At 38.2% G+C, this 72,089-nt stretch overlaps 1 protein-coding gene across 1 annotated transcript; it reads right to left on the bottom strand.

The window, feature by feature from the left end:
• Positions 1–12,777: 12,777 nt before the first annotated feature.
• LOC133878376 (putative pentatricopeptide repeat-containing protein At2g02150) lies at positions 12,778–21,843 on the bottom strand. The gene is given in 6 exon segments (XM_062316930.1): positions 12,778–13,353; positions 16,985–17,098; positions 18,588–18,704; positions 18,814–18,955; positions 19,147–21,807; positions 21,810–21,843. Coding segments are annotated over 2 exon segments (2,343 nt in total). The 3' UTR covers positions 12,778–13,353; positions 16,985–17,098; positions 18,588–18,704; positions 18,814–18,955; positions 19,147–19,498.
• Between the last annotated feature and the right edge of the window lie 50,246 nt (positions 21,844–72,089).

The raw sequence follows: 72,089 nt of genomic DNA, 5'->3' as shown, positions 1-72,089 counted from the left end.
AAATCTCAACTTCCTTTTATATCTCTGTGTATTTCTGAGATGCTCTCTGATTGTGTTATCAGTTGATTATGCATGCGTATTCTGACACTGACTTGAGAAAATTTGATCTCTGTAAATTCTTCTCAGCTTTTCTGGTGTTTTAGTGTGGAGCGTCCAGACAGTCTACATTGACGTCCGGACAGACTAGTGGTCCGGACGGTTCTCCCTTGGAGTCCGGACGGGGATGGAGCCCACATGTCCGGACAGGACCTGACGGAGTCCTGACGCGCGCTGTCATCATCGTCCGAACGGTCTCTTTATATCGTCCGGACGCGCGCAACCTTTCTGCTCCTTTCCGAGGCAGCGAGCGTCGGGACGTCATCAATCCACCGTCCGGACGGGGACCCCACAGCGGCTATAAAATACCCAGATCGCCGATTTCTCTTCATACCCCACAAAATCAGAATTTTTTGGCTGTTTGTGAGTAAGGTTGGCTTTAAGTTTTTGGCTTTTTGCATATATCTCTCATATTTCAGGTATTTTTCTAGTCTTTCTCTCTTCAGTTTTCTTTAAAGCTGTTAGAATGTTATTTATTTTTGGAATATGAGATGCATATATCTGCCATGCTGAAATTTCTTGGACTTAGTTGATATTATTTTTGAAGTCCTTTTACTACTGTTATTCTGCCAAATTTGTGTTATCCTAACAAGAATATTTTTTGGAATATTTTTCTTTGGAAATTCTTGTTGGATCTTGTGCAGAATCATGTCTGCCGGTAGTCCACCCCGCAGGGTCCGTCAGAGGCTTGTGGAAGATAGGGCTGCAATCCAGGCCAAAATTATGGACCTGTCCGTCATTGCTGAGCGGAACGTGATTCGGGCTGATATCATGGTGCCACCACTGGACAACATACTTGACATCATTCAGACGTACAACTGGGGATATCTCCACAGCTGTGCTTGTGTGGTGTACACCAGATTGGTCAAGCTGTTCTACGCCAACCTGGAGGTGGTGCAGGATGATGATCATAGAGTAGTACTTCAGTCCTCCGTTGCAGGCCATCTCATCACTGTTGACCCTCAGGTCATCAGTCACATCATCCGAGTCCCAGTGCTCGAGATTTCAGCTAGCCCCTACAATGAGGTGGTGCTTCCTCCATCCCTGGATGATCTCAGGGAATTCTTCCGTGCCGTTCCCCAAGGTGAGGAGCGCTCTACTGCCATCAGGATTGGTGCCCTGTCATCCTCCCACCGCATGTTGGCCAAGATCGTTCAGTAGAATATTTGACCGGTTGCCCGGCGCAGTGATCTGATCCTGAAACGGGCCCAGTTTGTCATGCTATCCACCTCCGCTTGCCTTTCTGCCTATGCAAGCACATTTTGGGGGTTATATTAGAAGCCAGTGATGAGAGCACTGCTGGTCTCCCTTTTGGCTGCCTCCTTACTCAGATTATTCTTCAGTCGGGCATCAATGTCAATGGTGAACAGAAGATGAAAATCCAGCAGCCCATCAACAAGCAGACTTTGGTGAAGTCTAATGCGCAGCTGCGGAGAGATGACTCCGATGATGAAGCGCCTCCACCTGCTACTATGCCAGTCAGCTTTCCAGATATGGCTTCATCCTCACATACTGTACCGCCATCTGAGCCAGAGGTCAATTATGCTCAGATTATGGAGGCTCTTGCTGCACTTCAGGGAGGGATGAGCAGCTTACAGGTGTCTATGTCCTCCATGCAGCAGTCTATGAGTTCCATGCAGCTTGCTGTGCACTCCATCGACAGGCGCGTGTAGCAGAACCAGCTGGATCTTCAAGAGTGCCTGAAGTATCATCATCCTAGTGGCAGTGATGATGAGGATGATGCAGACGGGATTTTACCCATGACTGAGGATGTTTGATTCCCTCTTATGTTTTTGTTTTTTTTTTTTTTATCTTTTGTTATTTTGAGACAATTTCTGTTTTGGTTAAAACTTTTTGGATATTTATTACTCTGTTTCCCGGGTCCTTTTGAGACCGTTAGGGGGAGTAATTTTTATGACAGTTAGTTTTTATTACTCTGTTTACCCTTTGTCCCTTTGTGACAAAAAGGGGAAGTAATTTTTATTTTTTTTTTGGACCGGGAATGTATTTCCAAACCGGTCAAGTGATTTTTGTCCCAGAATGGCCAAAGGGTAAGTTTGTTAGTATTTTGGCCTTATTTTGTGTTTGGAGAAAATCACTTATGTGTAAAGATACTGTAAACAGGGATTCCACTTTCAGAGTGATGTCAAGATTAGAAGAAAATTCAAATTCCCTGTCAGCCGTCCGGACGATGTGTCATCCAGTCCGGACGCCCATCTGTCTATTGCTCCATCCGTCCGAACGATGTGTCATCCCGTCCGGACGCCAGACAGTCCAGCATCATCCGTCCGGACGACGTGCTTCTTCCGTCCGGACACTTCACTGTATCGAGAAGTTTCTGTTCCAGCTTGATCCGTCCGGACGTCTCAGCAGCACGTCCGGACGCCTATCAGTTCTCGAACGATTCACTGATTCTTTCCAAATTCAAGAAAGGGAAGATCAATCAACCGTTCGGACGATGTGGTATCCCATCCGGACGCGTGTGTCTATAAGGCAAGAATCGCAGTTTGAATTTGACCGTCCGAACGCCTGACAGCTGTGGTTCGGACGCTGGTGCATCGTATATGGTAACTCACGATTCGACTTCAACCGTCCGGACGTCTCCCCCTCATGGTCCGGACGCACATGCATCAGATATGGAAATTGCGTGTTGAAGTTTAGCCGTCCGGACGTGCGAAGCCTGATATGGAAATAACTTGCAACGGATGTGCGACAGTCCGGATGATCGAGCCATCCCGTCCGAACGATGTTCTTATACAAGAAAGATTTCTCCGCGAAATTTTCAGAAAAATCCTGTCGCACAGTTGTCCGTCCGGACGTCCATGGTCCACCATCCGGACGACTCCAAGGCAAATTTTGTCTGACGCTCATTCTGATTGGTGACTATAAATAGGGGTCCTTGGGCACTTAGAGCTGCAAGAATTCGGTGTGAATTCCATTAGAGCTTCGAGACGTGATATTTCCTCTAGAGCCGTTTTTTTCAAGTGTGCTGCGCTATAAATCGAAGTCTATCTTAGAGGTCGGCTCTAAGGTAAGGAGTTCCATTGAAGACCCCTTCAGGTAGGTGAACCTGATTGGGAAACTTTCGTGTTGGGTTACACGTCAGAGATCAAGGTACGACCACTGCATCGATACATGTGAGTGTTACTATCTTGTATCTAGCTTTGTCTTCTGAATAGTGGAATTCCTAGGTTTGGCTGCCCCGGAGTGGTTTTTCTCTTAACCGAGTTTCCACTTCGTCAACAAAATTCTTTGTGTCATTTACTTCCGCTGTGCCTTAATTTTTGTTGACACTTATGCACACACTTTACTTTTAGAAGCCATTTCAATTTTTCATCTTGAAATGAAAACATGAAGAAATAAAGTAAAATGACGAAGAAAGAAAGAAGAATAGAGACTAAATAAATTTAAATAAATTAAAAAAATAAAGTAAAATGACAAAGAAAGAAAGAAGAATAGAGACTAAATAACTTTAAATAAATTAAAGGAAATACAAAAGAAGTTTAAACTTACAAAAGAAAGAATAAGACGAGAGAGCTAAAACAATGTTCTGAAGAAAATTGATGATCTAAGTGGTGCCAAGCATGGGGTATTTATAACAGAAAATTAGGTTAAAACCCAATTTTTACAAAATGACACCTCTACCCCTCAAAACCTTAATAGGAAAATGAATGCCAGGGTTTAGGGCCATATTTTCAAAATGGCACCTCTACCCCTCAAAACCCTAATAGGAGAAAAGTGTGCTAGGATTTAGAGTGTCATCAACCGTCAGAGCATTGAAATTCATGCATGCCACGTCAGCCCTGATAATCGCTCAAGCGACTATTTGGGTCGCTTGGGCGACATCATGCTCGAGCACTTGTGCACCTTGCAGGTGCTTGATTCTCCAAAAGTGCTGCTACGTCAGCCCTAACACCCACGCTTTGAATGGCTCTAAAGACTTCTTCTCCTGCTTCTTTCCAAATCCCACAAAAATATTGCAATTTTATCTCAAAGTCCTGCAAAACACTGAAACACCAATTCTAACCAAAAAATCAGAAAATAACAAAACTAAAGGTTTAACAAATGCAAATTAAAGGGCCTAAGTATACAATATTTGGTGCTCATCAGTGAGCCCGATTCATGTCATGCCTAAGCGGGCTGGTTTGACGGTAGTAAAGAACAAGGATGACAAGTTTGTGCCAACTCGTATTCTGTCAGGATGGAAAGCATGGATAGACTACCACAAAGTGCATGCTGCCACGAGGAAGGATTATTTTTCACACCCATTCATTGATCCAATGGTAGAGTACTTAGCGTGGCATGAGTATTTGAGACGACCCTGTTGGAGGATTCTGGTTATTCGGAGTGATTGTCGTTTATTGTGGGAAGTTTGGCTGAAGGCTGAAAACTTAACGCTTGTGGGAGGCAACCCTCGTTCCTTTACTTATCACTTGATCTTGTTTGTTTGTTTTGTTTTTGTTGTGTTTTTCAGGAGTATTTTTTGCCATTCAAGTTTGGGGGAGAGTTCTTCTACGGCACACCCGACTTGCATCGCCCATTCGGTATTGTATTTCTGGACACATTGAGGACAATGTGTCATTTTAATTTGAGGGTGGGGTAGATATTTCTGACTGTTATTTTTGTTGTTTTTATTGCTTTTGCGTAACAATTAAAAAAAAAACAAAAAAACTATGTTGTTGATTGAGCATGATTACATTGCAATTGTGGTTTGTATATCATTGGTTGGTTTAACATTTTGAACATTGTACGTCATTAAGAATCTGAATCTTTTGACTCATCTGTTGGATTAGAGAGACTTCACTTGTTTGAATTGTTTATCACAAGCACATTAGCATAGGGTATGTGAGGTCTGAGATTTGTAGGATGATTTGTTGATGAAACCTTGGCTTAAAAAAAAAAAAATCATCAGTTTGAGTTCTCATTGAGTAAGTGGACTTGTTGCCTCACTAAGCATTGAGCGTTCACGTAAAAAGATGAGAAATTCAATTTGGTTCATTGTATGGTTAGTTTGACTCCATAGCCTTTTTTACTTGAGTAATTAAGCTCTTAGGGATGTTTTTACATCTAGTGCCCTAAAACTATTTGGTTTGGGAGTCATTGGTCCAACACTCGTTACATAGGTCAATTAGAAAGCTTAGGGAAGTCAAGCATTGCACAGCCTACACAAAAAATATTTTTTTTTAAAAAAAAAAATTCAAAAAATGCACATTTTGATTTAAGCTTTGGTTGTTTTTCATCTGATAAGATTCCTATGAATTTTGGGGTACACAAACGTTGAGAAAAATTGAAACCTCATGAGTTTTTGTTAATCTCACTTTGCACTTATTGGAGCATGTGTTGTCTCGATTTTCCAGCTGAGAGTTAAATGATTTGTGTTGTCTAATGTGATTGTGATGTTCATCTTTTTAAACCTACTCATGATATATGAACCATGTGTTTGTGCGGAAGTCATTGTTTGTTAATAACATAGTGCTTTAAAATGTTTGTGGGTATCATTACTGTTAAACCCTCACGAGACTTCACTCGTCCTCTAGGGATGCCTAGGGGTTTAACAGCCCTGTTGCATACGTTAAATGCAATCGTCACTCCCACGACAGCAGACTTATGTTTCACACTTTGATTTTGTTTTTCATTTTGTTTTGCTGAGGGACTAGCAAAATGTAAGTTTAGGGGTATTTGATGAGTACCAAATATTTGGACACCTTTAACTTTGTTAATTTCTGACGTTTTTGGTTAGTTTTTGTGTTTTAGTGTTTTGAGAGAAAATAGCGGTATTTTTTCCAAAATTGCAAATAAGCAGAAAAAGAAATTTGTAAAGCCCATGGGTATGCTAGCACGGCTGGATGTCAAGATCGAAATTAAGTGCATGGCAAACACATTTTCAATGGTTGGGATTGAAAGAATGAGAGAGAATCATTTTCAGTAGAGACACGCGTGAAGTGCGCGATTCACAACGGTGTCGCTCGAGCGCACTTATAAGTCACTCGAGCGCAATTGCGTAGGCGTAGATAGACGCGAATTTCTTCTCTTGACAGCTGCTGACACCTTAAACCCTAACATTCTTTTTCGCCTACTAGGGTTTTGAGGGATGGAGGTGCCATTTTGAAAATATGGCCCTAAACCATAGCATTCTTTTCTCCTATTAGTGTTTTAAGGGGTAAATGTGTCATTTTGAAAATACGGGGTTTAACCTAATGTTTTACTATAAAAACCCCATGCTAGGCACCACTTTTGAGCCATCTCGATATTCACCTTTGTATTCAGAATTCAGAATTTATATTTATTCAGAGCATGTTTTTAGCTCTGTTCTTTCTTTCGCAATTTAATTTTTGTCTTTTTCATCTTTTCCATCTCTTTACTTTCTTTCAGTTTATGTTTAATTTTGTTTAATTTCTGTCATTCTACCTTCTCAATTTCTTTTATTTTTTCTTTGCCTTAGTTTTACTTCATGTTTTCATTACAAGATTGTTCGGTGTTTTTATTCATGAACGGCTAAAATCCTCAACTAAGGTTGATGATGAAACCTTATCAATGATAACACCAACATTCTTGTCATGAAATTTATGAATTCGATATTTTATAAAATTCAAGTTCTAATTCAGTTTATTGACTCATGTTTTAAATTAAATATTTTATTTTCTAGTGGATATTTGATGTGTTTCAACTGATGGATACATCAATTGATTTTGTTGAGAATGGATATCCATTGTGATTTGTTTGACAAACAGATATAATGGATGATTTGATCTCAAAGGGATAATCGTTGTGATTTATTTTAGGGTTGGATTCATCAAATGATTTACGATTTATTAAAGAATTTGAATAGCCAATTCATTTCAATCGGATTTATAATTAGCATGAAAGAGTGTGGTGTTTGATTTGGTTTTGTGGATTCCAAAACCTTAGTGTTTTTCTTTTTGTTGAATTAATCATTTTTTTTCTTTTGTTCTGAACAAAAATCCCAAAAATTCGGCACTAGGTTAAAATAGGATTAATTTAATTAGAAATTGTTTTTTACAACGCAATTCTCAGAGGATTCGACCTCGCACTTGCACACACTATATTGCAAATGATTCGTGTGCTTGCGAGTAAATTAAAACTTACAACAAAAGGCACAAATTTTCTTGCACATAGAAATTTTAAATAGATTACTCATTTGATACACTAGGGCCTAGCCACCATCATTTGATACACTCCCCTAAGATGCAGCACTTTTCTTTTACTTAGTCCTTTAGTGACCGTTTATTTCCGCAATGATTTGGTCACTGACTGTTTCTTTAGGGACAAGTTTAAGTACAAATTGAAAAATGAAATTGACTTCTAAAATAAAGGCAAGTGTGTGCACAAAGTGTTAACAAAAATTAACAATGTGAAAAAATAAATAACACAAGAATTTTTGTTAACGAAGTAGAAACTCAAGATGAGAAAAACCACTCTGGGGCAGCCAAACCCAGGATATCCACTATTCAGAAGACAAGACTAGTTACAAGATAGTAGCACTCACATACCCCTGATGCAGTGGTCGTACCTTGCACTCTAACATGTAGCCTAACACGAACGCCTCCCAACCAGGTCTCCTACCTGAAGGGGTCTTCAATGGAATCCTTTACCTTAGGGCCGACCCCTAAGATAAACTTCAGTTTAAGCGCAGTAGCAGCACACACAGCAATGGGTTTAGAGAGAACAATTCAGCTCAATAACCTCACAAAATAACTCTCTAAGCAATAGTGGAATTCAATATCGAATTCTTGCAATTCTCAAGCACAAGGGCCTCTATTTATAGGCTGAGGGCTCAAATGAGCGTCTGGCTTGATAAAGCTGGGCGCCGTCCAGACGGTGGTCATAGGCCGTCTGGACGGATAACTGTGCGACCGAAATTTCAAAAATTTCGCTGAAGATCTTTTCTGTTTGAGCTGCGTTCGGACGGTGAAGCATTGTCGTCCGGACAGTCGCATGTCCGCTACAAGTAATTTCCTTATAAAGGCTTCGCGCGTCTAGACCAGGAGGATGGCTGTCTGGACGCAATTTCCATATCTGTCATACGCGCGTCCAGACCATTGTAGGCTGGCGTCCGGATGGTTGAATTTGAATTAGGAACTCGCCTTAAGGAGTAGCGCGCCCAGACGGGAATCCACGTCGTCCGGACGGTTGCAGCAATCTTCCCATATTTGATTTTGGAAAGAAAATCTGAAGCTTGGTCGAACACTGAGAGTCGTCCGGACGGGCTTCTGAAACGTCCGGACGGATGCAAGCTGGAGCAGTTCGAAGCTTCTCAACACAGAGGAAGGTCCGGACGGGAATCCACGCCATCCGGACGGATGATGCTTTAGTCTGATGAGTGTCCGAACGGTATGACACGTCGTCCGGACGGCTGAAGCTTTGGACAGCTGGGCATCCGGACGGGATGACATGTCAACCGGACGGCTGACAGGGAATCGAATTTTCTGACTTGTAATTTGCACAGAATCTTCTTGAAGTACTCTGAATAGTGGAATCCCTGTTAAAAAGCATCTTTACAACGAAGCGATTTTGTCCAACAGAATGTGGCCAATTACAAACTAACACAAATTTATAGCACAATAAGCGGTGGATCTTTTTAATTATCCATAATTACTGAAATTTAAATGCTTTTTATCACTTGGTACTGCAACTTAGAGAGAATGTCATAATTTATGAGTTCTAGATTCAACTAGCGAATTGGTCAATTTGACCATCTTAACAAAAAAAGTCTCTTATCAAAATTTTCAGAAGCTAAAAATTAGAGAGTAAAAAATATGTACCTTCGGGGAGCTTTGGATAATGCACAATTTTTTATTACATGAGAAAAGCAACTATCTAGCATTAAGATGCAACAGGAAAACTTAGCAGATATCCAAAACTTGAGCTACTGTATCACAAAGAATCCAAACCAAACTCAAATAGACAGGAGTCTCGGTATAGAATCAATACAAACATCCAAAATCGAAGCTACCCAGAAGAAGAACAAGACGTAAATGGGACGCAAGGATCAAACAAAGACAAGAAGAAAATGAGTTTAAGAGGCGGAGGGGGTGGCTGTGTTCGTGAAGAGAAACGTAAGGTTACTGATTTGGGTTGGAGTTAGATGTGTTTGTTGGAAGTGCGTTGGTTCATACTTGTTTGAAATTTGTGTTGATGGAAGAGGCACAGGAGGTGTTCGAGGGATTGCTGATGAGGGATGGGAAAGTGTTTGGCGAAGAGGAGAGAGGTGGAACCCATGCTAATACGATATTGGAGTCTGGCTGCGTTTCCCTCTTTTGGTCTCTGATTGTTGCTTCCTAAATGATCGTGGAACTTACAAGCTAGAGAATAAACCAAGTCATAATTCCGTTCAAACTCTAGTCATTCATGATTTTTTTTCTTTGATCTAAGTACAGAAAAAAGAAGATGGGGAAGCTGTTGGAGCCTTTACTAATGCTTTGGATCTCATAAAAACAGCAAGCGGATTAGCCATGCTATCCTTGTTCCTGAGCCAGTGGTACCAGGAGCTGCAGCCTTCAGTGTACTACCCTTCATTGCCTCTCCCTCTTCTCCCGCATCATTCCTGCAATCAGATCCTCCCTCTGCTACCTAATCACCAGCTGGATTACTGTCCCTCACTTCTCTTTCTGTCAATGCCTATTCACTGGGTGGAACTGCAGCAATTTTTACTATAGGTCCTTATGCATATTAGACACAGTTAGTCTCTCCCCCTATATTTTCTACCTTCACCACCGAACCATCTACTACTCCTTTCACTCCCCCCTCTTGAATCCATGCAACTGACAACAACTTCATTACCTTGAAGTGCCATTTGCTCAACTGCTAACATCTTCGCTTGACCGCGCTCATAGAAACAATGGGACTAGTCTGAAGTTCACCTCCTCCATTGTCAAATTTTCCAATAGCCCATAGCATGGGGGAGGCGGCGAGCCACCCTAGAGGTGACGCCGACCACCTCTAGGGGTGGCTCGCAGGTCACCCCCTCCCCCAAGGGGGAGTAGTGGTAGCCACCTCCAACCTCATTTTCTTTTATTAATTTTTCTTTTTAAATAAAATTATTAAAAAATAATAATATTTTAAGATGATGTGGAGAAAATACTGACGTGGCACTAACGGGAGTTGCGAAATTGGACCGAAAAGTGACGGAAGGACCTATTTCAAATTCGCGAAAAAGTTAAGGAGTCAATTTTGATTTTCAAAAAGTGAGGGATCAATTTCAAATCGCGCTCTGACTCAAGGAGTTATAATACACTTACCCTAAAAGTAATAATTTTTTTTTTTAAGAAATATTAACTATGCCCATGTTAACAAGTTTGAAATGCATGTTATAATCTATGTAATTTCTTTATGGGAAATGAGAAACCAATCACGTGACATCCGAGAGTGGATGGTGGCTCGACACTAAGGCTACTATCCGTATCTCAAAGGTTATAAGTCTTTTTAAGACTTATGAAGTGATTGATTATTGGACTAAGGTAAAAATGGGTAACAACATTCAAACCAAAGTCATTGGAAAATGAACTGTCGTGCTCAAGTTCACATTTTCAGATGATTAGCATCAATTGATCATGGCCAAGATCTGACAAGAATACATGCGACATTAACTGTTCATTTATGTCTTCGGTTTGTCGATTTGTGAAACTAATGCAGATAGTTGAAGCAATGTTCTTTGAACTATGCTTCCTAGTTGTAGGCATTATGTTACTACAATCCTATCATAGTTTTGTTAAAGTATTGATTAAATGATTAAATTTGTCTATTCCTATCAATTTAAGTTTTTGAGATAAGTGATGATTTAACATAATATTAAAGTCAAAGTACTTGAGTTTGAACCCTGACTTTATAATTCACCCTTCATTTCAGTTAAGTACTCTACATGTTGGGTCTCACCTATAAAATGGTAGTTTGAACTTACACGTAAGGGTGAATGTTAAAATATTGATTAAATGATTGAATTTGTCTCTTCCTATCATTTTAAGTTTTTGAGACTAGTGGTAATTTAACAGGTTTGAGATATATAAGCAAGCTACTATTTGAATTTGCGGGGATACTTTCAAAATTTTGTGCCCCATTTAGAGGTTTGCAGTTATTCCAAACATTAAGCCAATGAGCTTTAGTTTAAACGGTACGTTCGGCTCCCTTAAGATCAGGGTGAAGGGTGTGATGGTCTGGTTTTCAAACCCATAAGGTGCTTTTAAACTTACCAATCAAGAAATAATTTCAAAGATTAGGTGCTCAAGTTCGTATTTCTCTCCTAATGATTTGGTTGTAGGTTTATTTGTGCTTAATTTGCCAGTGTTGGTACCCTATAGTTAGCGGCTAAAGATGCCATTTTACATATAAATTCCTCCACACATTTTAAATTAACTATTCAGTATGTTCAGAAAAATTTCTACATTGAGTTTCCAGGATGGTCTTTCATTTGGAATTATCATCTTTTTCCAACTCATTTAATATTTAATTCTTAGACTCCCATGGGATATTTCACTATAAAATTAATGCTTTTGATCCGGAATTCTACTTTCGGATTTTTTTTTATTTGTCATTTTACAGCCACATGTTGACTTTGAACTAAAGCTCATTGAGTCTGAGCTTATGTCAATACCTAGCCTAGCACCTACAGGCTTGCCCCAGATATTTCCAATTGTAAAATTTGAACCATAGCAGACACAATTCTTCAAGTATGATTCAGTCATAGTTTGACTCAACCTTATAAAGACATCAATGAAAACCACTATGGTCTACATTGATCAGACATGAACATTCTCATTGTGGGATTCGAACCCATGCTCTAGTATATATACCTAATCACTTTGAAAATTTCCTTCACAATTGAACCACCACCTAGATGAATTGTTGAATTGCGTAAGTTGTGTGTAATTAAATGGGAGAGAAGGAAAGAGGCTTTATGATTTACTCATTCACAGTTCATGATTTGCTTAAAAGGATCTCGTGTGGGGCATGCGTGTTAGTTTATTTCTTTTTTTGTTTCAAATCTTGTGTGGGGCATGGGTTGGCGGCGCACCACCCCCAGAGGTAGTCGAGAGTGGCTCACAGGCCACCCCCACCTCTAGGGGTGGCTGCCCAACTGGCAGATACCCCTTTCCTTTTTTCTATTTTTCTTCTTCTTCTTCTTTTTTTTTTTTTTTTTTTTTTCTTTTTTTCTTTTTTAAAAAAAATAACAAATAAATAATAATATTTTTTTAGTTTACTATATTTGTATATATTTATTAAGAGTAACACGTGTCTCCCTCTAATTGGCGTTAGCGTAACACTTAACAGAATCTGTCAAATTTTTTAACGAAATTTGACTTGAATGAGTGATTTGTATTTTTGGCATACCATAGGGACCTCTAAATTCATTTTGATACCGCATATAATTAATTGTAAATCAAATAAACCACAAAAAACTACTTATTCATTTTTCCTTTCTTTTTTTTTTTTTTTTTATTTTTTTTATTTTTAAATAAGAGTGACGCATGTCATCATTTATTGGTAAAGACATAAACATTAACAGAATCTGTCAAGTATTTTGATTGCAGGGATTAAATTGTTATTTTGACATACTCTGATGACCTATAAATTAGGGAGCAATTTGTGATTGATGACCATTACAGTGACTAATTTTGCATTTATCTTTAAAAAAAAAAAAAAGTTATTTATTATTATTATTATTTGTATTAATCTACCCCTTTTTTTGTGTTTAAAAAATATATTTTTTTAATTAATTTTTAATTTTTGTTTTTTTAGAGGATAAGAATATAATCGAGAAAAAAAATAGCATTTTTGAAACACGGTGGTAGTTTGATAGGCCACTTTAGAACACTTGAAAATTTAGGAGGCTATTCTAAAATCTGATGTTAGTTCAAGAGACTTTTTTATTAACCACTATATCTATTATGATTAATGTTATGATCTCTTTTATTATCGCCTCAAATATTTATACTTTTCAAGAATGAAGAAATGTTTTCAAAGGATATGATAATGGGTATTGAGGTACAGAACAAGAACTTGATACGCATCAGAGGCTGCAGCAACATCCGCGCAAAGGAATTTACTCCCAGCGGCGCGCTGCTGTCTCACCCATGAAATTTTGGCATGCCCTCACTCCTCATCTCACATTCCACACTCTCACCATATCCCCTATTTCTGGAGTACAAGAAACAAAATATCTTATAAATAAATCACACCAAATGATAATGTGTACCATACAAAGACGAAACATTTGGTCTTCACATCAGGAGTCCATGGTTACTGTGATTAGCACCAAAAAGAATGTGCATTTCAGATTACCATCAATATATTTGTTGCTGACAATTACCAAACATATCAAAAATTATTGAACACAAGGTCACAAGTTGTATGTTACATCTATAATAAAAATGTTGTTATGCCACTTGAAATTCTAGAACCATGTAAATGTGTAACAAGTATTTTATCTTGTTACTGATTTCTAGGGTTTAAGTATGTGAATTGTGAACGGAAATGAAAAGAAAATAGAATAGATGATGATGAACTGATGAAGTAATGAAAGAACAATGAATAACAACAAAATTGGAAAATGATATTATACTGAAATTAGGCAAATTCGAGGATGCCTAAAACCTCCGTGAGTGATTCGAGGTACCCCCCACCATTTTCAGTCTAAGGACTGGATATCAATTTGCATGCCTAAAACATTTACTTAGTCTTGTTTATATAGACCCACCTAAAGGCTATTAAGCTAATAGGCCACTAACTAACAAGGCCCAAGGCCCATTAACTAATATATCCGTTACAATACGTTGCCCTTTAAGCACCTTGCCCACAAGGTGCGAATTATGTAAAAAATGAAAGCCCAAAATAAAAACATAAAACTAAGGGTGGGCAAATTATCCGATTACCGAAAATTCGCCGACCGCTACCGAACCGACTTTGACCGCCTACCGCCTATCGAAAAAAAAAGAATCAAAAATTGAAAATAAATTTATTTCCGAATACATTGTCGGTCGGTAATCGAAAAAAAAAAAAAAAAAAAAATTCCATCGGTTACCGACCGACCAATAGTACATATAATAGAACTAAATTTTTTTTCGTTACTATTCTCTTTTAGTCTAAAACCCAGTGCGGCAGTGCCCATTACCCACAAGGCCACGACGTCGTTTTTCAAACTCTCACTAGTATATATTCATATTTTTTTTGCAAAACCCTAGAATCTCAGCTGCCCATGCCCACGCCTAGCCGCCACTCACGAGTCACGACTTACGCCCACTGTTGCCCTCCTGCCCTGCTCATCCGGCCACGACCAACGCCCAGCCCGCCAGCCGCCCGTCTTTCTCTCTCTCTCTCTCTCTCTTCTCTCTCCTCTCTCCTCTCTCTCTCTCTCCCTCTCCAATGGCCGACGAGGATCTAGAACGTCTCTCTCACTCTCGCCTTCAACTAAATCGAGCCATCGGTTAAACCATTCCCACTCCTTTTTTCTTTGATTTATTCATTTTCGGCGGATTTGGGTTATTAGGTTTGTTCACTTTGTTGGAATTTTATGCTTTAAATCTGTAATCTTGTAACCTTGTTGAATGAATGGTGAATGAATGGTGAATCTGTAATTTGTAATCTTTGTTCACTTTGTTGGAATTTTAGGCTGTAAATATGTAATCTTACCGATTTATCCGACCGCCCTTCACCGATTTTTTCGATTATTTCGAATTATCCAAAAAAGTTGAAAAATTTCCTTCTCGGAATAATGTCAGGTAATTCCCCGACTTTACCTGACTATTTCGGTCGGAAGTCGGTGAAGGGGTTTCCGACACCGACTTACCTGATACCCACCCCTACATAAAACTAGCGCATACAACTAAACGTAAATAACATTTCTGCCCTTCCGAAAAATTGCCTCCAGCTGTTCAACAATTTTCTTCAACAGTTCAACCTTCATGCTGCTGCTGCCACGTAGGAGGTTGTAGGTTCTTCTCGTCACTTCAGCCTTGCTGCCACTATGTCCTATTTTTAGTTGTCCCATGCAACATACCAGCTTAATGGACTCCATCTGTCCTTTCTTTGTTTAAAACATGCGAGGTTGTAGGTTCTTCTTGTCACTTCAGCCTTGCTGCCACTGTGTCCTATTTTTAGTTGTCCCATGCAACATACCAGCTTAATGGACTCCATCTGTCCTTTCTTTGTTTAAAACAAATCATGTGATGCTGCCACCTGTCCTTCCTATTTCTGGTTCGTTTTTGCGTCTGCAGTGCTTTTCCTTCTTCGTGGTCACTGGTCATCTTCCTCTTTGTTTCAAGTTCCACCGGATCCGATCCAATTCGACTGCCCCGAGTCCGGCCTCTCGGACATCCGGTCTCTAGTCGCGCTCAGCTCCGGCGACATCAACATATCGGCGCGTCCGCTTCAGCCACCACATTTGCTTCTTCTTCCATCTGCAAATTCTGGAGATTTTTCTCAACCAATCTGCAAATTCGTGAGGCGTTTTCCGGTAGAAAGCTCACGTTCATCGCCTCCTCATCCTCATTTTCGTCTACTAGTTTCCATCGCCACCTATGCTTAAGGACAACAACATTTACTGTGTCGTCTATCGAACACCGAGACACAAAGGAACTCACCGTGTAAATGGAAATTTTTTGATTTTGCGCTTCAGATTTTGTGTGTCTGAGTGCAAACGGCACCTTCTCCCTGGCAGCATGTCCATCATCTTGAAAGGGAACAAACAGATCTGGAATGGAAAAATATTTTGGTTGAGGAATTTCATCGAGCAGGTGATAGGTATCTTCATCCAAATCTGTGGCTACTTAATTTTGCTTCGCCTCTTCTCCTTTCTTGAACTCCTCCTGGTTGTCTCCTTCCACAGAAACCGAAAAATGTTCTTGAATAGCCTCAACAAATTTTTCAACCCTACCTGTAGCTGTATTCTGCGTGTGTTTTGCTTCGTCGGTGCTCTTTTCCTTTTCTCCGATCTTGAGATTTTCTAGGCTTTCAACCTTCTCAGGAGGTGGATGTAACTTTCCAACCGGATCTGTTTCAGGCTTGCATCCATCACCGGAGCTAGACCCTTCGTTACTCATATCATCAAGCGGAACTGTCGCATCTCCAGCAGAATTTCATCGATCGTCGTCGTCAGGCGTTGCACATCAGCCTTAGTCGCCAGACTCGCCATTTCCGCCTGTAAATGGTTCACTTGTGCTCGGATGTCTCGGATCTGTTGGTTTTCTGCGGCTATAGCTGCTCTTGTTCTCATAAGCCAAGGACCGGTGCTCTGATACCAATTTGTAACAAGTATTTTATCTTGTTACTGATATCTAGGGTTTAAGTATGGGAATTGTATACGGAAATGAAAAGAAAATAGAATAGATGATGATGAACTGAGGAAGAAATGGAAGAATAATGAAGAACAATAAAATTGAAAAATGATATTATAATGAAATTAGGCAAATTCGAGGATGTCTAAAACCTTCGTGAGTGATTTGAGGTACTCTCCCTCCATTTTCAGTCTAAGAACTGGATATCAATTTTCATGCCTAAAACATTTATTTAGTCTTGTTTATATAGACTCACTTAAAGGCTACTAAGCTAATAGGTCACTAACTAACAAGGCCCATTAACTAATATATCCGTTACAAAATGTAAACAAAATTCCTTTGGCGGTGACCTTGGCACTCGCTTGTATGAGCTTTATTCGTTTTCATCTGTCTTAATTTGTGAGCCAACCATAAAATCATGCACATATCTTCTTCTTCTTTTTTTTTTTGATAAGATATGTGCATGTGTGAAGATATATGCACATATCTTCTTTTTATATCGTATTAGAGAGCATTGATAAAATAATGTTGCCGAACTGGCACTGATTTGACCAACTAAATTTTAACGAAGAAAAAACAATAATGTTAACTCAATAACTTACTTTTCTGTAGATGCTTGAAACTAGTTGGTCATGCCATTGGGTAGCTAGATCAAAGGCAATCGGCATTGCTTGCATATGAAACAAAATTAGGTGCTCAAAGTTGGCACATATGTCCTGCAGTATGACAGCTTTACAACATTATGCTGTTGATAGTGGTCTTGCCAAACAAATATAAGATAAGAGCATAAGCTATATTTTATAGCAAGTGCATTTTCTTACACCAAAAAAAAAAAAACAAACAAACTCAAGAGCCTCGTTAGAACAACGTTAAATATATAAGACGTTCCAGAACACTGAATAAATTATATTTTTGCAATCACTTAACTGAATCCATTAACTACAACTCCTGAAAAAAATAAAGTAAGGTTACATTTGAATCCTCTTCAACGCCCATTTGACATAACTACTAGTTTCAAATCGTACGCTAATCCAGAAGAAAAAAGATACGGAAACACACACTTGGCACCAATATTTATACGGAGAACTCATGGATGGAAATAATTTAAATAAGATCCTACCTCTTAATCTAAAGAAGGATGAAAAGAGCAAAGCACAAAGAGATGTGGCCCAACATGTCACCAGACTATAAAGGAAAAATGACCATAACAGGACGCAAAATATAGATTGTAAAGGAAAAGCATCTATAGTGGCACATGTATGCAGGCTCAGTACCAATATGTTACGTATCTAGGGTATGTAACAAGGGCATTCTTGGAATTATATCTATGTCCCTCATTAAGTGAATAAAAGATAAATAGGGATTTATATCCCATTAGGTTAGGAAAGAAATAAAGGATTGATATTCCCATTGGTAGCCTAAAAATAAGAGATTTGTTTCTCTTTAGAATTAGTAAATTTATTTAGGTTTTGCAATATTTATTTACCGTTTCCATATTTTATATTCAGCTCTGTAACCCTATAAATAGGGGGTATTGAAGAATAAAATAATATGAAAGAAAATTATAATTCAACTCTAGTAGTTGTTTAGGAGTTTTAGGGTTCCTTGAATTACCCTAACATTAGGAGGCTCAGGATTTCTCGAATTATCTTACCCAAATTATCTTTATTATTCATTGTTCATCCTTTGTTACGGAGGTCCGTAACACAATATCAGAGAGAGAAATGATAAAAGAAGAAAACACACACAAGCATAGAGCCAATGATCATCCCATTACCTCAAGGAACCAAGCAAAGCCCAAATGGATATTTCAACTATGTGATCGTGTGAGTGTGAAACCAGCCTATTCTTGCAGCTATCCTTGATTTACTACCAGAAAAAAGTGCCAGTGCTGCCAAAGATATTACTGGACTTAACACACAGCATCTTGAAAGAACCCAAGACACGAGAGAGCAGTTGAGAACGGAAGTGGCATTGGTCTTCCCCAGAGCCTCCAAGTCTTCATTTGAGTGGATATCAAGCAATTTTATGCTCCCAAAAGACAAATATTTCATTTCCTTTTTATTCTTATAAGTTTTTTATTTGCTTAACCAAACTAAATTCTTAAATTCTTTTATTTTCTTTTCGTTGTTGCCAAAGTGGCACCAACCTGACCTACTAAATTCTTAAAAGGAAAAAGAAAAAAAGGTGGATTCCACAACTTACCTTTTCTCTACATGGCTGAACCTTATTGGTCATGCATTTCGGCAGCTAAATCAAGGCCATCGACATCGCTCACCGATGAAACAAAATTAGGTGCTCAAAGGCAGCACAACTGTCATGCTGTATGACAACATTACAGCATTATGATGATGATATTGGACAAGCAAGTATGAAATAAGAGCCTAAGCTCTATAAAAAATGGTAGGATTTCTGTAAAGCAATACTGCACCTTGCTTGTCCAAGCAATCAGAGCAACAACCAACTCGACTGGTATTGTTTACATCCTTGGATGCATATTGCTTTCACGTGGTCAATTTCGCGCAGAACCTTGAGCCCAGACATATCTTTCTTCCAACTCAGAAACCACCCAGCTGTTACACATAATTGATGAAAGTAAGTCCAGATTCTTGAAGAGTCAAAAAGAAAATGGAGGAAAGATTTAAGGCTATCAATTTTGGTTTATATGCATTTACAAAACTACTGATGACTATAAATTTTAGCCATGTCCTATGATGCTTTTTACTCTAATTTTTTTAATGATCAGAAAAAGGCAATCACTCACCTTGACAGAAAGTTTAAGGTAATTAAACCAGAGGTATAATCTGGTTTTTCTGCTGAAGATCGCATGAGAACATCAGGCTAAAACCGCATCCAGTAGAGTAATTTGCATGATGAGACCACAAAAGAACTTTAGATATGATACACAGTGAGTATCAGCAACAGCCTATTTCATCAAAAACCGTCAAAACACAACTTTTCAATGCCATTCCATACAATCAGAAGCCCGTGAGGAACTTTGTATCCCTTGGGTTCTTATACCTCCATTTAGGAAAAGGAAAACCATCCTGTGCTTTTGATTCAACTTTTTTACACAGCCCCATCACAAAGTAAGGCTGGTCAAACATTATTATCTCTCAAGTTTGTAAATTAGGAACTGCACAATCACCACTGCCAGCAATTAAACCCCTTTTCACCATTTCATTTTGCAATTCAACGGCTTCATCCATATTTCCTAGTTCATAATACTTCCTCAATAGACAAATACAAAGAATCTCATCAGGAAGGATACCCTTCCCAATCATCTCATCAAGAAGCTTTTTTGCATGTTGCAACTGACCACATTGAGAAAATCCCCAAATCAAGGAAGTATAGGCAGGCAGATCAAGCTCCATACCCAAATTAATCATTCTGTCTTGCAAGTCCAAAGCTTCCTGAAGATTTCCATGCTTTAAGTTCCCATCAATTAAAGCGGTGTAAGCATTTTTATCTGGAATCATACCCTTGTACAGCATTTCATCAAACAGCTTCTTGGCTGCTTCAATGCTATTATTTTTACAAAGACCATCAATTAGTGCTGTATAAACTGCAACATTAGGTTGCATACCAATGTCATTCAAGCTACGAAAATACTTAATTGCCTCTTTGACCAATCCCTTCTTACACAAACCATCAATTAGTGCACAATAAGTAACAATATTGACCTCAATATCCAAGTCCTGCATTTTTTGTAGCAGATTGAGTGCCTCTGCAGTTTTTCCTGCCTTGAAGAAAGCATCCATAAGTGTTGTGTATATAAAATGATTCGCACTTACACCATGACAATTCATTTCACTGATTACAAGTTCAGATTCTTCAAGCTTATTTTGGCTGCAGAGACACCAAATGATGGTCCCATACAGCAAGATATCCACTTTGATGCCTTTCTCCTTCATTTCTTTCAAAATTTCCATAGCTTTCTCTATTTCCTTAACCTTCGTATACCCATGAACAAGAGCAGTATAAGTTTGCTGGTTAGGAATTATTCCAGCCTTTAGCATTGTCCTAAAAACTTCTTCTGCTTCCTTTATCCTCCCATCTTCACAAAGGCCATCCAGTAAAGCTGTGTAGGTAACAATGTTCAATTTAACTCCTGCCCACAACATTTCATTAGCCAGCTTCAAAGCATCATTTAGATTACCTAATTTACAATTTGCATCAATCAAAGAAGTGTAAGTAAATTCATTGGGTAAAAGACCAACTCGTCTCATGTCCACAAAAAATTTATTCGCCTCCTGCATCATCCCTTCCTTACAAAAAGCATCAATTAATGTGCTATAAGTTACAACATTTGGTTTCAACCCACTGATCTTCATCTCATGGAGAAACTCAAACGCTTGAGGCATTCTTTCAAATTTACAAAAAGAATTAATTAAAGCGTTATATGTTATTACATCAGGTTCACAACCTGCATCCTTCATTTCTTCATATATAGAAACCGATTCATCTAATAATCCAACCTTTCCATACCCATCAATAAGAGAATTATACGTGACAATATCTGGCATAACGCCAATGTGCTTCATTTGTTCAAACAAGCTTCTAGCTGCTCCCAAATCTCCTACTTTGCACATATAATCAATCATTATATTATATGTGAAAACTGAAGGCCTAATCCCAGCCCCAACCATATCCTCAAAAAACTTCCTCGATAATTCCCCCTTCCCCAACTTTGAAAGACTATGCAAAAGCACATTACAGGACCGTGCTTTCGGAAAAACCCTATACTTCCTCATCCTCAAAAAACACTCGCTTGCTTCCTCGAGCATTCCCACCTCAACCAAAACACTAAACAAAGCATCAAACACTCCAAACCCCGGAACACAAACATTCCTCGTGGACCACAACACGTCAAAGACATGGCAACCCGGTAAAACCCACCTCAACAAAACCAGCTCTCTCATAATCTCATGTGCATCAAAGTAGAGTCTCGCAAAAAACAATATATGAATCAAGACACAATAAGATTCCGTGGTGTGGCGAAACCCACATCGGGTTCTGGCCCATTTGAAGAACCTCAAAGCTAACCTAGGATCCCCTTTCAATTCGACCAAAACCTTAGACACCCATATCGGCGCCAGCGCCAAATCAAGCAAACTAACAATCCTATAATCCTGCCACTGCTCTTGTTGAATAACATTACGCATTGATTCTTTACCTATATCATAAAAGACACTGTTGGAGCTTGATATGGAGACAAAAGGGTATCTGATTATGAAAAGAATGCCGGTGAACCAAATTATAGGGCAAGAAAGCGAAGAAGCGTGTGATGATGAAACAGGGAAAGCATTGAAAAATGGGTCAGTGGGGTTTAGAGGGTTGGGAGAGAGATGGCTTACACGGTGAGAGGCTCTGCGACCAGCGTGGAAGAGACTGCGAAGGAAAACAAGCATCTTTGGTAGGAAATGAGATGACTAATAATAACACCGTCAATTAGATCCATTTTTCTGGGGTTTGGATGAACAATAAGTGTTCATAGCTTTTTCTCTTGTGTTTTCAAGGATGATGGAAATGGTGGTTTAGGGTTTATGAGTTAAAAAGCTGTTGAGGTTTTTGGGTTTTAAAGCTCAGCTCTCGATCTCTGTGAAGCTGCTCCATGTAAAGCAATTCAAATGGGCCATAACTCCAAGCCCACCCATCATTGTGTGAGGGCTTGGGACCGCTTTGCTAGGTCGGTTTTATTTATTTTATTGTTTGGCTTGCGAATTTTTTATTTTTTATTTTTATTTTTAAAAAAAAAAAAAAAAATTGGATGCATGAAAAGTCTAGATTTAGGCAACTTTGAGCCATGTGAATTTTGTAATTAATGTGGTGGGGACCTAATTTCTAGCAATTTTCATATTGCTTGCTCAAATTCAAAGGTGGTATTAGTTTTTTCCTCTTTTTTTTTTTGAAAGGGTACTAGTTTGATATTATGTCAAATTGCTGATGGAGATTCAACTACATCATTAAGTGTAAAGTAATTATTTCATGTGAAATTATAATTATACAAAAAAAAATTATGAAAAAGTAAAAAAAATAATAATAATAATCATTTCTAAACAAAAATTGCCACCTAGAGCTTAAATTTCGAGGACAAAATTCTCATAAGAAGGGAGGGATGTAATGTTAAAGACATTAATTAAATATAAAAACATAAGCTAGAGTAATTAAGTGAATAAATAGGTTAAATGAGGAAGAAAAACACTTACAATTGAATTTCTGAGTTGGGCGTCCGAACACTGGCATGTCTGGATGGACCTGCGGACGATTTCTACGTGTGTCCAAACGGACCATTTTCATATTCGGACGAGCCTTACAGAAGGTTCAAATTGGCGATTCCTCATGCGCGTGTCCGTGATGGAGATCAAGGCACCGCTTTAAAGGATCTCGTTCAAGTACCAATTGGGCAGGTTACAAGAGCACGAGCAAAGAAGTTCAAGGATGTGCTCAACGGACTCATCCAAGAGTTATGGGATCAAGCAAATTCGGGGAGGCCCATTGAGCATGATCCACGTGGGCAACAAAGAATTGTCACCTTGATTCAAGTTCTAGAAGGATCCGGTCAAGGCTAAGAACTGTTGAGATTGTTCGTTAATTTAGAAGGATCGGATTGCAAGACTTATTTTCTTTACCTACCTAAGATCTTTATTTATTTTCTTTCCTTGCTAGGAATTGATTTGTTTACTTATTAGGATTAGAATTACTTTCTCCGCAAGTAATTTTCTTGTATAAATAGGTGTACCTACCATGTAATCGATGAGACATTGATGATTCATAAAACTTGTGAGGTTTTATTCTCTTTGGTTCTTTGAAGAACTACTCGAATTTATCGGGATTTCCCGTGGCGTTCATCTCGACTTATCAAACAGAATTTCCACCACCGTTTGTGGCGTCTTCCTTATACCGAAGTTCTTGTTTGTCATAAACAACGGGTCGAGGTTTTTTTTTCCATTCGAATCTGTCCTTAGAACGGTCTTGGGTTCCCTTTCGTTGTTGGGTCTCGTTATTCTTGACGGGGTTCACATCATTTGGTATGAAAGCTCAGTTTCTAGTTCAGGTTTGCATATCCCTTCACATCACTATTTTGAAATTTTATTTCATTATTCTTAAAAGCCAGTTGCTAATCATCAAAAAAAAAAAAAAATCGTGTCAAAATTCAGATTTGTGATTTTCGCGAATCTTTGCTTTAATTTTTCAGATTTGAATTCCATTCTTAATTGATTACGCGAATCTTTGCTTTAATTTTCAGATCAATAATTTCAAGATTTGGATTTTCTTTCCATATCTGCAACTTCCATCTTTGAATTACATGTTGCTTTCAATTGTCCTTTGTATAGTTTCATGTGCTTGTTGAAATCTGATCAATCGTTTTTTGCAATTACAATTATTATTGCTGCTTGTGACTAAAAAAAAAAAAAAAGTTGCGGACAAAAAAAAGAAAAAAAAAAAGTCCAAAAAAAAAAAAAAATTCATTATTCTGTGCTTCCAAAATTCCAAACTGTCATATTCCTTCTATTTCTAATATGAAAATTTCCATATTCCTTGTGTTCAAATCTGAAATTCCTTGAGTAGTTCTGGGTGAATTGTTGCTGGAAATTTTGAGTTGTTTGTTTAGTTTCAAAAGAACTAATGCTCCGTTTGTTTCGACGTAAAATGGTTTCCATCGTAAAATGGTTTCAGGGAAGTCATTTTTCAGGAAACCATTTTCCGTCAAAAGCATTTTCTGGTGTTTGGCGCGTACGGAAAATCGCAAATATTTTTTTATATTTTTATTCAATCATATTAACTTATAAAAATCAATTTTTATTCGCAACATAAATATATTAATGTAAAATAATATAAAAAAATTAAAATTAATTTTTTTAAAAAAAAAAAAAACTAAAAAATTATGTTTAACTAAAATATACACATCGACTAACAATAATTATATATTTTCAAATTGGGAGAGTTATAAATAACATCTAACAATAAATTTAAATTACCAACAAAAGTTTAATCATAAATGTAACGCCCAGTAAATTCAAGCTCTTAAGAAATCATTGATATTGTTGAGGAGACTATCCACATATTTTTATATGCAAACCTAAAGCTGTTTCGAAAAATTAAAAGATCAAAACCTAAAAACCCTTAAAAACTTAAAAGTTACATTTAAGCTTTAAACTTTGATTGAACCGAAAATAGGTCAAACGAACTCAGATTTAGATAATTCAAAGACCGTTGTACTTACAAAGAAAGATCTATCATATGGCAAAAGTTAGTAAAAAAGTCCACCAGTTGACTTTTTGACCCGAGCCTAAATAACCCAACTGTCGATATTAAACGAAAAACTGTCAAGAATAATATCTCCATGCTTCTAGAAACATTTATGTATTAAAAACAAGAGTAATGATGAAAGGATAGGATATCTCAAAAGTAATCATGAAAAGGAGGAAAAATCAATAAAGCAAGTATGAACGCTGAAAGTGGATAAAAGATATTTTGGCTTTATAGACAGAAACTTTGACTTGACCAAAACTACGTTAAAACGAACTCAAAATGAGACGAACCAAAAAGAGAAAATGTTTTTCATGAAGTCCTCTATCTACCCTCAAAATTTCACGTCAATCGGAGTAGGTTTGACCATCAAAATAATTCTCGGAGTAGGCTGCCCTCTAGTTAGACGAAAATTCTAAATTCCAAATTTACAAGACATTATCCAATAAGCTAATTCTTTTATTACATTTTGGACCTAAATACCCCTACCTTCCTCCTATAAATAAGCATGCAAGGCTCCTTGTTTTCCACACAAATCCTAGACAACTTCCTTGAAAGCTTTGTGCTTTGGTTTTCTCTCCCTTTTTCTCTCCTTCTACCACACAACCACTTCGGTGTTCTTGAAGTTATTTTTCTGTCCAAATCAAATTGGTAAGTAAATCTTGACACTTCTTCCTTACTATTTGATTTCATTACTTTTTATGAATTGTTTAAAAGACCCAATAAGCTTAAGAGATAAAAGAATTAAAGTAAAGTGTAATATAAACTGCTTTTACATTCATTGTCCTCATGACTGATCTTATGACTTTCATGAGTTGATCGTATTTATATTTCGTATTTATATTTCATTGTCCTCATGACTGATCTTATGACTTTTATGAGTTGATCGTATTTATATTTCGTATTTAAAATTCATTGTCCTCATGACTGATCTTATGACTTTCATGAGTTGATCGTATTTATATTTCGTATTTAAATTCATTGTCCTCATGACTGATCTTATGACTTTCATGAGTTGATCGTATTTATATTTCGTATTTAAATTTCACTGTCCTCATGACTGATCTTACGACCTTCATGAGTTGATCGTATTTACTCTTATTGTCCTTATGATATATTTTAATCCTTCAAGTTCATATTTGGTGGTATTGGTCATATAGCCTCATCATCAAATTATGAACCAAGGTTTTACAATTATCGTAAGTGATCGTCTCAAATATAATGAAGTGATGGATAATAATAAATATAAAGAGATGAGGGTCTATAAACAATGATTTGTTTGATAGATAATTGATTTGTATATTATTGTATGGATGGATTTTTATACAGAAAAGAAGTCTAAGGACTACACGGGGAAGAGTGTAAGTATGGATGTACTTACTGAGGAATGATTCTACGTTTCATTAGGACTGTGTGGTGTGTGTTTATTGCATGTGGTTGTTCATGCATTGCATGTTGTGTCCAATTAATATAACGGCTGATGAGATAGCCATCAACAAGCTGATGTAGTAGCAAGGGGAAGGAAGGCTAGTCAGTGGATCCAGGGGGTTCATAGTGACCCAGGGGTATCCGAAGGCCTAATATATAACTAATGCTGGGACCAGTAGGATTCCAGTGCAAACAGGTAAGACTTTAAGTGTGAGGCAAAGGATGTAAACGGGTTCAGATAACCTAGAACGAGAGGTCTGAAGTAAGATGATCCTAAAACACAAACTAAATAGTTACTACGATGCATATTCATACAACCCTTACATTTGCATTCTATATGAACTATTATTAGATTGATGGTAACGTAGATATGAAAATAGATGATTCACTTGTTTGTCTATGCAAATATGATAACGCCATATTTGCATAGTTACTGATGCAGATCTGGAGAATGAAGGCATGGACCCATATGCCAGTTTTGATGGTTTTTGAAACCATTCAACGAGCGATTATGTGTTAGTTTAGAAATTACTAGTTGTGCTTATGTTTTGTTTTATGGCATGTAAATATGTATAATGGTGTCATGTTTAGCATGTTTTATGTTATAAGCTTATGTGCTGTTTGTGGCACTAATTTTGATGCACCTAGTGTGCATATGAATTGTAAAGATAACATAAGTAACTTTTAATAAATGTACCGAGGTATTTCAGTCAACTCTAAATGTGTTATGCTATCAATTCCTAAGGCTTTAGAAGAAAAAAAATATATTCCGCTGCGAGAGTTTATCTCTGATGTAGTAATGTCACGTGGAAACCGGAGGTTTCTGCTTACGAATTTGCAGGCTCAAATTCGAGGCGTTACAGTTTGGTATCAGAGCAGTTCGCTCAGGTGACCATTGGAATTGACCTACCTAGAAACTAGAGCATAACCAAGAGCTTCTTTTAATAAATGATTTTTTAAACCACATAAAAGATTTCGTTTGAAGAATGTAATGTTAAGTTTGAAATAATAGTAAATGAATAAATTATAGAACTGTAGAAGCATCAGTTTTGTTTAAATATGCTATGTACCCTAAGTAAAATAAAAACTTTTGTGTGTAACCTCTTTGTAAGAATTAGAGAATGGTAGGCTTAAGAAGCTAATCAATATGTATCTATGTGATTAAATGTATTGTGTAGTATTTAAGTTAATTATTATTTCTGTGATTAACTTGATTGCGATGACATAGAATTATGACTCCTTGATAGGTACCATCTTTTTGTTTGGTATCCTTGCGTGTACTCTTTTTGATTTAGTAGCTACACATTCATTCCTTTCTGAAGCATACATTAAATTATGTCATGTTAGCACACGACCTTTAGTACAAAGTCTTACGGTTGAAACCCCTGGAGGAAAGAAAGTCGTATGCGATAAAATGGTAGAGAACTGTCCAATCAATATAAAAGGAAGGAACCTACCCATCAATCTATCAGTGTTTAAATCTCTAGGATATGATGTAATCCTAGGCATGGACTGGTTATCAAAGTATTATGCGAGTATAAACTGTAGAGAGAAGGTAGTCGTTTTCCAATTGCTAGGTGTTGAAAGATTTAAATTCAACGGATCTTCTACGCGAGCTACTCCACCGCTACTTTCCGCAATACAAGCTACAAGGAATATACGACAAGGAGCATCAGCGTTCTTAGCTTATGTGACGGCAAAACCAGAAGCTGATGGAAACCAAGGAGCTGGACATGCTGATCATACACATGGGAATGGGGCTGAAGTTGTGCAAGACCCTTTGTCACTTCCTAGTGGCCCAATTACAAGACTTAGAGCCAAACGTTTCAAGGAAGCACTAAATGGGCTAATCCAAGAGAATTGGGCTGATTCTAAAAAGACCAAGATGGGCTCAAATAATAATCAAGGCTTAGTCCATGTCATCAAAGCAGTTGAAGAGGATAATTAGCATGCAAAAACGTGACCAGCTTGGTTTGACCATTAAAGGGTGTGAACTCGTTGAGTTTCAAGGATATTAAATAGGGGAATGAACTTGGTCTTGGCTGGTTATGAATTTAGTCATTTAGTTATTTTGGTTGCCTCTAGAAGTCCAAAGAGACCTAAAAATATTGGGACTTGTTTATGTTGGCACTTGTGTTGCTTTTAAAGCTATAATTAAGACTTTTCCTATTCTTGGAGGGTTGTTCCAAGTATATATATGGGCATAACGAATTTTGTAAGGGATATAGAATTTTGTTTTCAGAAAATTATTATTGTGAGGTCTTGTGTTCCTCTTTGTTCTTGAAAGAACTTTTTGAGCTTATCAAGTTAATCTTGTGGCGTTCAAACAACCAAACTTATCACCTTGATTCTTGAAGAGATTCAGATTCTTGGTGTGGCGTTTCAATCCTTCGTAGTCTTGGTTTCTCATCTAGTTAGGTGACGGGTCAAGCCTCAACAATTCTTGTCTACACGATCTTGGGGTTTCAAACCATCATTGCTATCGGGTTTCATCACATTTGTTGGTGGAGTTCATATCAGAAGCTGAGCGTACATTGGAAGATATTCCAATGGCGTGCAATTACCCAGACGTGTTTGCCGAGGTTGTGACAGGATTGCCACCTGATCGTGAGATTGAGTTTACCATCATCGATTTGATCCCGGGAACTCAACCCATTCACAAAGCACCTTATCGCATGGCGCCCGCCGAGTTGAAAGAGCTAAAGAAACAACTCCAAGAACTTTTGGACAGAGGATTCATACGCCCAAGCGTATCACCGTGGGGAGCACCGGTATTGTTTGTCAAGAAGAAAGATGGGACTATGCGACTATGCATAGACTACCGGGAGCTAAACCGCGTTACCATAAAGAATAAATATCCTTTACCAAGGATTGACGACTTGTTCAACCAATTGAAGGAAGCCAAGGTATTCTCGAAAATCGACCTTCGATCGGGATACCATCAACTTAAGGTAAAGGAAGAAGATGTGCAAAAGACGGCGATTCGAACGAGGTATGGTCATTACGAATTCCGAGTCATGCCTTTTGTGGTGACTAACGCACCGTCCGTATTTATGGATCTAATGAATCGTGTTTTCCATATGTACCTCGATTTGTTCGTAGTTGTGTTTATTGATGATATTTTAATTTACTCGACTAATCATCAAGAGCACGGGGAGCATCTAAAAACAGTACTAAATGTTTTAAGGGAAAAGCAGTTATTTGCCAAACTCAAGAAGTGCGAATTTTGGATGGAGAAAGTTTCATTCTTAGGGCACGTTATCTCAAAAGATGGAATAACAGTTGATCCTAGCAAAATTGAGGCTGTCGTCAACTGGGAGCGGCCAACCAACGTCCATGAAATCCGCAGCTTTCTTGGATTGGCAGGTTACTACCGAAGATTTGTAGAAGGTTTTTCCAATCTTTCCGGCCCTTTGACCGCCCTCACTAAAAAGAATGCTCATTTTCAATGGAATGATAAGTGCGAAGCAAGCTTTCAAGAGCTGAAAAAGAGGTTAGTAACTGCGCCTGTCCTTGTTCTGCCAAGAGAGTCTGAGAAATTCGTAGTTTTTAGTGATGCCTCTCTTAAAGGACTAGGGTGCGTACTCATGCAGCAAGATAAAGTCATAGCTTACGCCTCTAGACATTTGAAGGACCACGAGAGAAACTATCCTACTCATGACCTTGAACTAGCTGCTGTAGTTTTTGCTTTGAAAATTTGGAGACATTATCTTTTTCGTGAGAAGGTAGAAATTTATACTGATCATCAAAGTCTAAAATATATCTTCTCGCAAAAAGAATTGAATATGAGGCAGCGTAGGTGGTTAGAATTGTTAAAAGACTACGATTGCTATATTCTATACCATCCAGGGAAAGCAAATGTAGTCGCAGACGCTTTGAGTAGGAAATCGCTGGGTGTATTAACGAACTCAACGCCTACCCCTAATCAACTCGCCAAGCAATTGGGAATGATCCAGCTGGATGTGGTGCCAAGCGTGAAGGATGCCGTCCTAGCAACCTTTTTATCCGTCCATCAACTGCTTATAGGTATTCCTAAAGGTATCACCAATGAAAGGAGTCATGCGGTTTGGTAAAAAGGGAAAGCTAAGTCCGAGGTATGTTGGTCCCTTCTTAGTGACAGAGGTCGTAGGTCCGGTCGCTTATAGAGTTGAATTACCATCTAACCTAGCTGGTGTACATGACGTATTCCACGTTTCCACGCTACGAAAATACGTGCACGACCTGTTACACGTGATAAACTTTGAACCCTTACAAGTTCAAGCAGATTTGAAATATGAAGAGAAACCGGTGCAGATCTTGGATCGGAAAGTGCAACAACTGAGGACAAAGACAATACCACCAGTAAAAGTTCTATGGCAGAACCATGAAGTAGAAGAAGCTTCTTGGGAGTTAGAACAAGAGATAAGGAGCAAATACCCGTACCTATTCCCATGAGCACTTTGAAGTAGGTATGTTTAATACTTTCGTGATTTATGACGTAGTATTTATAATTAAATAACTTTTACGGTAGTAATTGTGTTTAAAATAGTTTGCGAGTAGTAGCTGTGAATACATACGATAGTCGGTATGTCGAGGCCATAAATAGATCATGGTACTATATAAAACCAAATACCCAGGTAAAGATAGTATAATTTGAAAAACATTATTTTCTTACACCCTTTTTGATAATTGTCAAATATCATGGAGTTAACATAAAGTTGAAAACTCTGTACATCAAACCATACCTCAAGATCAACTAGGGAGAGAGTTACCTCAGTCCTCCACTAAGCCATGTCTTAGTGACTTTGAAGATGATTAAGGTAAGTAACATCTCTGCTTGAATTTTTCTTATAACGAAAAACTGTCAAGAATAATATCTCCATGCTTCTAGAAACATTTATGTATTAAAAACAAGAGTAATGATGAAAGGATAGGATATCTCAAAAGTAATCATGAAAAGGAGGAAAAATCAATAAAGCAAGTATGAACGCTAAAAGTGGATAAAAGATATTTTGGCTTTATAGACAGAAACTTTGACTTGACCAAAACTACGTCAAAACGAACTCAAAATGAGACGAACCAAAAAGAGAAAATGTTTGTCATGAAGTCCTCTATCTACCCTCAAAATTTCACGTCAATCGGAGTAGGTTTGACCATCGAAATAATTCTCGGAGTAGGCTGCCCTCTAGTTGGACGAAAATTCTAAATTCCAAATTTACAAGACATTATCCAATAAGCTAATTCTTTTATTACATTTTGGACCTAAATACCCCTACCTTCCTCCTATAAATAAGCATGCAAGGCTCCTTGTTTTCCACACAAATCCTAGACAACTTCCTTGAAAGCTTTGTGCTTTGGTTTTCTCTCCCTTTTTCTCTCCTTCTACCACACAACCACTTCGGTGTTCTTGAAGTTATTTTTCTCTCCAAATCAAATTGGTAAGTAAATCTTGACACTTCTTCCTTACTATTTGATTTCATTACTTTTTATGAATTGTTTAAAAGACCCAATAAGCTTAAGAGATAAAAGAATTAAAGTAAAGTGTAGTATAAACTGCTTTTACATTCATTGTCCTCATGACTGATCTTATGACTTTCATGAGTTGATCGTATTTATATTTCGTATTTATATTTCATTGTCCTCATGACTGATCTTATGACTTTCATGAGTTGATCGTATTTATATTTCGTATTTAAAATTCATTGTCCTCATGACTGATCTTATGACTTTCATGAGTTGATCGTATTTATATTTCGTATTTAAATTCATTGTCCTCATGATTGATCTTATGACTTTCATGAGTTGATCGTATTTATATTTCGTATTTAAATTTCACTGTCCTCATGACTGATCTTACGACCTTCATGAGTTGATCGTATTTACTCTTATTGTCCTTATGATATATTTTAATCCTTCAAGTTCATATTTGGTGGTATTGGTCATATAGCCTCATCATCAAATTATGAACCAAGGTTTTACGATTATCGTAAGTGATCGTCTCAAATATAATGAAGTGATGGATAATAATAAATATAAAGAGATGAGGGTCTATAAACAATGATTTATTTGATAGATAATTGATTTGTATATTATTGTATGGATGGATTTTTATACAGAAAAAGAAGTCTAAGGACTACACGGGGAAGAGTGTAAGTATGGATGTACTTACTGAGGAATGATTCTATGTTTCATTAGGACTGTGTGGTGTGTGTTTTATTGCATGTGGTTGTTCATGCATTGCATGTTGTGTCCAATTAATATAACGGCTGATGAGATAGCCATCAACAAGTTGATGTAGTAGCAAGGGAAAGGAAGGCTAGTAGTGGATCCAGGGGGTTCATAGTGACCCAGGGGTATCCGAAGGCCTAATATATAACTAATGTTGGGACCAGTAGGATTCCAGTGCAAACAGGTAAGACTTTAAGTGTGAGGCAAAGGATGTAAACGGGTTCAGATAACCTAGAACGAGAAGTCTGAAGTAAGATGATCCTAAAACACAAACTAAATAGTTACTACGATGCATATTCATACAACCCTTACATTTGCATTCTATATGAACTGTTATTAGATTGATGGTAACGTAGATATGAAAATAGATGACTCACTTGTTTGTCTATGCAAATATGATAACGCCATATTTGCATAGTTACTGATGCAGATCTGGAGAATGAAGGCATGGACCCATATGCCAGTTTTGATGGTTTTTGAAACCATTCAACGAGCGATTATGTGCTAGTTTAGAAATTACTAGTTGTGCTTATGTTTTGTTTTATGGCATGTAAATATGTATAACGGTGTCATGTTTAGCATGTTTTATGTTATAAGCTTATGTGCTGTTTGTGGCACTAATTTTGATGCACCTAATGTGCATATGACTTGTAAAGATAACATAAGTAACTTTTAATAAATGTACCGAGGTATTTCAGTCAGCTCTAAATGTGTTATGCTGTCAATTCCTAAGGCTTTAGAAGAAGAAAAAATATATTCCGCTGCGAGAGTTTATCTCTGATGTAGTAATGTCACGTGGAAACCGGAGGTTTCTGCTTACGAATTTGCAGGCTCAAATTCGGGGCGTTACAATAAATATTACCATTCAAGTTCAACTATAAATATTGCAAAGTTTAGGCTAACGTACTACAACCATCCAAGTTCAGTCATATATGTTATTTCTATCTAGTTAATTAGTATCTTACTACATATCAATACTAAACAATTTCTAAGCTCCATGATTTTTGAAGAAGTTGTCCAACCAAAACTTTTTAAGCTTAGCATTCTTTGCCAAAAATCCTCTTGCCACATTCTCATCTCCTATCAAGTGGTCAAATGCAGATGCAAGCATAAACTCATCATATCCTTCCACCTTCATTACTTCCTCATAAAGATAATCTGCATCGACTCCCTTATTGAGAGATCTAACTGCTAATGCAACATCTTTCAACTGTTCAGCTATCGAACTATAAGTATCTTCACTGTCAGCACGCATCTTTTCCTGTGTGACCTTTTGGCTAAAGCAGAATTGGAAGAAGCAACATCTTTTTCTTTTGACGACGCATCATCAAAATCCAAATCCACATGTTCTGAATCATCTATATCAGCAAAAGACTTTGAGAAACTCCCGGTCGCCATATCCTTACCAACAACTACGGCCATCTCATCGTACATTTCAATTTTTTTATTTAAAAATTGCTCATGCTATATAATCAAATCATTAAAGATAGAAACATAACCGTCTTTCAACATGACTAATTCAATTTTGTTCACATTATAACGTAAACCATACAAGAGAAAAGAAATCTACAAATTTCTTCTATTTTTATAATCATCCCACATCGCATGACATACTACATCCCTTTTGATTGTCCATTCTCTACTTTCCTCTTGAGCTTCCCTTTGTGTTTGATAGACTCTACCACTTTGATTTTGAGATCCAACATCACGAACAACCTCTTCCATAATTGAGTCATTTGGATCAACACCCATAATGTGATTGTGAATAACACAACATGCTAATACTACATCCACTTGTGTCGGGAATGACCAAAAAGGTTCTGCATCCAACACACGAAAACGTTTCTTCAAAATTCCAAACCCTCGTTCAATGGTGGTTCGTAAGGACGAATGACGAAGATTAAATAATTCTTTTTCATTTTTAGGTGAATGATCACCAAATTCTTTCAAATGATACCGAACACCACGATAGGGGGAGAGAATTCCATTTCGAGTTCCATAACCAGCATCACCAAGATAATACTTACCTACAAGTTTACAAGAAAAATCAAATCATAACTAATTAATAAAAGGTAATCAACCGGAACAAAACGTAATTTTATCCCTATATACCTTCAGGAATTTTGAATCCCTCTGGCCTAGTGAGTGCATCGTTCAAAACACGGGAATCATGTGCACTTCCTTCCCAGCCAGCTAATACATACGTGAATTTTAAGTCAAAGGTAATGCCAGCTAACACATTTTGTGTTGTTCGCTCTTTTCAACCATGAAACCTTCCTTGGATTTCGATTGGAACAGATGCCCGAACATGAGTTCCATCTATTGCTCCAACACAATCCTAATGATGACAAAAGAAAAAAAAATTACGTTTGTTTGACAAATTACTTGAATTTTTTTTTTTTAAAAAAAAAAAATCAAATTTTCAAACGTACCTTAAAGTATGGGTAAAACCTTTGGCTATTCCTTATTTCTGGTGGCGTAGAATTGTCAGGTTTTCTAATTAAATGTTTATATAGCCTCAAGACTCCTCTAAGGACAACCCTAAAATATCGATGAACAGACTAAATCGATCTATAGAACCTTCCACCAACCACTCGAAACCTCACATTATGTCCAATAATGTGTAAAAACATCAACACTTGTTCCTTAATAGACATGTTAACGGTTTCACGTATGAGGTTGTTGTCAGCAAGACTTTTACATAATCCAAAGAAAGCTGTAGGACTCATTCTTATCTGATCAATACAATCTTGCTTGCCTCCATAAAGAATACTATCCATATAAATGCCTCTTTCATACTCTTGATTAACATGAGGTTCTCTACGTAATAATCTCTTAGATCTAATATCTTCTAAGATTACAGCCCCAATAGCAAGGATAGATGCAACTGCGGCCATAACTGTTCCAAGAATTTTTTCATCCATCTACAAACAACACAAAAAATTATTAAGGTATGATATTCCATCCAAACATGATAATATTTTAATTTAAAACTAATATAGATGTGAACTTGTGCTTATGAATTCTCACTGGGCTATATCATTGACACTGGGCTCGCGCACTATTCTACCCCACTATGCTGTACAATGTTGTTAGGAATAAGATGCAGGCTGAGTTCAGGTGGTGGGATAAAGTCGCTGAGGTATAATTTTGTTTTGCTTGTTATTGGCTCTTGCTGTTTTGCTATAAGGTGGATATCATAAAACTCTTATAGTAACTGGAGATCAGAGAATCAAGTAAATGTATTGGACAAGTGTTTATAGTAATATATGTTTTTTGTTATATATTGTGGGTACTAGTGCTGCATGATAAATTTTTGTGGTCTCTGTCTTGGATACATTATTGCAATTAATGTACTTCATGCCACAGGGTATGTCTTTTTGTTTCTCCTATATTGTTGGCCTGTTAAACTTGTGTTATTTTTGTTCTTTCTTACTTGATTCTTAAGGAATGTGTTGGATGGGCTTAGAAGTTTACTGATTGTTTTTTTCTTTTTATCCATATGTGTTGTATATTTCTGTTTTCTTTTACGTTTTTCTCCTGGGTACTTTGCTGATTACTTCTGAATGCCACACTGTCCTTTATTTGCAAAAGTGTCTGCTAGGTGTTGTTAACTTATTTTCTATTTATAGATCTAAGTTAATGGGAAATGGGTGCAATTTCTGTTGGTAAAATTAATGTTTTTTGCTCGATTATATGTCATCCACCCTTTCCCTTCTACCTTACTTTCTGATCTATATGTTTTTTGGAAAATTCTTTTCTGGAATCTTGCTCTCTGAAATCATACAGAGACTGAAAATTTCTATTGCATTTATGGTTGCTAATTGTGGGTGCTCTGTTTTTTCTACTTTAATAGGGAGAAAGACAATCACAGGGAGCTTCGTAGGGAGCATAAAGGAAACAGAGGAGATGCTTGAGTTCAGCAAAGAGAAGGGCCTGAGTTCCATGATTGAAGTTGTGAAGATGGATTACGTTAACAAAGCCCTTGAAAGGTTGGAGAAGAATGATGTCAGATACAGATTCATGGTGGATGTTGCAGGAAGCAATCTGATCAATGAAAACCAAAACACCCAAGATAAAAGCCAAATCCTATATTGAAATTTTAGCTTCGTTTGAGTGATAACTCTACTTTTAACTCAAAATAAAGGAATCGAAACCTATGAATTGACTTTAGTTAGCAATGCAGTAAGACCCTTAAAACATAATAGCCCTACAAACATTACAACTTGTATAGAAACATTTTGACAAATACTTTGAGTGCATACAATAGCCAAACACACGGGTCCCAACCTCTGTCAATCGTGACCCATGACAAAGAGTAAATGCAAGCAGGAGAAGTCAAAACCAGTGAGGGTAAACACATCAAATATCACATAGAGCACAATAACGTCACACAGGGAAAAGATACAAAGAAATTAGGCCACCCAATAGCAAATATCCCCACCCCCCATGCCAACAGTCCCCACATAGCAGATCCAGATCAACCAAAACCCAAGTATCACATGTAAACAATATAAATTCAGACAAGGGAGAGAAAGCGAGAGAAAATGCACAATCGAGTTCTTCCCTTGAGTTTTCTCAGAAACCAAACGGAAGTGGATGCTAGAAACCCAAAACGAAAATGAAACCAAACGCAACAAAGAGAGAGAGATGTGAGATTACCTGAGATGCTAGCAGAGAGAGAGAGAGGAGTTGTGTGGTTGAGCGTGAAGGAGAAGATGAGAGAAGGTGTCGCCTGTTTGTATTTGAGGAGAAGACGAAGCTCTCGTAAAAAAGAGCTGAGTGTCGGGTTTAAGGGAGGAACGAACGAGGGTCGAATGAGCTGGGGGAAAATGATTTACGAAAATAAAAAGCGTAAATCATTTTCCAAAATTTGTTAACTAATTTTGGTCAAATCGAAATCAATTTACGGTTGACTATTATTTTCGCCCCTACCAAACATCGGAAAATGCCGAAATCATTTTCCAGAAATCATTTTACTCCGAAACAAACGGAGCATAAGAGAGAATTATCGAGTGGAAAAAGGCAAGAGTGGAGAGAACATCAGAGGGTAAAAGCCGTATTATTTTGAGTGAAATACGAGTGGAGAGTGATCCACCTTCTTGAGTGTAAACACGTAAGGGAGTGATTCGTGAGGATCTTTTTTTTCTTTCTAACCTTTGTTTTGCAGCAATCATGTCTCACGATAGTGGTAAGAGCATTGTCAAAGGTGATACAAAATTGACCGATCCGAAAATGTTTATGGAGGCCATGATGAGTGAGATGAGGCGAGTGATGAAGATGGAGATGGAGCAGGTTTACGAACGGATAGATCAGATAGAGAATAGACGTGAGGAGCAACCACAAAACGGTCGTAATTTTCGTAGAAGGGAAAGAGTTCCACCGAGGGAGGAGGATGAAGAGCGTTATGGGTCTGGTTTTGATGAAGAAGAAGATCGGGGTTCCATTGTTAACAATAGGAGACCTGGAGGAAGATTTAGAGAAGCTAAGAATCGTGAAGATAACAACTTGGGTGGTATTAAGATGAAGATTCCGTCCTTTCAAGGTAGATCTGATCCTGAGGCATATCTTGAATGGGAGAAGAAGATGGAGTTCGTGTTTAATTGTCACAACTACTCCGAGACAAAGAAGGTAAAATTAGCTGTGATTGAATTTTCTGAATATGCTATTACTTGGTGGGATCAGCTTGTGATAAACATGAGGCGGAATAGAGAACGCCCAATAGACACATGGGAGGAGATGAAAGTAGTGATGAGAAAACGGTTCGTTCCAAGTTACTACTACCGAGAGTTGTACAAAAGGCTACAAGGTCTTAGACAATGGAGTCGAAGCGTAGAGGATTACTACAAGGAGATGGAGATTGCTATGACCCGCGCTAATGTAGAGGAAGATCGGGAGGCTACAATGGCTAGATTTTTACTTGGCTTAAACCGGGAGATCCATGATAAGGTAGAGATGCAGCATTATGTGGAATTGGAAGATATGGTGCATATGGCTATCAAAGTGGAACAACAACTCAAGAGAGGGAGTGGGACACGTGCAGGCCATAACTCTAGTTCTACCTCTTGGAAATTGAGTCAAGCCAAGCCGCTGGACAAGTCACAAATGCCCAAACCCGAGCCCAAGTCCGTGACCACCAGCCACGTTCCTCAAGGTAAAACCGAAGCCTCTACCTCTAGGAATCGTGATATTAAGTGTTTTAGATGTCAAGGCAGGGGCCACATAGCAAGTCAATGTCCAAACAAGCAAGCCATGGTGTTGCAAGCCAATGGAGAAATTGTGACCGATAATGAAGATTTCGACACAGACAACATGCCGCCATTGGAGGATGTTTCCGATGAGGAGTATTTAGCCCCTGACGCATTGACATTGGTGGCGAGAAGAGCATTGAGCTTGCAAGCAAAAGGAGTTGATGAAGTACAGCGGGAGAACATCTTTCACACAAGGTGCTACGTTAAAGACAAGGTATGTAGTGTGATTATTGATGGTGGTAGTTGTACTAATGTTGCAAGCACAATTATGGTGGAGAAATTGGGATTGCCCAAGATAAAACATCCTAGACCGTACAAGTTGCAATGGCTAAATGATAGTGGTGAGATAAGGGTGAACAAGCAAGTGTTAGTTGCATTTCGAATCGATAAATATGAAGATGAAGTGTTGTGTGATGTAGTACCGATGTAGGCGGGACACTTATTGCTAGGACGTCCATGGCAATTCGATAGGCAAGTGAAGCATGATGGCTTTTTGTACTTAATCAACGATCAATCACTCTTGTACCATTGACACCGCAGCAAGTATACGAGGATCAAGTGAGATTACAAAAGGAGAGTGATCAAAAGAAAGAGAGTGAGCAAAAGAAAAAGAGTGAAAAACAGAGAGAGGCCGAGAAAAATGAGAGAGAGAAAGAAAATCAAAGTTCGGCCCTTGAGAGAAAATCAGAGAGAAAACAAAAGAATTTTTATGCAAAAGTGAGTGAGATCAAGCGGGCAATGTTTTCAAAACAGCCGATGATTGTACTTTTGTACAAAGAGGCACTTTTAAACAATAACAAACTTGACCTTGTTCTATTGTTTCTCTTTTGCAGGAGTACGAGGATGTCTTCCCCGAGGAAACACCACATGGGTTACCTCCAATCCGAGGGATTGAACATCAAATTGATTTAGTTCCCGGTGCAACCATCCCAAACTGACCAGCATATAGGAGCAATCCCGAGGAGACAAAGGAGCTTCAACGGCAGGTAAGTGAATTGTTGGAGAAAGGGCACGTGAGGGAGAGCATGAGCCCATGTGCGGTTCCGGTCTTACTTGTACCTAAGAAGGATGGGACGTGGAGAATGTGCGTTGATTGCCAAGCCATCAACAACATAACGGTAAAGTATCGTCATCCTATCCCACGCTTAGATGATATGTTAGATGAGCTGCATGGTTCTTGCATATTTTCTAAGATTGATTTAAAAAGTGGTTATCATCAAATTAGGATAAAAGAAGGAGATGAATGGAAAACTGCCTTTAAAACAAAATATGGTTTGTATGAATGGTTAGTTATGCCTTTTAGTTTGACTAATGCTCCGAGCACCTTTATGAGACTTATGAACCATGTTTTGCGTGCATTTATAGGCAGATTTGTTGTTGTCTATTTTGATGATATACTCATTTATAGCAAGAACATAGACGATCATGTAGTACATTTGAAATCCGTTTTAGATGTGCTAAGGAAAGAAAAGTTGTTTGCTAATTTAAAGAAGTGCACTTTTTACACCGATAAGCTTGTATTTTTGGGATTTGTTGTTAGTGCACAAGGTATACAGGTTGATGAAGAGAAGGTACGTGCAATCCAAGATTGGCCGAGCCCCACAAGTGTTGGTAATGTTCGTAGTTTTCATGGACTTGCTAGTTTCTACCGGCGATTCGTGAGAGACTTCAGTAGCTTAGCCGCACCGCTTACCGAAGTGATCAAGAAGAACGTTGGATTTCGGTGGGGAGAAGAACAAGAGAAAGCATTTCAATTAATCAAAGAGAAGCTGACTAATGCACCTTTGTTGTCTTTACCTAACTTTTCAAAAACGTTTGAAATTGAATGTGATGCTTCAGGTATTGGTATAGGTGCCGTTCTTATGCAAGAAGGACGACCAATTGCTTACTTCAGCGAGAAACTCAGCGGGGCAGCCTTAAACTACCCAAAATAAGGAGTTGTATGCATTGGTTCGGGCTTTAGAGACGTGGCAACACTATCTATGGCCTAAGGAGTTCGTGATTCACACCGATCATGAGTCCTTGAAACACTTGAAGGGCCAACACAAGCTAAACAAAAGACATGCGCGATGGGTGGAGTTCATACAGACGTTTCCATACGTCATTCGGTACAAGCAAGGTAAGGAGAATGTAGTCGCCGATGCACTTTCTCGCAGGTATGCCTTACTCTCCACACTTGATGCAAAATTACTTGGTTTTGAACACATTAAAGAATTATATGCTGAAGACCACGAATTTTGTGAGGAATATCGAGCTTGTGAGAAAATCGCCTCTGGTAAGTTCTTTAGACTTGATGGATTCCTATTTCGAGAAAATAAGCTATGCGTGCCTAATTGTTCTATGAGGGAGTTATTAGTGCAGGAATCACATGGTGGGGGATTAATGGGACATTTTGGAGTTGCAAAGACTTTGGCTATTTTGCAGGAACACTTCTATTGGCCTCACATGAAACAAGATGTCGAATGGATTTGTGCTAGATGTGTCACATGTAGGCAAGCTAAATCCAAAGTGCAGCCCAACGGTTTGTATACTCCTTTACCAATTCCTAGTGAGCCTTGGATTGATATTTCAATGGATTTTGTGTTAGGATTGCCTAGGACTAAACATGGAAGAGATTTAGTTTTTGTGGTCGTGGATAGATTTTCTAAAATGGCACATTTTATTCCATGTCACAAAACGGATGATGCTTCACATGTTGCTGATTTGATCTTTAGATAGATTGTGAGATTACATGGCATGCCTAGGACAATTGTTTCGGATAGAGATGCTAAGTTCTTGAGCTATTTTTGGAAGACTTTGTGGTGTAAGCTAGGTACTAAGCTATTGTTTTCCACTACTTGTCATCCACAAACTGATGGTCAAACTGAAGTAGTAAATAGGACTTTGTCTACTCTATTAAGGACAATCATTAGAAAGAACATCAAAACATGGGAAGAATGTTTACCACATGTTGAGTTTGCATATAATAGAGCTGTTCATTCTGCTACCAAATTTTCGCCATTTGAAATTGTGTATGGGTTTAATCCTTTAACTCCATTGGATTTGTCTCCTTTACCTTTGACGGAGCACATTAATTTAGATGGCAAAAAGAAAGCTGACTTTGTGAAGCAGATTCATGAGAAAGCAAGACTCAACATTGAGCGAAGAATGGAACAATATGCCACACAAGCCAACAAGGGACGTCGCAACCTGGTTTTTGAACCCGGAGATTGGGTTTGGCTGCATATGAGAAAAGAAAGATTCCCGGTGAAAAGACGTTCCAAATTGCTCCAAAGAGGAGATGGCCCTTTTCAAGTCCTCGAGCGTATCAATGACAACGTTTACAAGCTATATTTACCTGGTGAGTACAATGTCAGTACCACTTTTAATGTTACTGATTTGAGTCCTTTTGATGTAGGTGATGATTTGAGGGCAAATCCTTTTCAAGAGGAGGGGAATGATGGAGATCAAGGCACCGCTTTGAAGGATCTCGTTCAAGTACCAATTGGGCCGGTTACGAGAGCACGAGCAAAGAAGTTCAAGGATGTGCTCAACGGACTCATCCAAGAGTTATGGGCTCAAGCAAATTCGAGGAGGCCCATTGAGCATGATCCACGTGGGCAACAAAGAATTGTCACCTTGATTCAAGTTCTAGAAGGATCCGGTCAAGGCTAAGAACTGTTGAGATTGTTCGTTAATTTAGAAGGATCGGATTGCAAGACTTATTTTCTTTACCTACCTAAGATCTTTATTTATTTTCTTTCCTTGCTAGGAATTGATTTGTTTACTTATTAGGATTAGAACTACTTTCTCCGCAAGTAATTTTCTTGTATAAATAGGTGTACCTACCATGTAATCGAGGAGACATTGATGATTCATAAAACTTGTGAGATTTTATTCTCTTTGGTTCTTTGAAGAACTACTCGAACTTATCGGGATTTCCCGTGGCGTTCATCTCGACTTATCAAACGGAATTTCCACCACTGTTTGTGGCGTCTTCCTTATACCGAGGTTCTTGTTTGTCATAAACAACGGGTCGAGGTTTTTTTTCCATTCGAATCTGTCCTTAGAACGGTCTTGGGTTCCCTTTCGTTGTTGGGTCTCGTTATTCTTGACGGGGTTCACATCAGTCCGGACGACTACTTACATGTCTGGACATGCCGCGTTTTAAAACACAAATGAGCTCATTTCAGCTCATTTTCTCTTAAATTCTCCTTCTCTCTCATGCCAGCTCTTTCTCTCTCCTAGGGTTCTGAGACAAAACCCTAGATCCTAGTATATTGAAGCTTCCAAATTCAAATCCGACTTCGGAAACGTGATCCTCGGGGTAGAATCTATCTTTTCATCGACTGGTTTAAGGTAAATCCGAAATTAAAGTTCCTTTAGATTTTGTGTTGATTTTTGAGGGGTTGAGTCTAATCTCTCAATTTTCTTAAGTTATTGTGTATTTTGGAGTGTCCTTGATCATCTCCAAGCTTTGGGTTTTACTTTGTTGAGTATTCAAGGTAAAAATCCATAAACCCTAGTATTATCCAAGTGTTTAAATTAGTAAATTTTGGATCTAACCCCTAAGGTCACCTTATGGGTTAGTGTTGTTGGTTAATGGGTTGCCAAATGGAACCCTAGAAATAGGGGTGTAAACGAGCCGATCCTGAGCGGGTATTGCCTGTTCGAGCTCGGCTCGTTTAAGTAACAGTAAAGCTCAAGCTCGACACGAGCTGAAAAATCTTGTGCAAGATCGGCTCGTGTAGGACAAAATATTGTCCGAGCTCGAGCTCGAGCTCGGTCATTTTGGTAGATCCCAAGCTCGAGTACTCAGCTGAGCTCGGAATGTATCACAATTCAAATTTATTGACTTTAGCATGAAAAAAATAAAAAATAAACCACAAAAATTCAAATAATGTGCAACTTGCACGTATCAGGATTTTACATGAAGGCAAATTGCAAATGAATCTAAAATCTGAATACAATTACAACTATGGAAATAAAATAAAATTACATTTAAACAAATACAAACAAAAATATAAGAAATTACAATTCTGAATTACAAATTTACAACTAAAGAGATAAAATAAAATTACATTTAAACAAATACAAACAGAAATAAAAGAAATTACATTACAAGTATGATTGGAAAGTATAATAATAATGTTTAATTCATTTGTATGCTCCCAAATAAAACCTACTGGAACACAGTAAAAAAAAATAAGTTAATTTTAACTCCCTTGCATTAGTTACACAAGTTATATGTACTTGGTAAAAATGTCAAGGGAGGTTAAATAATAACACAAATTAATGTGCATAAATCATTAAATAAGAAATCATACATTACCTTTAATCTGCTTTCAAATATATTATATGATCATATGATCTAAGTATTATCATATGATAGTATATTTAACATATTAACATGATTTAACAATCCATATGTAATGATTATTAAAAATTTAATGATAATACTCATAACATATAATAAAATGATTGCATATTTTATATTTACATGTTATATGGTACAATGTTATATTATTATATGATCATATAGTCCTATAAATTAGAATATTATTATATTACATGAATAATATGATTAAGTATCTGGATTGTTATTATATCATATGACTAACAATTAATTATTGATATTATTCACTTTTACTATTTTATATACATATAACCAATTAATATATACTGACTAATAACTATTGTTATTTGTTACTTAATTTATGCTTACATAATATATATATATATATACGAGTTGAGCCTTAATAAACAATTTGATCCTTATACAAGCAGGTTCACGGGCTTTAGTCGAGTCGAGTTTATACGAGTTTGCATTGTTTAATAATCGAGTTTGATTTTCGTGTTCACGAATAGCTCATTTAATAATCGATTCGAGCACGAGTCGAGCTTATTCGAGTCGATTTCGGGTAAGCTGACGAGTAGCTCAGCTCGTTTACACCCCTACCTAGAAATTAAGAGACGCTAAAATAGGAAAGAAGAGTTGGGGCGCCTAGAGTCATATAGAAGGAAACAAAAGACAACATAAAAGGAAAGAAAATGGCGCCTAGAATAGCCATGCAATCCGATCCTTCTAGAATAGACCCCAAAATATTTCTTGCCAATTCTTAGCCATGACCGGATCCTTCTAGAACTTGAATCAAGGTGACAATTCTTTGTTGCCCACGTGGATCATGCTCAATGGGCCTCCACGAATTTGCTTGAACCCATAACTCTTGGTTGAGTCCGTTGAGTACACCCTTGAACTTCTTTGCTCGTGCTCTCGTAACTGGCCCAATTGGCACTTGAACGAGGTCCTTCGAAGCGGTGCCTTGATCTCCATCATTCCCCTCACCTTGAAAAGGATTTGCCCTCAAATCATCACCTACATCAAAAGGACTCAAATCAATAACATTAAAAGTGGCACTTACATTGTACTCACCAGGTAAATCTAGCTTGTAAGCGTTGTCATTGATACGCTCGAGGACTTGGAAATGACCGTCTCCTCTTGGGAGCAATTTCAAACGTCTTTTCGCCGAGAATCTTTCTTTTCTCATATGCAGCCAAACCCAATCTCCGGGTTCAAAAACCAGGTTGCGACGTCCCTTGTTGGCTTGTGTGGCATATTGTTCCGTTCTTCGCTCAATGTTGAGTCTTGCTTTCTCATGACTCTGCTTCACAAAGTCAGCTTTCTTTTTGATTAATTGAAATGCTTTCTCTTGTTCTTCTCCCCACCGAAATCCAACGTTCTTCTTGATCACTTCGGTAAGCGGTGCCGCTAAGCTACTGAAGTCCTTCATGAACCGCCAGTAGAAACTAGCAAGTCCATGAAAACTACAAACATTACCTACACTTGTGGGGCTCGGCCAATCTTGGATTGCTCGTACCTTGTCCTCAACAACCTGTATACCTTGTGCACTAACAACATATCCCAAAAATACAAGCTTATCGGTGTAAAAAGTGCACTTCTTTAAATTAGCAAACAACTTTTCTTTCCTTAGCACATCTAAAACGGATTTCAAATGTACTACATGAACGTCTATGTTCTTGCTATAAATGAGTATATCATCAAAATAGACAACAATAAATCTGCCTATAAATGCACGCAAAACATGGTTCGTAAGTCTCATAAAGGTGCTCGGAGCATTAGTCAAACCAAAAGGCATAACTAACCATTCATACAAACCATATTTTGTTTTAAAGGCGTTTTTCCATTCATCTCCTTCTTTCATCCTAATTTGATGATAACAACTTTTTAAATCAATCTTAGAAAATATGCAAGAACCATGCAGCTCATCTAACATATCATCTAAGCATGGGATAGGATGACGATACTTTACCGTTATGTTGTTGATGGCTCGGCAATCAACGCACATTCTCCACGTTCTATCCTTCTTAGGTACAAGTAAGACCGGAACCGTACATGGGCTCATGCTCTCCCTCATGTGCCCTTTCTCCAACAATTCACTTACCTGCTGTTGAAGCTCCTTTGTCTCCCCAGGATTGCTCCTATAAGCTGGTCGGTTTGGGATGGTTGCACCGGGAACAAAATCAATTTGATGTTCAATCCCTCGGATTGGAGGTAACCCATGTCGTATTTCCTCGGGGAAGACATCCTCGTACTCTTGCAAAAGAGAAACAATAGAACTAGGCAAAGCAAGGTCAAGTTCGTTAGTGTTTAAAAGTGCCTCTTTGTACAAAAGTACAATCATCGACTGTTTTGAAAATATTGCCCGCTTGATCTCACTCACTTTTGCATAGAATTCTTTTGGTTTCTCTCTGATTTTCTCTCAAGGGCCGAACTTTGATTTTCTTTCTCTCTCTCATTTTTCTCGGCCTCTCTCTGTTTTTCACTCTTTTTCTTTTGCTCACTCTCTTTCTTTTGATCACTCTCCTTTTGATTTCACTTGATCCTCGTATACTTGCTGCGGTGTCAATGGTACAAGAGTGATTGATCGTTGATTAAGTACAAAAGAGTACTTGTTCGTAAAGCCATCATGCTTCACTTGCCTATCGATCTGCCATGGACGCCCTAGCAATAAGTGTCCCGCCTGCATCGGAACTACATCACACAACACTTCATCTTCATCTTCATAGTTGTACTTATCTCACCACTATCATTTAGCCATTGCAACTTGTACGGTCTAGGATGTTTTATCATGGGCAATCCCAATTTCTCCACCATAATTGTGCTTGCAACGTTAGTACAACTACCACCATCAATAATCACACTACATACCTTGTCTTTAACGTAGCACCCAGTGTGAAAGATGTTCTCCCGCTGTACTTCATCAACTCCGTTTGCTTGCAAGCTCAACAATGCTCTCCTCGCCACCAATGTCAATGCGTCAGGGGCTAAATACTCCTCATCGGAAACATCCTCCAATGGCGGCATGTTGTCGGTGTCGGAATCTTCATTATCGGTCACAATTTCTCCACTGGCTTGCAACACCATGGCTTGCTTGTTTGGACATTGACTTGCTATGTGGCCCCTGCCTTGACATCTAAAACATTTAATATCACGATTCCTAGAGGTTAAGGCTTCGGTTTTACCTTGAGGAACGTGGCTGGTGGTCGCGGACTTGGGCTCGGGTTTGGGTGTTTGTGACTTGTCCAGCAGCTTGGCATGACTCGATTTCTAAGAGGTAGAACTAGAGTTATGGCCTGCATGTGTCCCACTCCCTCTCTTGAGTTGTTGTTCCACTTTGATAGCCATATGCACCATATCTTCCAATTCCACATAATGCTGCATCTCTACCTTATCATGGATCTCCCGGTTTAAGCCAAGTAAAAATCTAACCATTGTAGCCTCCCGATCCTCCTCTACATTAGCACGGATCATAGCAATCTCCATCTCCTTGTAGTAGTCCTCTACGCTTCGACTCCCTTGTCTAAGACCTTGTAGCCTTTTGTACAACTTCGATAGTAGTAACTTGGAACGAACCGCTTTCTCATCACTACTTTCATCTCCTCCCATGTGTCTAATGGGCGTTCTCTATTCCGCCTCCTGTTTATCACAAGTTGATCCCACCAAGTAATAGCATATTCAGAAAATTCAATCACGGCTAATTTTACCTTCTTTGTCTCGGAGTAGTTGTGGCAATCAAACACGAACTCAATCTTCTTCTCCCACTCAAGATATGCCTCAGGATCAGATCTACCTTGAAAGGACGGAATCTTCATCTTAATACCACCCAAGTTGTTATCTTCACGATTCCTAGCTTCTCTAAATCTTCCTCCAGGTCTCCTATTGTTAACAATGGAACCCCGATCTTCTTCTTCATCAAAACTAGACCCATAACGCTCTTCATCCTCCTCCCTCGGTGGAACTCTTTCCCTTCTACGACAATTACGACCGTTTTGTGGTTGCTCCTCACGTCTATTCTCCATTTGATTTATCCGTTCGTAAACCTGCTCCATCTCCATCTCCATCTTCATCACACGCCTTGTCTCACTCATCATGGCCTCCATAAACATTTTCGGATCAGCCAATTTTGCATCATCTTCGGCAACACTCTTACCACTATCGTGAGACATGATTGCTGCAAAACAAAGGTTAGAAAGAAAAAAAGAACCTCACGAATCACACCCTTACGTGTTTACACTCAAGAAGGTGGATCACTCTCCACTCGTGTTTCACTCAAAATAATATGGCTTTTACCCTCTGATGTTCTCACCACTCTTGTCTTTTTCCACTCGATAATTCTCTCTTAGTTCTTTTGAAACTAAACAAACAACTCAAAATTTCCAGCAACTATTCACCCAGAACTACTCAAGGAATTTCAGATTTGAACACAAGGAATATGGAAATTTTCAGATTAGAAATAGAAGGAATATGACAGTTTGGAATTTTGGAAGCCCAGAATAGTGATTTTTTTTTTGGACTTTTTTTTTTTTTCTTTGGCCGAATTTTTTTTTTTTTTTTTTTTGTCCGGAACTTTTTTTTTTTCCTAGTCACAAGCAGCAATAATAATTGTAATTGCCAAAAACGATTGATCAGATTTCAACAAGGACATGGAACTATACAAAGGACAATTGAAAGCGACGTGTAAATCAAATCTGGAAATTGTAGATATGGAAAGAAAAATCCAAATCTTGAAATTATTGATAAGATTTCAACAAGGACATGGAAATAGACAAAAGAACAATTGATAACGACATGTAATTCAAAGATGGAAGTTGCAGATATGGAAAGAAAATCCAAATCTTGAAATTATTGATCTGAAAATTAAAGCAAAGATTCGCGTAATCAATTAAGAATGGAATTCAAATCTGAAAATTTCAAATCTGAAAAATTAAAGCAAAGATTCGCGTAATCAATTAAGAATGGAATTCAAATCTGAAAAATTAAAGCAAAGATTCGCGAAAATCACAAATCTGAATTTTGAAACACGATTTTTTTTTTTTTTTTTTTTGGGAAAACTACAATTTACCCCCCTGAAGTTTACACCAATTTGCAATTTTGGTACTAATGTTTAGATTGCTTCAATTGCACCCAAGAAAGTTGCAAAAATTTACAATCCACCTTCTTCCGTCCAATTGCTCCGTCTGATGAGACGGAAATGCACCTATGTGCACGACACATGACATTTTTAGACATAAGTTGACAAAAATGACCTCATTTATTACAAAAATGCATCGTTTTGGTAAAAAAAAAAAAAAAAAAAAAAAAATAAACTCCACGTACATCGTCGTCTTCTTCGTCCAACTGCAACATCCATGCAAACTCACCACCGTCAAGTCTGCACAGAGTTGGCAGTTACACTTAACCGGTTGGTGGTTAGACTTACAATCATGATGGGCAGTGGGTAAATTGAAAACGTGTTGAATGGTATCATGATATGGTTCAATAGAAGCTGTATTATATATTCAAGGGAAGGTCTTTAGAATCCTTCATTCTTCGGTAGAAGAAGCTCGTTCCTTCTATTCTTCTGCATCAGATCTTCTCTCTCTTTCTACTTCAAAAAAAGAAGAAAAATATCTTCTCTTTCTTTCTCTCTACTCATTACGAGTGGAACTGGTGGGGAAGAGAAAGGGTGGTTGAGGCATCTATATAGACCCTCCGACAAGTTCAAGTTGAATGTTCCACGGCATCTATATAGACCTTCCTTCCTTTTCTGCACTCACGAGTAATCTTATCTTCTCTTCGCCTTTTCTTTCGAGTCTATTTTGGTTAATTATATGCTTTGTTAGTGTTTTCTTGGGAAAATGAAGGAAAGCGTAGGAAACCCTTTGCTGCTCATTACCATCCTTTCTTCAAACCCATTTCTGTTCAAACTCAATTAGAGAAACGTCTTATCCCCTCCTGTGATATACAGAAAGTTACTCATATTCTTGCCACCTCACCCATCCTCAATTCTATACCCACGTTGCTCAGCTTCCCGGCCCATTAAAATTCCTCTGTTCACCCCTGTTTTACCCAACCAAAACAGAGGCCACTTACTGCAGCATTCAAGCCTTCAATCTAGTCCTGGTCTAAGTTCTATTGTTTTTATCTCTTTGTTTTTTGTGAGACTGGAAATAGTTTGTGAAGAAAACTATCGACATGTGCCACTGAAACAAGGCACAACCCATTATTGGGGACCCACAAGTGTTGAGCGATGGTGATGGTGAGCAAAAGCACATAGGCTCTACTTTTGTTTTGTACAAAATAAATAGATATACTTACTGTTTCACCGACAGCAATACCAACTCTTTTTTCAACAACAATGATGAAGAAAGATAACTCAGAGCCATGTTGATGGAAATATTATGATCTCTACTCCTTTGTTGTGCATGAACAGCAGCTGTTGAAACATATGCATTGCCACTGCTCTACGCAGAATTACCTCACTACCTGATGCTTGCCGTGTGGGCTAGCAAATGTTTCAACAGTTGCCAGCCTGCCATTCATGCACAACACTAGAGGTAATTCCACATATAGCCGTGACCAAAGCTAATGTCCCTAAGCATTACCCAAATCTTTGGTCGTAGATTCCTAGTATATGAAACGTACACACATAAAAAGAGTTGGGGACTTCTTCGTGTCAATGTCTCAAAGTCCACTTTTTCCCCATATATAAATTTCTAAATAATTAAGTTGATGTTTCTTGATATCTGTCCCTCATATTTGGCCTTTTCCATAGCATTCATAGCTAGTTTTCTTCAACTATGTTATCTTGGCTTTCTGGGTCTTCATTGTTTCATTGGTTTTAAGCAGCCATGAAAGCTTTGGCAAAAACGTGAGGGTATTTTCTTGCCCCGTAATGATTATACGTGAAAATGCTGCACCTTCCATTTTCATGACTCTGTTTATTAAATTAAAAAACAATTTGGACGTTGAAAAGGCTGCAAAACCAGCCTCAGACACCATGCCAAGCTGGCCACACGAAACATATCAGTGCAGACAAGCCTACAGGCTACAAGTCTTCCATCTTCTCTCATTTTCAGATTTCTTGGTCTTGTATTTTTTCTTTCTGTAACTTGTACTACTTTCTGCACCTTGTACTTGTTCCTCTTATTTTATTTCCTTGTAACTAATACACACCTCAACATATATGGAATGGAGGACCCGATCCTTGCATGTTTTTTCAGCAAACATACTTTCAGTTCCTTTATTCATATTACTATTCACCTATGTTTTCATGTTCTTAAACAAAGCTTTATTCCAAGCTTCCAAAAAGATAATGAGAAAGCCTTCTGCATAAGACTCACCAACTATATAAACAGTTATACATTGTTTATAAATTAATCCACAACCCATTATTAGAACGGTTATGGAGGGTACCAGAACATCACGCAGGGACGCCGCCTTCTCATCCAAGCCAATGCCCGCAAGCTGCTTTCGTGTAAGCTGGTTCAGCTGGAGGCACCAGGAGAAGATCAAGAGATTTGCGTGAAAAGAAAAAGGAAGAAGATGACGAGTTCAAGGGTTAAAAAAACGTTGTGTTTTAAATAGAAAGGAGGGCATCTTGGTCAAGTTTCGTCCAAAAAATGCACGTGCCACGCACGTGGTTTGAGTTCCGTCACTTCAAACGGCAGTTTCGGACGGAAGGAGGTGAATTGCAAATTTTTGCAACTTTCTTGGGTGCAATTGAAGCAATCTAAACATTGGTGCCAGAATTGCAAAATGGTGTATACTTTAGGGGGGTAAAGTGTAGTTTTCCCTTTTTTTTTTTTTATGATCAGCAACTAGCTTTTAAGAATAATGAAATAAAATTTTGAAATAGTGATGTGAAGGGATATGCAAACCTGAACTAGAAACCGTGCTCTGATACCAAATGATGTGAACCCCGTCAAGAATAACGAGACCCAACAACGAAAGGGAACCCAAGATCGTTCTATGAACAGATTCGAATGGAAGACCTCGACCCGTTGTTTAAGACAAACAAGAACCTCGGTATAAGGAAGACGCCACAAACGGTGGTGGAAACTCCGTTTGATAAGTTGAGATGAACGCCACGGGAAATCCCGATAAGTTCGAGTAGTTCTTCAAAGAACCAAAGAGAATAAACCTCACAAGTTTTATGAATAATCAATGTCTGCGTTTTCCATTGCTTATGCACGTATTTAAAGGGCTGAACATTACAAGAAAAAAACCCTAACATAGAAAACCTAATTAAAGCCAAAAATGGGTAAGGAAATAAATCCTTTCCTTCCTAAAACACACAAGACATATAAGGCAATAAAGGCTGGACACCCACCCTCCTAATCAAAGCTAAAATAAATCCCTACTTGCCTAAAAAGAAGAGACGCTAAAATAGGAAAGAAGAGCTGGGCGCCTAGAGTCATATAGAAGGAAACAAAAGACAACATAAAAGGAAAGAAAATGGCACCTAGAATAGCCATTTTCTAGAATAGACAATCCGATCCTTCTAGAATAGACCCCAAAATATTTCTTGCCAATTCTTAGCCTTGACCGGATCCTTCTAGAACTTGAATCAAGGTGACAATTCTTTGTTGCCCACGTGGATCATGCTCAATGGGCCTCCACGAATTTGCTTGAACCCATAACTCTTGGATGAGTCCGTTGAGTACACCCTTGAACTTCTTTGCTCGTGCTCTCGTAACCGGCCCAATTGGTACTTGAACGAGGTCCTTCGAAGCGATGCCTTGATCTCCATCATCAGCCATGGATCAATTTTTACTCGATTGATCTCAATTGATCAAGACTCCTATATATTGAGTGCAGCCCCTCTCTTCAATTCACGCCTAACGGCCTTTTTCTTCCTTCTTCTCTTTCTGCATTTCAAGCTCTCTCTGTCCCTCCTTTAGTTCAGTTAAAGCAAAGAAGTGAAAGTAGAAAGCTCTCCCTCTCACCCTTTCCGTTCTGCAAAGGTGTTAGTATTTTGGCCTTATTCTGTGTTTGGACAAAATCACTTATGTGTAATGATGCGGTAAACAGGGATTCCACTTTCAGAGTGATGTCAGAAGATTCTGCCTACGAGTCAGAAGAAAATCCTGTCGCACAGTTGTCCGTCCGGACGACCATGGTTCACCGTCCGGACGGCTCCCAGGCATATTTTGCCTGACGCCTATTCTGACCCCCAGCCTACAAATAGGGGCCTCTGGGCACTTAGAGCTGCAAGAATTTGGTGTGAATTCCATTAGAGCTCAGAGACGTGATATCTCCTATGAAGCCGTTTTTCAAGTGTGTTGTGCTGTAAACCGAAGTCTATCTTAGAGGTCGGCTCTAAGGTAAGGAGTTCCATTGAAGACCCCTTCAGGTAGGTGAACCTGGTTGTGAAGCGTTCGTGTTGGGTTACACGTCAGAGATCAAGGTACAACCACTGCATCGGTACATGTGAGTGTTACTGTCTTGTATCTAGCTTTGTCTTCTGAATAGTGAAATTCCTGGGTTTGGCTGCCCCGGAGTGGTTTTTCTCTTAACTGAGTTTTCACTTCGTCAACAAAAATCTTTGTGTCATTTACTTTCCGCTGTGCTTTAATTTTTGTTGACACTTGTTGCACACACTTTACTTTTAGAAGTCATTTCAATTTTTCAAAAGGAAAAAGGAAGAGTAGAAGTAAACTCTCTTTCTTGCTTCATCTCGGTGGGTCTTGGTTTCTAGCAACCCAAACACAAACCAGCACTCTTTCTCTTCCTCTAGACCGAACCAGTGGCGACCTTCAGCCTTTGAAAAGCCCTCTAATCTCCTTCAAACTTTGATCAGAACCATCTCTCACTCTCAAGCTCCTTGGAACCAAATCAGTAAGTTGATTTTCTCTTCCTCTATTCTCTTCAAATCGACTGTTCCTCTCTTCTTCTTATTCGGTTGTTTTTCTCTTGATTTGGTGGTCTTGCTTGGAGATTTACACACTGCCTTTTTCCATGTGTTCGGCTGCTGTAGAGAAGAGGAGAAGAAGGAAGCACCTTAGAACTAGAGAACAAGAATCGGTCCCTGTTTTACATTCAGTGGAGAAGAAACAAAAAGAAGGTATGGAACCCTCTAGAATTATGCCTTTAAGTCATTCCTTTTTGTCTCTAGGAAGTAAAAGAATAAGAAAAAGTAAGAGTCTTCTCTCGGTCAACTAGGATAAAGAAGGAAAAAGGTAAGAAAAGAAAAGATGAAATAAAGAAAGAGGTGTGTGTGAGTTTTTGATAAAAAGGATATACTATGGGGGACCTGCGTGAATATACTGTATATACATATATATGTTTGATATGTTAGATATATGTATATATATGACCCGCCTGAATTATATATATATATAAAGGATAATAAAGGGAAATGATATTTAAGTTTTTAAATAAACTTTATTTTGTGATTTTACATTTTTTATTATTTGAAGTATCTAACTTTTTTTTAAGTTGTGTTTTAACAGGGTATTAAAAGCGGCATATTTAAGTAATAAATCACGCTGTTATAATGCCCAAGTAAAAAGTCACTATTTTACAAAAACGTCGTTACGCCACCCAAATAATTTAAAGTGTTTTAGGCGTTATTGATACTAATGCCGTTATTCTGCCCATATTTTACAAGAATAAAACAAGGTTATTATTCTATTCAGTTGTTTTGAAATATAAAGTTCATTATTTATATTTGGTAAGCTATTATGTTTATTTTGTATATATATATATGCTTTTTAATGTTAAAGCTTTTATAATGCCATTTTAACTAAAATTGGTATTTTGGTTATTATTTATAAATGCTGTGGCATTATAATTAATCCATTTTATATGCCGTTATAATGTCCAAACGACATTATATTGTGTAGAGATCAAAAGTAATAAAAAGAATATTATGTTATTATGAGAATTGTTTGAATAATAAAAAGATGTTTACAGGCTTCAATAAATACCATGGTAAGGTCCGCATAAAAGATTAGTAATAAAATGTAACCGGACTAATTTTATATGCTTTGATAATGGTTAAGCAAAAATAGGAAATTACTTAAGATTTAAAAGTCAGAAATAGGAATAGTGTTAAGATGCATTTTTAGTAAATCATGCTAATTCACTATTTGCTTGTATTATATATGTATATATTGCAGTGATTATATCTGTGAATGCTTTCTTGAAGCCAGAAGAATTACTGTGAGTATTTCTTACTCACTGAGGATGATACGTGTGGTTTAGTCTTTGGCAATATAGTGATTGCTATTTTATTTAATTATATGCGTGATGTTTGGAATTTAATATGTTTATCATGATTTGGTTGAAATTATGTATATGATGTTGTTTGCATGAATATACAGTGGTATGATATGAATTTGTTAATAAAAAGACTAGAGGTTTAGGTAACAAGGCGTCAGTGAATTGAGGAGACCAATGGATAAATTGAGGTTTAGGTAGCAAGGCGTCAAGCAATTGACTAGACCAACGGATAAACTGAAAGTTTAGGTACCAAGGCATCAATACACTGATAAGATCGACGGATAAACCAAAGGTTGAAGGAGTAATAGTGAGATACAATAAGTAAATAATAATAACAAAGCTGGCGGGCACAAGACCCACAGTGGGAGCACAAGGCCCCGAAGTAGATTGGCGAGCACAAGGCTCACCGTCGATAAAGGAGGTACGGCTCCAATAAAGGAGATATGGTTCAGTAATTAGTGGTAACATGTGGCACTAATAATGTGATATGACTTTGAGTAGTAAAAAGTTAAAGTAAAAGAACGAGCATGATTGTATGTGGATATAATTGTCATCATTTGGATGCATTGTATATTGTTAGATAAATCAGTGTGTCACTATGTGGTTAAGGACCATTGACTCACTCGACCACAGCATGAGATTGTGGTGTTAACCACTATCACAAGCGAGTTTTTGCAGGAACGAAAGGAGCAGCTCCTAGGTTGATTAAGGAAGAGACCTTTAGTTTGTATTAGATAATATATGGTTGTGTAATATTAGTGCCACCTGTGGCACGTATGTTATCATTTTTGAATGTAATTATTGTATCAAAACGAAAGGTTATTATTTTATATTGAAGTTATTTAGTCAGCTCTGATGTGTCATTGTAAAGAAAAAAAAATATATATTCCGCTGCCAATATTTAACTCTGATGAATTAGTAATGTCACGTGAAAATCGAAAAATTTTCATTTACGATTTTTGTTTAAGCAGGGCGTTACAGTAAGTCACTTGATTAGCAACCTCATTTGAGGGGTTGATTATTCTGTTTCTCAATCGCCTGCCTTCATTAAGATTCACAAGAAGCTGCCTGGAAGGATGTTTGAGCTTGACAGCAAGTGGCAGGCTCTTTCCGAGGATTTATCGGTTCTGGTTCCTGATCAGTAGGATAAGTTTCCTTAGAAAGCACAGCATCAGTGAGTCAGAAGGAACATCTGATGCTGCCGGAGAGACAGGAGGAATAGATACAAAATCAACTGCTGAAGAGGAAGGCTTCCTCACATCATCTATGGGAGAAGGTAGTGCTTCTAGGGCGGAATAAGGAATCTCCCCCTTGCTTTGTGCCCCAATTTCATCATCAATGACTACATTAATGGACTCCATTACAGTTTATGTTCTGATGTTGTAGACCATGTAGGCATGACTGTTGGTGGAGTATCCCAAAAATATGCCTTCATCATTATTGGGATCAAACTTTCCCAGATTTTCACTGTCTCATAGAATATAGCATTTACCCCCAAAAATCTGAAAGTATTTAATAGTGGGTTTCTTACCTCGCCATATCTCGTAAGGTGTCTTGCTAGTCTCTAGCCTTAGGTAGACTCTATTGATGATATGACAGGCAGTGTTGACAGCTTCTCCCCAAAAATGTTGAGCAAGATTTTTAGAATGAATCATCACTCGAGCCATCTCCAATTGATGAAGATCAAGGCACCTCTTCGAAGGATCTCGTTCAAGTACCAATTGGGCCGGTTACGAGAGCACGAGCAAAGAAGTTCAAGGATGTGCTCAACGGACTCATCCAAGAGTTATGGGCTCAAGCAAATTCGTGGAGGCCCATTGAGCATGATCCACGTTGGCAACAAAGAATTGTCACCTTGATTCAAGTTCTAGAAGGATCCGGTCAAGGGTAAGAATTGGCAAGAAAACAATCGCAGGAAATCTAAACCAAATTGATGCAGAATAAATTGATGGTGGACTGACATGGAAATATGAAGAGTACCATGGTTAGAACGATTTCATGCCCTATTTAAGTTAGATATTTAAGTATATTTTGATTTGATATTTCTAAGTTTTCCATAATGGGTTTATTGCCCAAATAATTTGCTTGGACCGCAAGAGATTGCATAGGGATAAAGAGCTTGCTAGTCTTTTTTAAAGCCTATTTAAGCATGTGGTTGTAAAGAAAAAGACAGACATTGATGATTCATAAAACATGTGAAGTTTATTCTCTTTGGTTCTTTGAAGAACTACTCGAACTTATCGGGATTTCCCGTGGCGTTCATCTCGACTTATCAAACGGAGTTTCCACCACCGTTTGTGGCGTCTTCCTTATACTGAGGTTCTTGTTTGTCATAAACAACGGGTCGAGGTCTTCCATTCGAATCTATTCATAGAACGATCTTGGGTTCCCTTTCGTTGTTGGGTCTCGTTATTCTTGACGGGGTTCACATCATTTGGTATCAGAGCACGGTTTCTAGTTCAGGTTTGCATATCCCTTCACATCACTATTTCGAAATTTTATTTCATTATTCTTAAAAGCTAGTTGCTGATCATAAAAAAAAAAAAAAAAAAAAAAAAAAAAAAAAAAAAAATGTTTGTCAAAATTTAGATTTGTGATTTTCGCGAATCTTTGCTTTAATTTTTCAGATCTGAAATTTTCAGATTTGAATTCCATTCTTTAATTGATTACGCGAATCTTTGCTTTAATTTTTCAGAATTGAATTCCATTCTTAATTGATTACGCGAATCTTTGCTTTAATTTTTAGATCAATAATTTCTAGAGTTGGATTTTCTTTCCATATCTCAACTTCCCATCTTTGAATTACATGTCGTTATCAAATGTTCTTTTGTCTATTTCCATGTCCTTGTTGAAATCTGATCAATCGTTTTTGGCAATTACAATTATTATTGCTGCTTGTGACTAGAAAAAAAAAAAATTCCGGACAAAAAAAAAAAAAAAATTCCAGACAAAGAAAAAAAAAATTCACTATTCTGTGCTTCCAAAATTCAAAACTGTCATATTCCTTCTATTTCTAATCTGAAAATTTCCATATTCCTTGTGTTCAAATCTGAAATTCCTTGAGTAGTTCTGGGTGAATTGTTGCTGGAAATTTTGAGTTGTTTGTTTAGTTTCAAAAGAACTAAGAGAGAATTATCGAGTGGAAAAAGGCAAAGAGTGGTGAGAATACATCAGAGGGTAAACACGTAAGGGAGTGATTCGTGAGGTTCTTTTTTTCTTTCTAACCTTTGTTTTACAGCAATCATGTCTCACGATAGTGGTAAGAGTATTGCCGAAGATGATGCAAAATTGGCTGATCCGAAAATGTTTATGGAGGCCATGATGAGTGAGATGAGGCGTGTGATGAAGATGGAGATGGAGCAGGTTCACGAACGGATAGATCAGATGGAGAATAGACGTGAGGAGCAACCACAAAACGGTCATAATTTTCGTAGAAGGGAAAGAGTTCCACCGAGGGAGGAGGATGAAGAGCGTTATGGGTCTGGTTTTGATGAAGAAGAAGATCGGAGTTCCATTGTTAACAATAGGAGACCCGGAGGAAGATTTAGAGAAGCTAGGAATCGTGAAGATAACAACTTGGGTGGTATTAAGATGAAGATTCCGTCCTTTCAAGGTAGATCTGATCCTGAGGCATATCTTGAGTGGGAGAAGAAGATGGAGTTCGTGTTTGATTGCCACAACTACTCCGAGACAAAGAAGGTAAAATTAGATGTGATTGAATTTTCTGAATATGCTATTACTTGGTGGGATCAACTTGCTATTAGCTGCTGGACAAGTCACAAACGCCCAAACCCGAGCCCAAGTTCGCGACCACTAGCCATGTTCCTCAAGGTAAAACCGAAGCCTCAACCTCTAGGAATCGTGATATTAAATGTTTTAAATGTCAAGGCAGGGGCCACGTAGCAAGTCAATGTCCAAACAAGCAAGCCATGGTGTTGCAAGCCAATGGAGAAATTGTGACCGATAATGAAGATTCCGTGATGTGAACCCGCAGGATGAAATCCCCTTTGAACCCACAAACAAATTGAAATCTACCCAAGAAAGCCAAGAATCAAGTCCAAAGAATCTAGACCCGTTGAAATCTTGTTTCAAGAACCTAAATTTGGTTAGAACGCCACAAAGGGTTTGCCTTTGATAAGTTCTTAGTTCAATCAAGAACAAGTAGAGAAAACTGAAAAGTTTTCTATGAAGAATAAAACTTCATTCACAATCAACTTGTCTAACATATGCGGCTACAAAGTCTTTTTAAAATCTCTCCATAAAACCCTAACCCTACTAAGGCCTACATCAATTAAAAGACATGGGCTGAACATCTTCAAGCCCAAAATATCCTAAACTACACTTCTATAGCTAATAAAAGAAGTCCACTTAATAAAACAAATAGGCCTAAAGGCCCACAACCATAGAACATAAAAATAGGCTCATATGCCTATACTTAGTGAAATAAAGAGTTTGCAAGAAACCACTAGGCTATGCCGTCCCCATCTGTTGCTTGTATCACATGAATTAAAGTTGGTTCTTCTTCTTTCAAACCCATCTTGAATGTTGGAGTCTTGCTCGATAAATTTGCAAACTCGGCCCAAGTGGATTGCACCAATCCTTGCATTGCCTCCTTGATCTTCTTCGCCCTTGACTTTGTGATTGGCCCATCTGGAACTTGTAAGGGATCTTTAAGATTCGGCCTACCATGGGGCCCATCATTCCCCCTCTCCTCAAAAGGATTCGACCTCGAATCGTCACCTGCATCATAGGGAGAAAGATCAGAAACATTGAAAGTAGCAGAGACATTATACTCACCGGGAAGATCCACTTTATAAGCATTATCATTAATTTTCTCAAGGATTTGGAAAGGTCCATCGCCGCGAGGATGCAATTTAGTCCTTCTATGGGCTGGGAATCGTTCTTTGCGCATGTGAACCCAAACCCAATCGCCTGGTTCAAAGATGACACGCCTTCGCCCTTTATTGGCTTGGGAAGCAAACTTTTCATTCTTCTGCGCAATTTGAAGTTGTACCCTCTCATGAATTGACTTCACCAATTCGGCCTTCCTGTGTCCATCCAAACTACTCCTGTCATCAATAGGTAAAGGCATCAAATCTAAAGGAGTAAGTGGATTAAAACCATAAACAATTTCAAAGGGAGAATAAGAAGTAGTAGTATGCATAGTCCTATTATATGCAAACTCTATAAATGGTAAACAGTCCTCCCAAGTTTTCAAATTCTTTTGAATGACAGTGCGTAAGAGTTGAGTTAAAGTCCTGTTGACTACTTCAGTCTGTCCGTCAGTCTGTGGATGACAAGTAGTGGAAAATAAAAGTTTGGTACCTAATTTTCCCCACAAAACCTTCCAAAAGTAGCTAAGGAATTTAACATCCCTATCAGAAACAATACTTCTAGGGACACCATGAAGTCGCACTATTTCCTTGAAAAACAAATCAGCTATGTTGGTAGCATCATCTGTTTTATGGCATGGAATGAAATGTGCCATTTTACTAAATCTGTCCACTATCACAAAAATAGAATCACTACCTTTTTTTGTCCTAGGCAACCCCAAAACAAAGTCCATAGATATGTCTACCCATGGCTCACTGGGAACGGGTAAGGGTGTATACAACCCGTGTGGTAAAACCTTAGATTTGGCCTTGCGACATGTAATGCACCTATCACATATTCGGGTGACGTCTCTTCTCATCCTAGGCCAAAAGAAATGTTCATGTAAAATTTCTAAGGTTTTCCTCACACCAAAATGTCCCATTAATCCCCCACCATGTGCCTCACGTACCAATAATTCACGCATTGAACAATTTGGCACACACAATTTGCTTTCTTTAAACAAATAACCATCATGCTTGTAAAACTTACCAAATGCCGCTTTATCACACGCTATAGACACATCAGAAAAATCAGCGTCATTGACATACATGTCTTTCACATATTCAAACCCAAGCATTTTAGCACTCAGAGAAGTAAGAAGTACATACCTTCGTGATAAAGCATCAGCAACAATGTTCTCCTTACCTTGCTTGTAACGGATGACATAGGGAAAGGTCTCAATGTATTCAATCCATCTAGCATGTCGCTTATTTAATTTACCTTGACTCTTGAGATGCTTTAATGATTCATGATCGGTGTGGATCACAAATTCCTTAGGCCAAAGGTAGTGCTGCCACGTCTCTAGAGCGCGAACAAGAGCATAAAGTTCTTTGTCATAAGTGGGGTAATTCAAGGCTGCCCCACTTAGCTTCTCACTGAAGAAGGCTATGGGCCGCCTATCCTGCATTAAAACGGCTCCAATTCCTATTCCTGAGGCATCACATTCAATCTCAAAAGTTTTGTTAAAATCAGGTAATGCTAACACAGGTGTAGAACACAACCTTTCTTTGATAGTAGCAAATGCATTTGCTTGATCACTCCCCCAATGAAATCCAACGTTCTTTTTAATTATTTCAGTGAGTGGTGCAACAATGGTGCTAAAATCTTTAACAAAACGCCTATAAAAGCTAGCTAAACCATGAAAGCTTCTTACCTCAGTGATGCTTTTAGGCGTTGGCCACTCCTTGATAGCCTTTACTTTTTCTTCATCCACCTCAATACCTTTTGTACTAACAACATAACCAAGAAAAACAACTTTTTCCATGCAAAAGGTACATTTCTTAAAATTAGCATACAACTTTTCACATCTCAACACATCTAACACACATCTTAAATGCTCAATATGTTCATCTAAGTTCGTGCTATACACTAAGATATCATCAAAGTACACGACTACAAATTTGCCTATGAACGCACGTAAGACATGGTTCATTAATCTCATGAAAGTACTAGGCGCATTTGTAAGTCCAAATGGCATAACCAACCATTCATAAAGTCCATGTTTAGTCTTAAAAGCTGTTTTCCATTCATCTCCCTCTTTCATTCTAATTTGATGATATCCACTTTTAAGATCTATTTTACTGAAAATACATGAGCCATGCAATTCATCAAGCATATCATCTAATCTAGGAATGGGATGACGGTACTTTACCGTAATATTGTTGACCGCTCTGCAATCAATGCACATCCTCCAAGTCCCATCCTTCTTTGGCACTAGTAGCACTGGTACTGCACATGGGCTCATGCTCTCCCTCACGTACCCCTTGCTCAACAAATCTTCAACTTGCCTTTGAAGCTCCTTGGTCTCCTCTGGATTACTCCTATAGGCTGGTCGGTTTGGAATAACTGCTCCGGGTATGAAATCAATTTGGTGCTCAATGCCTCTAATGGGTGGCAACCCACTCGGCATCTCCTCCGGAAATACATCATCAAACTCCTGCAACAAAGAAAGAGCCAAACTAGGAAGAGATTGGTTAGTTTCATCAAGATTAAGATAAGATTCTTTGTAAACAAGAAAAATCATAGGCTGATCTGCTAAGAAGGCCCTCTTAACCTCACTCTCCTTTGCATAAAAACTAATATTTGCCTTCCCTTTTCTCTCTACAAGTCCTCTTTCTTTTTTCTCTCGTGGCTCCACTCTCTTTTCTTTATTCTCAAGCACCTCTCTATTTTCCTTTTCACTCTTTTTTTTTTGCTCAATCTCACTTTTCAGCTTCAGTTGGTCCTCAAAGACCTGTTTTGGGGTTAAAGGAGCAAGCTTGAATGTTTTTCCATCCTTCACAAAGTTGTACTTGTTTGTAAACCCATCATGAATCACCCTCCTATCATACTGCCATGGCCTCCCCAACAAAATATGGCCAGCATGCATAGGAACTACATCACAAAGCACCTCATCACTATACCTTCCAATGGTAAAAGCCACCAAAACTTGCTTATTGACCTTGACCTCCCCACATTCATTCAACCATTGCAACTTATAAGGTCTAGGGTGCTTCAATAAAGGTAAGCTCAGCTTTTCAACTAGGGTGGTACTAGCTACATTGGTGCAACTTCCCCCGTCTATAATCATACTACACACCTTGTTGTTTACATAACATCTGGTATGAAATATGTTCTCTCTCTGTTGCTCCATATCGTCTATCTTAATTTGCGTATTGAGAGCACGCCTGGCAACAAGAGACTCACCTTCTACGGGGTATTCCACTCCATCATCATCACTAGCATTAACCAACTCGGGCATCTCATCACTATCATCTTCACTATCAGTCATCACCTCCCCATTGTCTCGCAGAACCATCACTCGCTTGTTTGGACATTGAGACGCAATGTGCCCTGAACCCAAACACTTAAAACATTTAATATCTCTATTCCTTGAAGGTCGGAAATCAACCTTGGGTTTGTTCTTGCTAGTTCCCTCATCTTTTCCCTTAGGTGGTTCGGTCTTTCCCTTTACTATAGCTTGAGCATTTCTATCCCATTGTGGTTTCCAAGGAGTGCTAGAAACTGAAGTATACCTTGCTGCCCCCTTTCTCTTTAATTGCCTCTCCACCTTCATAGCCATGTGCACCATATCTTCTACCTCCACATAATGTTGCAACTCAACTACATTGGCTATGTCCCTATTCAAACCACTTAAAAATCTGGCCATTGTGGCCTCCCGATCCTCCTCTACATTGGCCCGAATCATAGACACCTCCATCTCCTTATGGTAATCTTCTACACTTCTTGACCCTTGTGTAAGGTTTTGTAATTTTTGGTAGAGGTCTCTATAGTAGTGGCTAGGTACAAATCTTCGCCTCATGAGAGCTTTCAACTCACCCCATGTTTCTATAGGTCTCTCATGATTCCTCCTCCTATTGGTCATTAATTGATCCCACCAAATAATTGCATAATCAGTGAACTCAATTACCGCCAACTTCACCTTCTTCTCTTCTGAATAATTGTGACAATCAAAAATCAACTCTATTTTCTTCTCCCACTCTAAATAGGCTTCAGGGTCAGTCCTACCTTGGAAAGATGGTATTTTCATTTTGATGCTCCCAAGGTTCCTATCTACCTCATCTCGACCCCTTGGATTTCTCCCATGTCCTCTTCCACGCCTACCTCCTCTAGGTCTGTCAACTCCGCCCCTTCCAACTTCAGATGCTATGTCTTCCTCATCATCATCATCTCCTTCGTTTTCAAACTCATTTTCAATGCTAGGCGCACGTCTCCTCCTATCTCGCCCACCTTGCAGATTTCTAATGACTATCTCCTGCTGATCCATCCTATTCTTCACCTCCTCCAACACCAAATTCAACTGTTCAAACTGTTGTTGCATGGCCCGCAATACAAAGAATGAATTATCCACCTCCTCCTTAGGTGTTGAATCACTCTTATGAGACATTTTTAATGCACTACAAAACAAAAAATATGTTAGTGGTAAAAACCTCACACACTCCCTTACGTGTTTACACTCAAATATTGTCACTCCACTCGTGTATCCACTCTTTTAGTCTTTCACCTCACCTGTTTTCCCTTTCAAGTTCTTTAAGAACTAGTTGAACTAAATCAAGACATCACCTTGTATTATTCCAACCAGCAATAGATTCCAGAAACAAGAAAGGAATAAAATGACACGGATCTAAAAGAATTTGTACGAGGAAAGAACAATTAGGACACAAGATACTAAAGATGATACACTCGATCCCTTTAAAGATAAAGATCAATCAACACCAAATCACTTCAATTTTCGGATTGCAAAGTATATCAAATAGCTTTTTTTTTTTTTTTTTTCTTTTTCTTTTTTTTTTCTTTTTTTTTTTTGAAATTTCTTTCTTCTTCTTCTTCTTCTTCTTTTTTTTTTTTTTTTTTTTTTTTTTTTTTTTTTTTTTTATTTGTTATTTTTTTTTTTTTTTTTTTTTTTAAAAAAAAAAAATTTGAAAAATTACAGATATGGAAGTTAAAGCAAGGATTCAAATCTGAAAAATTTAAGCAAAGATTTGCAAAAGCAATCAAGAATGGAATTCAAATCTGACAATTTCAGATTTGAAAAAAATTAAAGCATAGACTGGTGTAATTAATTAAAGAATTCACAAATCTGAATTCCTGAATCACTTACACGAGTAACCAATTGTGAAAATCACAGATCTGAATTCTAACACAATTTTTTTTTTTTTTTTTTTTTTTTTTTTTTTTCCGAACAGAACACACGAAATTAATAAGAATGAAGAAAGGAGTTGTAGACCCAAATGCAAGAACTAAAAAAAAAGGGAAAAGAAGAAAAAGAAAAGGAAAAGGAAAAGGATAAATAAGAAGGATAAACAAGACCTGATTTGGAGCCTGAGCTCTGATACCAAATGATGTGAACCCGCAGGATGAAATCCCCTTTGAACCCACAAACAAATTGAAATCTACCCAAGAAAGCCAAGAATCAAGTCCAAAGAATCTAGACCCGTTGAAATCTTGTTTCAAGAACCTAAATTTGGTTAGAACGCCACAAAGGGTTTGCCTTTGATAAGTTCTTAGTTCAATCAAGAACAAGTAGAGAAAACTGAAAAGTTTTCTATGAAGAATAAAACTTCATTCACAATCAACTTGTCTAACATATGCGGCTACAAAGTCTTTTTAAAATCTCTCCATAAAACCCTAACCCTACTAAGGCCTACATCAATTAAAAGACATGGGCTGAACATCTTCAAGCCCAAAATATCCTAAACTACACTTCTATAGCTAATAAAAGAAGTCCACTTAATAAAACAAATAGGCCTAAAGGCCCACAACCATAGAACATAAAAATAGGCTCATATGCCTATACTTAGTGAAATAAAGAGTTTGCAAGAAACCACTAGGCTATGCCGTCCCCATCTGTTGCTTGTATCACATGAATTAAAGTTGGTTCTTCTTCTTTCAAACCCATCTTGAATGTTGGAGTCTTGCTCGATAAATTTGCAAACTCGGCCCAAGTGGATTGCACCAATCCTTGCATTGCCTCCTTGATCTTCTTCGCCCTTGACTTTGTGATTGGCCCATCTGGAACTTGTAAGGGATCTTTAAGATTCGGCCTACCATGGGGCCCATCATTCCGACACCGACAACATGCCGCCATTGGAGGATGTTTCCGATGAGGAGTATTTAGCCCCTGACGCATTGACATTGGTGGCGAGGAGAGCATTGAGCTTGCAAGCAAAAGGAGTTGATGAAGTACAGCGGGAGAACATCTTTCACACTAGGTGCTACGTTAAAGACAAAGTATGTAGTGTGATTATTGATGGTGGTAGTTGTACTAATGTTGCAAGCACAATTGTGCTGGAGAAAATTGGGATTGCCCATGATAAAGCATCCTAGACCGTACAAGTTGCAATGGCTAAATGATAGTGGTGAGATAAGGGTGAACAAGCAAGTGTTAGTTGCATTTCGAATCGGTAAATATGAAGATGAAGTGTTGTGTGATGTAGTACCAATGCAGGCGGGACACTTATTGCTAGGGCGTCCATGGCAGTTCGATAGGCAAGTGAATCATGATGGCTTTACGAACAAGTACTCTTTTGTACTTAATCAACGATCAATCACTCTCGTACCATTGACACCGCAGCAAGTATACGAGGATCAAGTGAGATTTCAAAAGGAGAGTGAACAAAAGAAAGAGAGTGCGCAAAGGAAAAGAAGTGAAAAACAGAGAGAGGCCGAGAAAAATGAGAGAGAAAAAGAAAATCAAAGTTCGGCCCTTGAGAGAAAACAAAAGAATTTCTATGCAAAAGTGAGTGAGATCAAGCGGGCAATGTTTTCAAAACAGTCGATGATTGTACTTTTGTACAAAGAGGCACTTTTAAATACTAACGAACTTGACCTTGCTTTGCCTAGTTCTATTGTTTCTCTTTTGCAGGAGTACAAGGATGTCTTCCCCGAGGAAATATCACATGGGTTACCTCCAATCCGAGGGATTGAACATCAAATTGATTTTGTTCCCTGTGCAACCATCCCAAACCGACCAGCTTATAGGAGCAATCCTGGGGAGACAAAGGAGCTTCAACGGCAGGTAAGTGAATTGTTGGAGAAAGGGCACGTGAGGGAGAGCATGAGCCCATGTGCGGTTCCGGTCTTACTTGTACCTAAGAAGGATGGGACGTGGAGAATGTGCGTTGATTGCCGAGCCATCAACAACATAACGGTAAAGTATCGTCATCCTATCCCACGCTTAAATGATATGTTAGATGAGCTGCATGGTTTTTGCATATTTTCTAAGATTGATTTAAAAAGTGGTTATCATCAAATTAGGATAAAAGAAGGAGATGAATGGAAAACCTCCTTTAAAACAAAATATGGTTTGTATGAATGGTTAGTTATGCCTTTTGGTTTGACAAATGCTCCGAGCACCTTTATGAGACTTATGAACCATGTTTTACGTGCATTTATGGGCAGATTTGTTATTTTCTATTTTGATGATATACTCATTTATAGCAAGAACATAGACGATAATGTAGTACATTTGAAATCCATTTTAGATGTGCTAAGGAAAGAAAAGTTGTTTGCTAATTTAAAGAAGTGCACTTTTTACACCGATAAGCTTGTATTTTTGGGATTTGTTGTTAGTGCACAAGGTATACAGGTTGATGAGGAGAAGGTACGAGCAATCCAAGATTGGCCGAGCCCCACAAGTGTAGGTAATGTTCGTAGTTTTCATGGACTTGCTAGTTTTCTATCGGCGGTTCGTGAAGGACTTCAGTAGCTTAGCTGCACCGCTTACCGAAGTGATCAAGAAGAACGTTGGATTTCGGTGGGGAGAAGAACAAGAGAAAGCATTTCAATTAATCAAAGAGAAAGCTGACTTTGTGAAGCAGATTCATGAGAAAGCAAGACTTAACATTGAGCGAAGAACGGAACAATATGCCACACAAGCCAACAAGGGACGTCGCAACCTGGTCTTTGAATCCGAAGATTGGGTTTGCTTGCATATGAGAAAAGAAAAATTCCCGGCGAAAAGATGTTCCAAATTGCTCCCAAAAGGAGATGGCCCTTTCCAAGTCCTCGAGCGTATCAACGACAACGCTTACAAGCTAGATTTACCTGGTGAGTACAATGTAAGTACCACTTTTAATGTTACTGATTTGAGTCCTTTTGATGTAGGTGATGATTTGAGGGCAAATCCTTTTCAAGAGGAGGGGAATGATGGAGATCAAGGCACCGCTTCGAAGGATCTCGTTCAAGAACCAATTGGGCCGGTTACTAGAGCACGAGCAAAGAAGTTCAAGGATGTGCTCAACGGACTCATCCAAGAGTTATGGGCTCAAGCAAATTCGTGGAGGCCCATTGAGCATGATCCACGTGGGCAACAAAGAATTGTCACCTTGATTCAAGTTCTAGAAGGATCCGGTCAAAGCTAAGAATTGGCAAGAAAACAATCGCAGGAAATCTAAACCAAATTGATGCGGAATAAATTGATGGTGGACTGACATGGAAATATGAAGAGTACCATGGTTAGAACGATTTCATGCCCTATTTAAGTTAGATATTTAAGTATATTTTGATTTGATATTTCTAAGTTTTCCATAATGGGTTTGTTGCCCAAATAATTGCTTGGACCGCAAGAGATTGCGTAGGGATAGAGAGCTTGCTAGTCTTTTGTAAAGCCTATTTAAGCATGTGGTTGTAAAGAAAAAGACAGACATTGATTTGATGATTCATAAAACTTGTGAAGTTTATTCTCTTTGGTTCTTTGAAGAACTACTCGAACTTATCGGGATTTCCCGTGGCATTCATCTCGACTCATCAAACGGAAATGATGTGAACCCCGTCAAGAATAACGAGACCCAACAACGAAAGGGAACCCAAGACCGTTCTAAGGACAGATTCGAATGGAAAAACCTCGACCCGTTGTTTATGACAAACAAGAACCTCGGTATAAGGAAGACGCCACAAACGGTGGTGGAAATTCCGTTTGATAAGTCGAGATGAACGCCACGGGAAATCCCGATAAGTTCGAGTAGTTCTTCAAAGAACCAAAGAGAATAAAACCTCACAAGTTTTATGAATCATCAATGTCTCCTCGATTACATGGTAGGTACACCTATTTATACAAGAAAATTACTTGCGGAGAAAGTAGTTCAAATCCTAATAAGTAAACAAATCAATTCCTAGCAAGGAAAGAAAATAAATAAAGATCTTAGGTAGGTAAAGAAAATAAGTCTTGCAATCCGATCCTTCTAAATTAACGAACAATCTCAGCAGTTCTTAGTCTTGACCGGATCCTTCTAGAACTTGAATCAAGGTGACAATTCTTTGTTGCCCACGTGGATCATGCTCAATGGGCCTCCCCGAATTTGCTTGAGCCCATAACTCTTGGATGAGTCCGTTGAGCACATCCTTGAACTTCTTTGCTCGTGCTCTCGTAACCGGCCCAATTGGTACTTGAACGAGATCCTTCAAAGCGGTGCCTTGATCTCCATCGGGATTTCCCGTGGCGTTCATCTCGACTTATCAAACGGAATTTTCACCACCGTTTGTGGCGTCTTCCTTATACCGAGGTTCTTGTTTGTCATAAACAACGGGTCGAGGTTTTTCCATTCGAATCTGTCCTTAGAACGGTCTTGGGTTCCCTTTCGTTGTTGGGTCTCGTTATTCTTGACGGGGTTCACATCATCTTCAAGTAGGAGACTTGGTTGGGAGGCGTTCGTGCTGGGTTACACGTCAAAGTACTAAATACGATCGCTGCATCGGGTATGTGAGTGTTACTGTCTATCTACTAGCTTTGTCTTCTGAATAGTGGATATCCTGGGTTTGGCTGCCTCAGAGTGGTTTTTCTCTTGATTGAGTTTCCACTTCGTTAACAAAATTCTTGTGTCATTTAAATTCTACGCTTACATTATTTTGTTAACACATTGTGCACATACACACGGTTAAAATAGAAGTCATCTATTTTTCACTTGGTATTAGAGCTTGGTACACTCTGAAAAGATTAAATTCTTGAGTGTTATTCTATTTGACTTCTATTGCTTATATCATGTCTGTCAATTTTGATTTGATGGAAAAAGATGAATTCCAAAGGTTGTGTGTCAAATTGTTTAAACAATTTGAAGATTTTAAAAAATCTAGCATTGATCACCTATAAAGACTTAAAGATTTTGAAATTAAAAAGGATGTGTTTATTGGAAAAATTAAGTTTTTAGAAGATGATCTAATGAATTCTAAATTACGTTTGGACAAATCTTTTAATTCTGACTTGAGTATTGATAAAGTTGCTTCTATTTCTCATGGTATGTCTATTCATAGAACTATGTTTGTTAAACCTAGCATGTCTCATGATCATACTCAATTTACTTTTGGGGATAAAGGGGTTAGTCATGAAAACTGTAATTCTATCTCTACATATTCGCCCTAATTGCTTCCAGATTCATTCTCAAAAACCTTGGGATAGATCGCATGTACCTAGAGAAGGTGAACCAGGTTTTGAGAACCAAGTCAAGAATTTAAGTGATCAAGTTAAAAACTTATTAGTGAGAAGTTAGGAAGCCTCACTCCTAATGAAAAAAGATCTGTCTTGGCTAATGATAAGAAGAAAACTTCCAAACAAGTCTGGGTTAAAAAGGAGGATAATTTGTGTCTAGTTTCTCATAATGCCATAAAAATTCTTAATAATTGTTTGTGGTATTTGGATAGTGGCTGTTCTAAACACATGATAGGTGATAAGACTCTCCTGAAAGAAGTTCAGATGGGCAAAGGAGGAAGAATCACCTATGGAGATGGAAGCCAATCCAAGGTTATTGGAAAAGGGATCATCGACATTCCAGGATTTTGAGCATCTCAGGAAGCTTTGTATGTGGAAGGGCTCAAGGCAAATCTTCTCAGCATCAGCCAATTCTGTGACAATAATTTGGTGGTTCAATTCTCCAAAAAGTAATGCAATATCTTTGACAGCAGTAGCAAATGGCTTATGGGGGGAGAAAGGACTGATGGCAACTATTATGGCCTTCATGGTCTCACTTCAGATCCTCAAATTATCTGCAATAAGGTAACGATAGATGACAGTGAACTGTGGCATCAAAGGTTGGGGCATTTGAATTTCATAGATTTGTTGAAGATTGCTAGCAAAAACATTGTCAAAGATCTGCCTAAAATGGAGAAGACTGGGAAAGGAGTCTGTGGTCCTTGCCAGCTAGGGAAGTAGACTCGAGCAACTCATTAGAAGACCTCAAGTATTCTTACTTCCAGAAATTTAGAATTGCTGCATATGGATCTCATGGGTCCCACTAGAACTGCTAGTCTAGGTGGGAGAAAGTATATATTGGTGGTAGTAGATGATTTTTCTCGATATACATGGGCTATTCTTCTTCGGGAAAAATATGGTGCTTTTGATGCAACTCAACATTTATTCATGGAAATTCAAATTGAGCAAAACTACCAGATTATGAGGATCTGCAGTGATCATGGAAGGAATTTGAGAATGCCAAGTTTGAAGAATTCTTCCTTTCGTATGGAATCAAGCAGGAATTTTCTTCTCCTATCACTCTTCAGCAGTGATGAATAGGGTGATTCAAGAGATAGCCCGTCTAATGATCCACTCAAAAAATCTCAACATTTTTGGGGTGAAGCTGTCAATACTGCATGCCATATTATCAACAGAGTCTACCTGAGGCCTGAAACAAACAAGACTCCCTATGAGATTTGGCGAGGTAAGAAGCCCACAGTTAAGTACTTCAGAACTTTTGGAAGTAAATTCTATATTCTTCGTGATAGGGAGAATCTTGGGAAATTGGATCCCAAAAGTGATGAAGGTATATTCTTGCGATATTCCACAAATAGTCGTACTTACAGGGTTTTCAATAAAAGAACAAAGGCTATGATGGAATCTATCAATGTTATAATTGATGATGAAGAAGTTGAGGCACCAAGCAAGGGGGAGGAAAATCGGCCCATTTTGACTGAACTGCCTATTTTATTAGCTGACGTGATTAAGACTTCTCCAGTTCTGTCTCCAACTGAATCTCTTCCTATGCTTGCAACTTCTGATACTACTGCCAGTGCTTCTGAAGATGAGGATAATCCCACAAATCCTCCTAAGCGGTCATGGGTGAAGCTCAATCATCCCCCCAGCGGCTTCTTGGGACTGTTGAAGAAAGGCGTCGACTAAGAAACAGAGTCATCCAGCCGTCAAGTGAAGTAGCTAATCAAGTT

This window comes from Alnus glutinosa, chromosome 1 (genome assembly GCF_958979055.1).
Source record: "Alnus glutinosa chromosome 1, dhAlnGlut1.1, whole genome shotgun sequence".
NCBI classification, from domain to species: Eukaryota; Viridiplantae; Streptophyta; class Magnoliopsida; order Fagales; family Betulaceae; genus Alnus; species Alnus glutinosa.
This window is presented reverse-complemented; position numbering and strand designations above follow the sequence as displayed.